Here is a 68786-nt window from a genome sequence, read left to right as displayed (position 1 = left end):
GTCCAGGCTCCTTCACTTATTTGTTGGGGGATGTTGGGCAAAGCCTTTTGGTTTTCTCTGGGCCCATAACCCATCCTTTGGGCCTTGACATTGGCCACCAGGATCGAGGCACCCCCTGTTGCCGGTGGGGAAAGTGAGGTTCGGAGAGCATACATGACTGGCCCGGGTCTCACAGGTACGAGGTGAGTAGGGATGCAACCCTAGGCTGCCCTTGAGTGGATGCCTTTCCTGGGGCGGGGTTGGGGGTGGGGCTGTCATGAACCACCCCATCTGGGTTTCACAAATTTTATTCCCAGGGCCGCTCTAGGTGGTGTGGTCCAGGGGGTCTGCAAGCTGTGGCTCAGGGGCCAAATCTGGCTCATCACCTGGTTTTGTACAGCCCGTGAGCTGAGGAGGTTTGCTTTCTTTTTCTTTGTTAATTGTGGAAAAATACACATGACATAAAAGTCACCATCGTAACCATTTTTAAGTGCACAGTTCAGTGGCATTAAGCACACAGCATTGTTATGCAAACATTACCATTATCCATCCCTAGAACCTGTTTATCTTCCCAAACTGAAACTCTGTCCCCATGAAATGCTAACTCCCCATCCCCCTCCCCCCGCAACCTCCATCTGCCTTCTGTCTCTATGACTCTGACGCTCTAGGGACCTCCTGTAAGCGGGACCACACGCCATGTGTCCTGTTGTGCCTGACTTCTTTCCCTCAGCATAATGTCTTCAGTCTTCATCCACTTCGTAGCAAGTGTCAGAATGTCCTTCTTTTCTGTGGCTGATAACATCCCACTGTATGGGTGAAAATATTTTGTTTATCCACTGATTTGTTAATGAACATTTGGGTTGTTTCCACCTTTGGCTATTGTATGTTTTCCGTTTATAACAGCTCTACTAAGATATAATCCACATTCAATACAATTTCACCCATTTAAAGTGTACGATTGGATGGCCTTCAGCCCATTCACAGAGCTGTGCCTCCATCACTGTAGTCAGTTTCAGGACATGTCTTTACCCCCCAAAGAAACCATGCATCCCTTAGCTATCACCCCCGCCCCCAGGAAGGATGGTGTTTGCACTTTTTAACAGTTTAAAAAATTCAAAAGAAGAAGAATATTTCATGACATGTAAAAGTTCTATGAAATTCAAATTTTCTGCCCACCGATAAAGTTTTATTGGCACATGACCTTGCCCATTTGTGTACATCTTGGCTGCTTTTGAGATACAAGCAGAGTTAAGTCACTGAAGAAAACCGTGTGGTCACAGAGCTACTTCCACCTCACCTAGAGATCCTGACACCAGCCCCTTGTTTTCTCCCCTGCTGATCAGGGTGCCCTAGTGGGAGTGTCAACTGCACCCTCTGCCTGGGCCTACACATGTCACCTAGGGTGGCATGTTCGATCTCAGCTCAAATGTTCCCTTCAACTGGCTCCCTTGGTTCACGAATTCTCACCCTTAGCACCACTGACTCCTGGGGCTGCATCATTCTCTGCGGTGGGGCGTCCTGTGCATTGTAGCGCGTTGAGCAGCATCCCTGGTCCCCACCCACTGGATGCCAGCAGTACCCTCCTTCTCCCAGGTGTGACAATAAAAAATGTTCCGGACTTCTGGTCAAGATGGAGGTGTAGGTAGACACGCTTCACCTCCTCGTGCAACCACAAGAAGAATCACAACCAACCTCAAAACAAAAAACATCCAGAACTGCCAGAAAATTGAGCTGTATGGGAGTCCAACAACCTAGGATCTGAAGAAGCCAAATTCATCCCGATGGGTGGCAGGGGTGGAGTCGGGGAGTCAGGACAGAGGAGAAGAGGTGTGGTGTGGAGCAGCAGGGGCAGCGGCGGCGGAGGAACGTGCAGTCCCACATTCAGGTGTGGAGGATAAAAATCGGGAGGGATGCCTTGGGAGCGAACAATCCCAGCCCCAGGCCAGACCGCACAGCCCGGGATTCTAGCTCTGGGGAAATAAAGCTTCATAACTTCTGGCGGTAAAAACCAGTGGGGGTTGGGGTGGCAGAAGAAACTGCCAGTTTCTTTGGAGAGTCCCCTTAAAGGGCCTCCATGGACTTAGAATGTACGCAAACCCACCCACTCGGGGAATCACCACCAGGGCAACAGCTGACTTCTTGCCAGTCATGTACAAGAAGTGGGTGAAGCGACTGGAAATGGGGTGAGTGCCAGGCAAGCCTCCGGAAGCCAGGCAGCGGCATTGTCCCCTCTCCGATCCCTCCCCCACACACATAGCCACAAAGCAGTGAAGCAAGTTGCTCTGCCCTGGCAAACACCTGAGGCTCTGCTCCATAGAATGCAACAGGTGTCAAAGAAGCTCTACCTAATGCACAGAAACCAACATAGGGAGGCTGCCAAATTGAAGAGACAAATATGGCCCAAATGAAAGAGCAGAACAAAACCCCAGAAAAAGAATGAAACAAGACAGAGATAGCCAATCTATCAGATGCAGTGTTCCAAACACTGGTGATAAGAATGCTCAGAGAACTCCCTGAGTATGGCAAAAGCCTAAGAGGAGAAATGAAGGTTACACCAAGTGAAATAAAGAAAAATCTACTGGGAGCCTACAGTGAAAGGAAGGAAGCTGGGATTCAAATCGATTTGGAACATAAGGAAGAAATAAATATTCAACTAGGACAGAGTAAAGAAACAAGAATTCAAAGAAACAAGGAGAGTATAAGAAGACTCTGGGGCATTGCCAAAGGTGCCAATGTCTGAATCACAGGGGTACCAGGAGGAGAAGAGGAAGAGCAAGAAATTGAAAACTTATCTGAAAAAATAATGAAAGAAAACTTCCGTAATTTGGTGAAGGAAACAGACATACAAGTCCAGGAAGTACAGAGAGTCCCAAACAAGTTGGACCTAAAGAGGCCCACACCAAGGCATATCATTATTAAAATGCCAAAGGTTAAAGATAGAGAGAGACTCTCAAAAGCAGCAAGAGAAAAGCAGATACTTACCTACAAAGGAGTTCCCATAATACTGGCAGCTAATTTCTTAAAAGAAACTTTTTTAGGCAAGAAGTATTCAAAGTGATGAAAAGCAAGGACCTACAACCAAAATTACTCTATGCAGCAAAGCTGTCATTTAGAATGGAAAGGCAGGTAAAGTGCTTCCCAGACAAGGTAAAACTAAAGGAGTTCATTATCATCAAGCCATTATTACATGATGTATTAAAGGGATTCATCTAAGAACAAGAAGAAAATCAAAACTATGAACATTGAAATGACAACAAACTCACAACTACCAACAGCTGAATCTAAAAAACAAAAACAAACTAGGCAAACAACTAGAACAGGAACAGATTCACAGAAATGGGGATCATGTGGAGGGTTATCAGTGGGAAGAGAGAATTGGGAGAATAGGGAGGACAGGTACAGGGACTTAGAAGCATAATTTGTAGATTCAAAATAGACAGGGGGAGGTTAAGAATAGTATAGAAAATGGAGACACCAAAGAACTTATATGTACGACCTGCAGACATGAACTAAGGGGGAGGGTTGCTGGAGGGAAGCGGGGTGCCAGACGGAAGGGGACAAAGGCAGAAAAATTGGGACAACTGTAATAGCATAATCAATAAAACATGCTTAAAAAAACGTTCCCACATCACCAAAGGTCCCTGGGTGGCAAAACCACCCCCGGTGAGACCCACGGCTAGAGAACTCCTTCATTTTTCATCTAAGCAGTTTAATAGCCAATTTTATGAATATATACAGTGTGTATTTAGCTGTTTCTCTGATAGATGCCTCAGCTGCCTCCAAGTTTTCACCATTACTGGGAACAATGTGACATACATCCCTGCGTGGAACACTGGACTATACTGAAATCACCTTTTACCTACAGGAAACCAATCCGGACACAGATGCCGTATTTTTCCGCAGTAGCTTCTGCCCCTCAGCACTGGCGACGTTGGTCCTTCTCTGGGGTGGGCTGCCCTGGGCACTGCAGGGTGCAGGGCAGTGTCCCTGGTCTCCACCCAGCTGACCCGACAGCGCCCGCTCCCCCAGGTGTGACCATCCAGAGTGCCTTCAGTCGTCTCCCAGTGTCCTCTGGGGCTTAAAGTCACCATCCAGCCCAAGTGGGTGACATGTATCGGGGGAGTGGAGGACCCCCACCTCCTCACGCGGACCAACAAAACCCCGACCGAGGGCTGACTCGGGTGGACTTTCCACATCCAGCATCTGTCCCCTCTTCACTGCCCTCCTGCCAGGTGTGGATCACTTGCCGCTTTAGCGGGGGGGCGAACGGAGGCTCTGTGAGAGACGCTGGTAATCGTGCTCCTGCCCCTGCCCCTCCGTGTCCTCAGAGCAGCAAAAGTTACAACCCTTAAGAACCCGAAGTACCTCCCCGCTGTGTGTGTCCAAGGCGGCCGCCAGGCACAGTGGCCCAGAGCAGCAGGGATAAAATAAGAGATTCAAGTCCCATCCCCCGGCGATCACAGACTTCCAAGACAGCAAGGTGGTCTTGTCTCTGGTGATGGGGGCCCGAGCGTGTTGACACTCTGCCCTGGGAAGCGGCCACAGGTATCTGATGGGGGGAATCAAAATGAGCCCCTGGCTGGGTGAGCTGAGAAGGAGGCCCCTACAGGATTTTTGTTCTGAACCTAGGACTCTGGGATGGCACTGGGTGCAGCCCATTTGCAGGCATGGCTTAGAGGTCACCTCCTCCAGGAAGCCTGCAGGAGTGCACCCATTTGTCCTCACATGGTCCCCTTTATGACTCTCGGCAGGGTCAGCGAAGGGTCTAAGCTGTCCCTGGACCCTGCTGGTACTTTACCACCTGACCAGGTAACACATCAGGGTGAGGGAGCCCCGAGAGGGACATGGAGGCCGTGGCCCGCAGAGCTTTGCGCATTGTTTCCTCCTGTGCCTGAACATTGGGTGCCTGAAGAGGGGGGATTTTAAGACATACGCATATGATCCCACCACCTGAACAAAGAGAGCACAGTTTTAACATCGCCAGCAATGGAGCAAGATCAACGACAGATGCCTCCCGGGATAACGCACTGGGGTGGACCAGCTTGGCTTCTGCAGATCCTTCCTCGGGATGTACAACCTGAACCTGGTCGGAGGTACCAGCAGTCCCTGCCGCTGGGGGTTGTTCTGCAAAACAACTGCCCGGACTCCCTCAAAGTGTCGACCCAGTGAATGAGAAGCAAAGGCTGAAAACCCACTCCTGATTAAGGGGAGCTAGAGAGAAAGAAAAACAAAAGACAGCAGGTGAGCCTGGGCCGGGCCCTAAATGGGAAAAGAAAAAGTTGCCGTAAGGATCACCTCCTGCCCTGGCTGGTGTCGCTGCGTGGACTGAGCGCTGGCCTGGGATCTGAAAGGCCGCTGGTTCAATTCCGGATCAGAGCGCGTGCCTGAGTTGCCCGCCAGGTCCCCAGTTGGGGGTGTGCGACAGGCAACCGATCGCTGTCTCCCTCACACACGTTTCTCTCCCTGCCTTTCTCCTTCCCTTCCCCTTTCTCTAAAAATAAAGAAATAAAAGGATCTCCTCTTAATCCAGTCAGACTGACGTAACAGAATCCCCAGGCCGGGCAGCTTATACAGACACATTTATTTCTCATAGCTCTGGAGGCTGGACGTCCAAGATGAAGGCACCAGCAGGTTTGGTGTCTGGTGAGGGCCCACTTCCTGCTTCGTAGATTGTACCTTCTCACTGTCCTCACATGGCAGAAGAGACAAGGGAGCCCTCTGGGGTCCCTTTTATAAGGGCACTAATCCTATTTACGAGGGCTCTGCCTTCACGACCTAATCACCTCCCAAAGGTCCCACCTCCTAACACTGTTATATTGGGGGTTCGACATATGAATGCCAGGGGGACACAAACACTCAGACCATAGCAGGTCTAATCAGGGCGGTTGAGTTCGCTTGACTAGGGAATGATTAGGTAATGTTTTTTCTCAATGTGAAATTTGAGGAGTGTGACATTTTCCCTGGGCTGTGTGGGAGAGCCTCCTAGTTCTCAGGAGATGCAGGTAGAAGGATTTAGGGGTCAGGGAGCATGATGTCTACAGGGCATGTTCACCTGGTTCAAAATGACATCCTCTTATCCTGCTATGGACTGAATGTTTGTACCCCGCTCCAGTTCGTATGGTGACATCCTAACCCCTAGTACTCCAGAATGTGACTGTTTTTGGAGGTAGGGCCTTTCAAGAGGCAATTAAGGTAAAACGAGGCCACAGAGTGAACCCTGATCCAATCTGACTGGCATCCTTATAAGAAGAAGAATAGGACACAAAAAAACACCAGGGGTGGGCTTGCACTCAGAGGAAAGACCATTCGGAGAGGCACAAGAAGGAGGCCGTCTGCAAACCAAGGAGAGAGGCCTCAGGAGAAACAAACCCTGCCGACACCTTCCCCTGGGACTTCCAGCCTCCAGAGCTGGGAGAGGATAGTTTCTGTTAAGATACCCAGTCTGTGGTATTTTGTTGCAGCCTGAGCAAAATGATACAATATAAAAATATATAAACTATATATCACTGATATCACCTGTATACATATACCTATATATAGAGAGAGGATGTGGGTAGGTTGGTGGCCATGCCTGAGTCTCCGTGTGAGGCTGTTCATTGCATTATTTTATCCACTTTTCCATAGGTTGCACATTTTTCAAAATAAAGTGTTGCAAAAGGCAAAACAGAGTCATGGTGACCTGGCCCCACCAAGCCCAATTAAGTCAGACCCTTGGGCATGAGGTGGGCACCAGGGCTTTTGGATGGAGCACACCGGCTTCAGACCTGGGGTTCGAGGTGAAGCAGAAGCATCCACAGTCGCAGTGCAGGGGTCCCTGTCCAAGGACCGGTGAGGGGGTGACGGGAGGCCTAGGGCGCAGGCCTGGGCAGAGGCCGGGGCTGCCCTTCCTCCACCCCGTCGCTCGTCTTGGTGAGCTCACGTCCATTTCACTGCCTGGTCTCCCGCATGGCCCTGCCCTGGGTGAGGACAGTGTTCGCTCCGTTTTGCAGAAAGGGAAGGTGATGGGTCTGTTGCATGTGCCTGAGGACAGGGAAACCCATCCCATTAAGAGTCACCCCCCTTCCCTCTCCCCCAGCCCCTGGTAAGCACCGAACTGCTCTCTGCGTCTATGGATGGATTTGCCTGTTCCGGACATTTCATGTAAATGGCATCATACAACACGCGGCCTTTTGTGTCTGGCTTCTTTCACTCAGCGTAACAGTTTCAAGGTTCATCGGCATTGGAGCGTGAATCAGGGCTTCGTTCCTCTGTATGGCTGACCAAGTACATTATTTTTTTTAAATCACAGCTTTGCTCATAGAAAAGCAAAATGCTATATTTGGCAAACATCAAACGGTGTTTGGTTTTATTTTTTTTTATCCCCTCTACAAATAGCTCAAAATTGACTCAAGCTGCCAAACACCACACACTCCCGGTGCCCAGCCCCAAGCCCGTGGGTCTCCTGTGTGAGGCATCCTGGGCTCAGGCAGCCTTGGACAGACCCTGTAGGAATAACATTTTAATTAAAAAGTCTTACAATTACAGACTCGACACGTAAACTCTCGTCGGAGGAGGCCCCGGCCTGTCAGGGCGCGGGCATGCCTGACATTCCAGGCTGGCCTCCCTGGAGCCCCAGCAGCCGCAGAAGTCCCCAAGCCCAGCCAGGAATAGTTCTGCCTTTTATTTGGAAAGAGAATTACAGGGCATGCAGCCCAGCCTGAGCTTGCTGCCTCGAAGCCGTATTTTTGAACACGACCTCAACCGCACACTTGCTTTAGATCGTCTGTGCCAGGCTAAACGCTGCCAGCTGCCTAGACGCTCGGCCCGCGACGCTAAACACAGGTTCTTTTTTATTCCTGTTTTAAGATCTATCCAACTATTTCAGTGCAAAAACACATTTAAAATCTTGTTGGCTCAGGAGCCCCTGGAAGCCGCCGAACCTGCCCTCTTCTCTCTGCCTCTCTCAGTGGATCTCAAATCTGTTGTCCGTAGGGATTGTCCTAACTGGGGGCCCTGTCTCCGGTTCCCCAAACCCCTCCACCTCAGGCAGGGGAGTGTGGGGCTCTGGGATCAACAGGTCCTCAGGCCAGAACGAGATGGGTGATTCCTGGAAGGAGAACTGGGTGTTACCAGAAAAGCCGGTGGATGATGGGAAAGAAAATGATCATGTGGTCACAGCGGTTGAGCCAAGATTTGAACTTGGGTCCTAGTTAGGTGAAAGTCACAAGATTTAAACAATGCTGAGCCCTTGCTGAGGGGTACAGTTGTGGAAGTTTGGCGAGTCCTCAGAAATTTAAACACAGGGTTACCGTATGACCCAGCAATCCCACTCCTAGGAATACAGCCGCCAAAATGGAACACAGGTGTTCAAACAAAACCTTGTACATAGATCTTCATAGCAGCTCTATTCACAATTGCCAAGTGGTGAAAACAAACCAAACGTCCATCAATAGATGAACAGGTAAACAAATGCGGTCTATCCACACGATGGAACATTATTCAGCCATTAAGAAGGAACGAGGGGCCGACACAGGCTGCCGTGTGGGCGAGCCCTAAAGACATGCCGAGCGACAGGAGCCAGACACAGACGGCCACATAATCTATGAAGCCCATCTATATGCAAGGTCTGGAACAGGCAAGTCCACAGAGACAGAAAGCAGAGCAGTGGTCGCCAGGGGCTGGGGGTCAGGGAGGGAGTGACGCTCACGGGGCGTGGTCTGCTTTTGGGGCGGGGAACACCTTCTGGACTAGATAGAGGCGCTGGTTGCACACCATTGTGAACTCACTGAATGCCGCTGAGTTGTTTACTTTAAAATGGTAAATTTTATGTTGTCTGAATTTCACTGCAATGAAAAAAAGAAGTTCAGCCCTGCCCTTGGGTTTAAGGAAAGGAAGTGTCAGGAGCAGGTGGGGGAAATAATGGCATGTCAGCAGCACCTGTGAGAAAAGCTTAACGTTCCGTTGGGTCGATATGACTCAGCAAGGGGGGGATGGGGCCCGGGATGCGGCGAGTCTCTGCCACATCAATGGAGGTATCGGGGTGCGCAGAGAGGGAGGCAGGTCCTCTATCTGGACCCCTACAGAGGCCACAGTGGAGGAGCTGGGCTTGAATCTACAGAGGGGAAGTCAAAGACAAAGTGCTGCTTTGGGGAGGGGCTCGGCAGGACTGGGGAAATTTGAAAGCCCGTCCCTCTGAGGAGAGAGACTGCAGTGCGCATCCTGGAGCTGGGCTGACCGTGTTCGAACCCCAGCTCTGCCACTTTCTAGCTGCGTGACCTTGTGCAAGCCTCTTCACCTCTCTGCGCCTCAGTTTCCTCATTTGTAAAATGGCATAACAATAGTACTTTCCCACAGGGTGGTAAAGTCGGTCAGACTACCTGGTTCTCGGGGGCTGGGGCCTGCGGTCACCGTGGGGCTGAGTGGACTGAAGAGAGGACCGTGGAAAGGGGTCTGGCCTCTGAGAGACATGACAGACAGGCACCCAAGGCCTCCTTCTCCCAGGCTATGGAACCTCAGGCTATGGAACCCCAAAATCAATTTTCAGGCACATGCAGAGCGGCAAAAAATTTGGGTCACTGACACACACATTCTGAGCTGAGGTGGATGCTGCGCCCTCTTGTTCCAGGTTTCAGGCTATAAACAAGTGTCTTTTTTTTTTTTCAAGTGTCTCTCTAGAGCCAGGTTTCTCCCATTTTTTTATGCTTTTTGTTGGTGATTTTACTGTTTAAAATGGCCCCCAACTGCAGTGCTGAAGTGCCGTCTGGTGTCTCCAAGCACAGGAAGGCTGCCAGCTGCCCCATGGAAAAAATAGGTGTTAGATGAGCTTTATTTAGGTGTGAATCGTAGCACTGTTGGCCACGAGTTCAATGTCAAAGAATCAACAGTATAACTAAACAAGGTGTCTTTAAATAGAAACACACAGAAAACCAGCTCATGCATTGACCCTCTGATGAAACTGTGACCAGAGGCTCGCAGGAACCTCACCCCGTAGGAACCTCACCCTATTTCCTGTAGGAACGACGGTCCAGCATTTGCTAATTCAGTTTTCAGATAGTCAATTTGCATATATGTACATATATACACACATTTACATAGTACATATAAATGTATTGTATATGCAAATATATATGCACATTATATTTGGGCATATGCTATATATAAATATATACTTACATTTATATATTTATATTATGTATAAATTTAAAATATATACTATATATCTTTTTTTTTACAGTTAGTTTTAATCTTTTTCCAAGCCAGTATGGCACTGGGTTGAAATGTCTCTTATGTCTCTTTAACTTCCAGCTTTTCCTCTCTCCTTTCCCCCCTTGCTCTTTATTTGCTGAGGAGCTGGGTCCTTGTCCTGCATTTCCCCCTACGCTGGGTCTTGCTGCTGGCATTTCCTTTCCCTCCCACCCCCTAGAGCTGCCCACAGACTCAGGGTTGACTTTCTAGCCTGTGGCCACATTGCCTGACCTCCCTGACACATTCAATGGGTCACTAGGCCCTGGGACATTGGCGAGACCCCCCATCTGTTGGCACAGCCCCCCACGATCTCTGCCTGGAACCACGACTTCGTGGGGGTCCTCATTTGGGTCTGGACACCTGTCCTTCTAAAGTCGGGCTCCGCCTGGCCTGGGGCGAGGACGGTGGGAGGGACTCCGGCCCGTGCCAGGTCAGACCCGTCTTTATTTAGAATGTTGTTGGTAGTTTCTTCATCGTGGAAGTTTTTGCACTCACTGTGATTTTTACAAACATTGCCTGGGCCTCCCACCTCCCCTCTCTGGGCCCCCTGATTTTGTTCCTCATCAGGCTGGGAGAATAATAGCAGTCGCTCTTCCCCCCGCAGGGCTGGGGTGAGGCCCAAAGGCACCCACAGGCAGGAGAGTGTTTTTTACCCCCTCCCCCCAGGATGAGGTGCCCTGAAAGGGAAGTGGCTCACGGGAGGGAAATTGAGAAAGAAGAAGGTCAGCGGGGTCAGTGGGGCAGTTGGGGGGAGGGACCGTGGACTTGGGCACATTGCTGCTGTCCCCCCTTTCCTGCCGGTGGCATGAGGCAGCAGCCCTGGTTTCTGCCTCCCTCTCTGCCTAAAGACCTCAGGCTTCCAAAAACTAATGCCCTTGGGTTCTCCGAGTTTACTGAGCACCTATTATGGGTCAGGCTTGGTCCCCTGTGCAGGGGACACAGCAGTGAACAGGACAGACTTAGTCCTGCCTCCGATAATTTGATTACAAGTCATGAGAGAGCCAGGAAATTATATAGACAGGACCGTGGGGGTGCTTTGGAGAGCCGCTTTAGTCGTGGGAAGAGTGGGTGGGTACGGAGGTGCCGTCTCTGAAGAAGTGACATTTGAGCTGAGGCCTGAAGGAGGTGAGGAAATGTACTGTGTGAGGACCAGGGGGAAGGGCGCTCCAGGCAGAAGGAACAGCACATGCCAAGGCCCCGTGGCAGACAACAAGTCGGGCTCCAGGCAGCCACAGGGCTGCAGAGAGTGTGGCCCGGGCAGAGGGGGCGAGGCGGGAGTGGGTAAAGGTTTGCCAGAAACTTTGGGGATCCAGGAGATCAGTTTGGGGAAAAGCCTGCTAAATGGCCTGCCACACGTAATTTCTTAGGGCATCTGCCATTCTGGGACCCACTGGCCGTCTTGTGCCTCCGAATTCCCCCCAGACGGGCTGGCCCCCTTCTGAAGAGGGAGCATCTAGCATGTAATAATAATAATAGTGGCAACAACAATGTGAACGCACAATGTAAGTGAGAAAGGATAGTGAGAAGCTAAGAAAATTCCTTGGCAAGTAGAATAGGGAAACTGAGGCAGAGAGCAGAACACAGTGGCCAAGCAATTGACAGCCAGATACAGAGGGTCACCTCCATGGAGAGACCATCTAGGCCTCAGTTGTTCAGCTCCAGGCCCAGAAAAACAGCAAAACCAAGTGGGCGACGCTGGACCGGCTGCGCAGACTGAGGACCCCTGCCCTGGCGCCGACCGGCCGGAGGAGACCACGGCCCGCAAAGGGCGCACCCGGAGGGCTGACGGGCATTCTGCTGAAGCCCTGCCTTGAGACCTCCCCTAAGATTCCTGCCTGCAAGAGAGAATGAAAAACCCCAGACGAAGGACCCAGCGCACAGGCACTCGCCCTCTGGGGGGCAGCCCACGCCATTCCCTTTCCCTCTTCCTCCCTCACTTCTTCCCCAACAAGCACCCGTCTCCTAAACTCTAAGGAACCCTGAGACCTGCAGTCCGGGGAGCAATGGGCAGCAGCAGCTTATCCCGGGCTAATCCCCCGAACCTGTTCCCAAGGCCCCCTTCCCTCTGACTTCCCATTCAGCTGAGGCAACTCAGCCTGGGGTCTGCTGTTGCTTCTTCTATGCCAAGTCCTCCCTTGTTTCACTGTCCCCAGCGTAAATAAATGTACCCTCCTCGTCACCTGGACTCGTGCTGTGAAATCTTTCCTACACAAAATCAGGAACCCATATGCCACCGCTGGCCCGCGGCAGGCCGGCTCCGGGCCGGGCCCCTTGTCCGGCACCAGAAGCAGAAGCAGGATTCGAACCCAAGCCTTGTGCATTGGCGCGAAACATTTATTTGAAATCAAAAGGAGAGGTATTTAAGACTCACTGATTCAGGCAGAAGCCCAAATAGTGTCTGATTAGGAGACAAAGGCGTGGGGTGTTTATGAGAGAGGGAAGAGGGACAATTATAGCAAAGCAGGAGGGCATTTCTGTGGGGGCAGGTAACATAACACAGCGATGTGAATTCGAAATCATGTTTTTAACTTTCAGTCCTGTAGTCGCCGTATCTGCTTTCTTGCTCTCTTTGCAAAGCACTCTCTGAGGTTCAAGCTGGAGCTGTGGTCAGACTTGAGAAAGCCCAGTGTCTTTGCCTCCCCCGCCCCTGCTTGCAGGTGATTTCTCTGATCGGGCCCTGGGCTCAGGGGGATGGTCCCTGAGCTGCTGGCCTGGAGGAAAGAGTCCGTTTTCAATTTTTCTTCTGGTTTTCGGATTATTTGAAAGCAAGAGGTGGGAGGCAGCGAGGCTGGGGGCCCACACAGGCCCTGGGGTGTCCCCAGGGTCCCACCGCACAAACTTTGCCTCTTGGAGACAGGAGAGGGGGCCGGACCCGGGCTGACACCTCCCCAAACACAGAATTGTCTTTGGGGTTTTAGGGTTTTTGTGAAAACTCACCTGAACTTTCCCCTCGACTCCTTGACATTTTCTTGTTAACTTTACTATAAAACCACATGTGATTTCTCTGCAGAATTTGTGGGCACAGTTCCCCCAGAAGGCAAGGAGCCCCAGTAAATAGACGCAAGTTATAATTCCAGGTGCTGAGGTGCTTGGGAGAAAAATGAAGTCCGGTGACAGGGCCGGAGAGGGAGAGCGCATGGTGCAGGTGGTGCCCGAGTCAGGTGGCTCCTCTGCGGGGGAGGGCGACCAGCGAGAAGGGTACCAGCAGAGGGGACAGCCGGCACAGGGCCCCGGTGCACAGCCACCCCGCGTGGCCAGTGGTTAGGCCCCACTGCCCAGGGGACGGCCCGCAGCCCTGGAGGACCCCCAGGGGGACGGAGCCAAGCTGCTCTGACCGTGCTTGGCCAGGCTGTGCCAGGAGCTCGGGGAAGCCAGACAGACAGATGGGCAGGTGGGCAACGGCCCGCAGAGGAAGTGGCTTAGCAGGTAGACAGGTAGTAAATTTGCGGAAACCCCAGGCTGGGCCCAGCATCATGGGCAGGCGGGGGGCCCCGTGCTTGATGCCACATCTGAGGGGCAGCCCCTGGCACCTGTCACACTGGAGGAGGCACAGAAGCATCTGAGGGGTCTGGGGTTCCCAGCGGAGGCTCACCTGGTCCTGGCTTGGGTGATGGGGAGCTTACTACCTTCCTCCTCCAGCACAGCACAGAGCTGGGAGGCTTGGGGCTGCCTCCTGCACTTTCCAGCTCCGAGGAAGAAAAGGCCTCTTTTCTTTTTTAAGCTTTACTGAGCATAAATGCATATTCCATATAATTCTACCCATTTAAAGTGCCCAAACTGACGTTTTTTAGAATATTCAGAGTTGCGCAACCATCACCAGAGCGCATTTCAGAACATTTCCAGCACCTTGGGACACAGCCCTTACCCTTTAGCTGCCCCCTACCCTGCCCAACCCAGCCCTAAGCCCGCGCGTGGCTCCACTGCCCAGCCCAGTGGATCTCCTGTTCGCGAGGCTGCCGCCGCCGGCTCAGTCCCTCCCGCTCGACCCTGCGTGGGGCTCTCCCCGTGCCCTCTTAGGTAGTCCCACCTGATCCTCACACCACTCTGTGGGGTGACTGCTCTGCCCGCCCCCCCAGCTTCATAGAGGGGGAAACTGAGACTCAGAGAGTACAAGCTGCGTGCCCCTTCACAGGGCCCAGGCAGAGAAGACGGTTGGAACTGCACCCTTGCCTTTGACCTTCCCCTCCTGCCTTACGCCTTGCGGAGTCCCCAGGCCTTTCAGATGAGCCCTGGCTCATTCACCTGAACCTGCCGGGGCCTCGCCCCCAGGCCTTTGCCCACACGCGTCCGGCTGCCCTCAGTGCCCTCCCTCACGCCCCAAGACCCTCTTCTAGCCTTCCTTCCTCCAGGAAACCTTCTGGAAGCCCCCAGCTCAGCCCTGCCTCCCGTTTCCCTAGCCCTGACTCCTTGACTGTGAGACTGAGAGGCATCCGGCCAAAAATCTTTAAAAGAAGTCCTGTAAACAAGTCATTAGGTGCGGGGAAGTTTCCTTGGCCAGAATCGCGGTGGGGGCCGATAGCCTGCCTGTTTTCTGCCTGCTACCTTGTGGTGACACGGGCCAGCTCTTCTGAGAAGCGCACGCAGAGAGGCCCCAAAACCGCCCTCAGCCCGCCGCTGATAGCAGATAACAGCCTCCACGTTGTGGTTTTCGCAGCGATCAGACTTGTGGCCCCAGGTCGACCGAGAAGGGAGAGATCAAAACACTACATGGGCCCTGCCGTGGTCAGGAGCAGAGGGCAGCGCGTGGGGCTCCGAGGCGCCAGGGTGAGACGGGCCTCCTGCGCTCGATGGCAGCATTGGGTCGGGAGCTTTTTCCGTCCATTTCACATACGCGGAAACTGAGGTCCCATCGGACCTCCTGCCCCCTTTCCTGGGTCTGGCTTTGTCAAGTGCCGTTGTTACCACATGGGTCTGAAACATTCTTTGCCTCACAGATGGGGTTTGGTAGTAATGGAACAAAGTCCCATCAGGCCTGAAGCTGTCCAGGAAAAAGGTGTGGGTTATTGCAGGGGACTGGCAGGAAGTGCCAGCAGCTCAGTTTCCTCCGTCCAGGACAGCAGCCTCTTTTCTGTTTTCTGGGTTCAGGCTTGAGGCTGGAAGGAGTTGGCTAAGGACTCCAGCCCTGGAGAGGCCAACTGAGCTCAGTCCTGCTGGAGACAGAGCCTTGGTTCCAGAGTGCATTCATGCTGTTCCATGCAGTTTCACACTGTTCCAGCTTCCTCAGAAAGGCATGCACAGGCCTGAATCCCCTGCACCCTGGAGCCTCCAAGGGCAGATATGAAGGCCTGAAGCACCAGAGGCAGAGCTGGGTCTGTGGGTTTCCACCTGCTTTCAGAAAATATATTTTTAAAAGATTTTATTTATTTATTTATTTATTTAGTTAGAGAGAGGAAGGGAGGGAGAAAAAGAGAAAGAGAAACATTCATACAAGGGAGGAACCTAAATCAGTTGCCTCTCTCATGCACCCCAACTGGGATCTGAACCTGCAGCTTAGGCATGTGCTCTGACCAGAAATCGAACTGGCAACCCTTCACTTTGCAGAATGACACCCAACCAACTGAGCCACATCGGTCAGGGCTCAGCAAATATTTTCTGAGCAGCTGTATATTGTGCCGAGCCTTGTCCTGGGTATGTCCGCAGGCATGTTTGCAATAAAATCTGAACCCCTTCCTGAGGCCCACAAGGCCCAGGGCTCTGGCCCTGGCCGCCCTCTGACCTCATCCTTTCTCATTCCTAACACACCAGCCTCCTCACTGTTCCGTAATCACACCAGGCACAGTTCTGCCTCAGGGCCTTTGCATTGACTGTTTCTTCTGCCCAGAATGCCATTCCCCTGCCTCACTCCCTCACCTCCTGCAGACCTCAGCCTAAATGAGTCCTTGACCTTCCCCACGACAACAACCTTTCTACGTTTTTCTGATCCTGATCCATTTTTCTGTATCACAAATGTTTTACCTGATGTTATTTTTTTTTAAGTTTTTATTTATTTTATTTTTAGACAGAGAGGGAGGGAGGGAGGGAGAACGAGAGGGCGAGAAACATCAATGTGGGGTTGCCCCTCGCATGCCCCCCACTGGGGACCTGGCCCCCAACCCAGGCATGGGCCCTGACTGGGAATCGGACTAGTGACCCTTTGGTTTGCAGGCTGGCTCTCGGTCCACTGAGCCACACCAGCCAGGGCTCGATGTTATTTTTAACATTTCTACATTTATTGTTTCTCTCCCCATTGAAAAGAATTCCTGTCCATCTTGCCCAGTGTTGTACCCCTAGCTGAGCACACAGCAGCTGCATAATAAGCACCCGTGAACGGACGTATGGAGCCTGATGCGCATGTGTGTGGTCAGGAGGCCGATTTGGGCCGGGGAGGTCACCAGGGCCTCTGAGCTGACATGGAAGACAAGGTGCGAAGAGCTTGCTCTCCAGAGAGGCGGGGCAGATGTGGCTCAGGCCTGGGACAGAGCCCTTTGGGACTGCAAGGTGAGGGACTGCCAGGTCCCCAGGCCTGATCGGGTCCTGTGTTCTGAGATTATTCTTTTCCTGTTTGCCACCATGGGATTTTGGGAGTTGACGTGTGTTTATATCCCAGTAACTCTTTAAATAAATGTTTTATTTTGGAATGAATTGGAGCTACTCGACAAGTCACACAGACATTCAGGAAGCCCCGTATGCCCTCCCTGTAGCTTTGGGAAAGGTAAGTTTTCACAGTACCTTCGCCAAATCTAAGGAGCCAACGCTGGTGCATTTACATTACTATTAACTGAACACCAGACTTTATTTGTGCGGCACCAGCTTTTCCATGGATGTCCTTCATGTGCCCCAGGATCCCGCACTGCATTTGGCTCTTTTTAAAATAATGGATTTGATGTATCAGAAACCTGGTCGTGAAGCCAGAGAAGGCTTGTCTGTGGACCTCTGTGAAGCCGCCCTTGGGCAAGGGGTCCTCAAGGTCAGGGGCGGGCTGATAGGGGTCCAGGGGCAAACTGAGGCCCCATCTGCAAAGGCATCTCCTAATCCTGAGAGCTGTCTGGGGCCAGGGTCCCAACAGGCTGCCCTGTAGGGACATGTAAGGACCCTGTCAATGGGGCATGTAAGGAGGTTCTGTTTGGATTCCTAGCAGAAGTTCTACGGGGTCCTCAGCCTGCGCAGAGAAGTGGGACAGGGTGCCCTCTGACCCAAAACTTCCAATCCAGGTCTCTGATTCCCATTTGGGGAGATTCCCTGGAGCTCATCTGCCCCTTTTCCCCAGCGGCCCAGCCACATCCCTCTCTGCTTTCGAGTCTGAGGAGCTGAGATTTCACACTTAGCAAGTGAGGGCCCCTCGCTGAGCCTCAGTGTTCCTGTCTGTAAAACAAGGGCTTCCACTTCCCATCCAACAGGATGGCTGCCATCAGACAGACAAAAATGAACAACTGTTGGCAAGGATGCGGAGTCGGAACCCGCCTACGTTGCCAGTAAGAACGTAAAATGGTTCAGTAGCTGTGCAAAAGAGTTTGGCAGTTCCTCAATAGATTAAACATAGAGTCACCATATGACGCAGCGACTTCGCTCTGCGGTACAGGAACAAGAGACCTGAGAACAGGCATCTGCATGACAGCTTGCACACGATGCTTATAGCAGCACTGGTCACAGTCGCCAACAAACACAGAAACCCAGACATCCACCCATGAAGGAATGGATAGGCACAATGTGGTCCCTCCGCGCAGGGCAAGGTCACTGAAGCACGGACACAGGCTACGATGTGATGAACCTCGAAAACATCACACTGAGTGCAAGGCTCCAGAACAGGCAAATCCACATAGACAGAGGGCAGACTGGGAGTTGTCAGGGGCTGGGGCTGGGGCTGGGGCCAAGTTTTACTTTTAGGGGGACGAAAACATTCTGGAACTAGATAGAGGGCCTGGTTGCACAGCATTGTGAATGTATTAGATGCCGCCGAGTGGTATACTTCTGAATGGTTAAAATGGTACATTTTATGCTGTGTAAATTCCATCTCAATTTTTAAAAAGTCAGAGCTAGCTTCTGTGATCACCCCCGAAAGCAGAGGACTGGAGGCGCACAAATGGTCCCCTCCCCCTCCCTGTGGCCCAGCCACCAGGACCGATCTGGGACCCCAGACCCTCCCAGCAGTTCAGAGCAGGGCGGACGCTGGAAGCCAGGCCAGTCAGGGCCACTGGGTGTCCATCTGCGTCCCTGCACCCCACCCCTACGGGTCCGCCACCCAGGCCGGGGGAGTAAAGGGGGAAGTGGGGCCTTCTGTGGTCCCTGGGCCCCTGGATTTGCATCGATCACTTTTACATAAAACTCTTTCCAAGCTGGGCCCAGCGGGCCCTGAAGCCGGCCGGGGCAGGACTGCGCGTGGAGGTGGGGGGGCCCTGCGGGAGGTGCTGCAACACCGGCCCGACCCACTGGTTCCCTTTTTAGAGGAATGTTATCAACTCTGGCTTCTTAGAAAGAACCGAGGTCGGGGAGCCTGCCAGGCCCTGTCAACCCTGGGGGCTGCCTCTGCCCTGTCTTCTCCTTTTAGGGGTGTAGACCGGAGCCCCAGCTCAGGGGTGCAAGGCAAGGACGGGGAGCCGGAGCAGGGAGATGACAGGGACCGTGCCTCAAGTGCTTTCTGTGTCCCTGGCTTTCCGTGTGCCATAGTCACCTAAGGGGAGCCATGGGACTCCCCTAAGAGGACACTGGGGTCCCTGTGGCAGCCAGACTGATAGGCCGGGTCTGAGCCCAGGCTGATAAAGCCCTGCTTTGAGATGAGGGTGGGTGACCAGCCATTGTTTATTCAGGCAACAAATATTTACTCCGGAAACGCAGTAGGGTGACAGGGTGGGTTGGCAGCAAGGTCCCAGATCAGCAGTGAGGGGCCAAGCCTGGGAGGCGGGGAGGGGAGGCCGGGTGGCCGCCGGCCCCGGCGGGGCACGGGGCGGGCCTCCCCTGCCATCCATCTCTTCTGTCGCTCTCTCTCCTGCTTCAGTTTCACCCCTGTGGGCTTGAATTTGCATTACTGGGACATCGTTTTCTTTTTAAAACTTCTACCTTCTGCTCTCTCTGCAGTGTCTTTTGGGACAGGATGGGGGGGGCACCCTTACCCCGCGGTCCCCCACAGGCCAAGGATTTCCTTCTTGGCTTTGGGCTTCTCAGAAGAGCCACCTCTGAAATGACCCCCTGGGCCGGCCACGTGCCCTTGAGCTGAAGGACCCCTCTCAGCCCTCCCAGGCCCCCATTTTACAGAAAAGGACACCATGAGTTCAGACAGATGCCTGCCTGCTCCTTGGGCACAAAGAGCCTTCCCGCCCTCCAGGCACATGGGGCGTCTCTACCGCTATATGTGGCCAAGCAGCGGGGCCTCACTGGGCCTCAGTTTTCCCTCCTGGCGAATGGGCTGGGCGCCCTTCACTTGCTCCATCACAGCCACTCCTGTTTGTGGCTTCAGTGGCCTTGGCGTGTGTCCACCTCACGGTGTCAGCCTCCACTGGGTGGCGCTGCTTTTGAGCCTCGATGTGGCCAGTCCCTGCCTCCTTTCCTTTTCTTCTTTTTAAGTATTTTATTCAAATATTACATATAGACATAAAAGTACCTAAATCCTAAGTCTACAGCTGCATAGATTTTTGCAAAGGGAATGTGAGCAGCACTCAGATCAAGAAACAGAGCGCCCCAGCCAGACCCCTGGAGCCGAAGCTTCCCTGCGGACTCGCTGTTTTGAATGGATGGTGGATGATCGCGCACAGGCCCCTGCGCCGGGGATGAGGCCACCAACGAGTTGCTGGGCCCACGGTTTGCAGTAAGAAAAGCACAGACTGCAGAGGGAGGGAACGGTGTCCCTCCCCATTCTGGGCTGGTCAGAGCTGGCAGGCAGGCAGGCGCGGGCCCTGCCACTTTGAAAAGGAGCAACAGAGGGCAGCAGGTTTGGGGAAGACGGCTGCGGCCTTCGTAACCCACCCCCAGGCTAGTCGTGCGTGGGTGTTTTGTGAGTGTGTGTGAGTGTGTGCGTGCAAAGACCAAGCGGTGCCCTGGGAGAAGGCTCTGGTGGCTTTAAGGCATTTAACCTGGAGGAGGACAGATGCAGGCCCGTCACCTGTTCCAGAAGGCGAGATGGCAGAGCAGGGCAGGATGGGACCCGCAAGAGGCACCAACTTTCACCAGAGAGTTTCGAGCCTCAGGCCAGGCTGCTTTGATGGTGGTGAGCCTGCCGTCAGGAGAGGCGTGCCAGCCTGAGGCCCCCTTGGCAGCAAGCTGAGCGGGCGCCCATGACGGCCGGCTGGCCCGCCAGGCCTTGCAGAGAGATACGTGAGGAGGAGGACTGCCGGGGAGAGCGGCTCTGCTGAGGCCTTTCTCAGGGGCAGATGAAAGCCCAGAAATGGGCGCTGACTTGCCCAGGGTCATCAGGCCAAAACTGGCTTTCCAGGCACAGGCCTGGCTTGGAGCTCTGGCTTTGCGTACAGTTCAGGTCAGGTTATATCTGGCACGGCCGTTCCCTCTCGCCGGCTGCAGCTGCCCAGGGTGGGGACTGCTGGGCATGCTCCGCCACCCGCACCGGCGAGCGGCCCGCAGGTGCTGGGACCGCCATTTACATAGCCACGCTTGGCCTCCCCCGCTTGGCCTGCTGTCCTGCCCCCACCCCACTCGCCAGGAAAAGGCCGAGGGGCTGAGAGCGGGAGCTGACTCCGAGCCCCAGTGAGCTCTTGAGTATTTTTATTTCACTTCTGCGTTTCACTTTTACTGGTCCTGAGTGAAATGGGCCTGTTAGCCCGATCGCAAGTGATAGTTGCTGGGCCCCAGATACGTCCGCTCTGGGACGACCAGGGCTGGGACAGGGGAGCAGGTGGGCCGGGCTTGAGTCCCAAGCCCACTGCCCGGGGGCCACGGGAGGGGGCCCCGGGCCTGGGCTCTAATGTGCCCCTGCCTCTAGGCCTCCGTTTGCCCCTCTGTGAACTGGGAATGAGCACGACCACCTTTTATAACGTCATCTCTCGGATCCAGCACCTGTGCAGGGTCTGGCCCGGAGCTGGTCCGGGGCCTGGTGGGGCTGGGCGTGGCGAGGAGTCCTAGAGAGGCCTGGACCAGTTGTAGGTCCTTGAACCTGAGAAACGTGAGCTTGTATAATGAACTTATCGTGAGGCTGGTTTAAAATGCAGATTCCTGCACCCTGCGTGGGGGTGGGAGGAAGGGGTCAGCAGATGCCACATCAGGCCCAGAAACTTCAGGAAAGGCTCGGCGACCCCTGACTGTGTCTGGAGTCAAGTCTGCGTTGCCTGGGACAGGACTGGGGAGGGGGTGGGGGGAGGAAAGCGCTGAGTCGCAGAGAGGTAAAGACACTTTGTCCTGAGTGGCTGTCCAGGGATGGGAGCCCACGCTGGCACCCCCGCCCCTCTGCCCTGCTGCTCTGACCCCCCAGGTGCCCCTGTCCCAGCAGCCCTGGGGCCGGCGGGGCTGCAGGGAACTGCGAAGCCTAGGGCTTCCCCCGGGAACAACCTGGAGCTGAGCTGGGGTTTATATAGGGGCTCCCAAAATATCTGGCCATGGATTGGCCGGAGCTGGGAAGGGCGCGGCTGGCCAGTGCTGTGGCTTCCTGTCCTGCCAAGCTGTTTCCTGCCGATAGCCAGGCCCAGTGGCCTTATCTGTGACCCTGGGGCTACCGGGAGGACAGGCCCCCTCCCACAGGGGACGGAGTGTTCTGGCCTCCGCAGGAGCCGCAGGGACCGAGGCGGGGGTGGGGCGAGCAGCCTCTGGTGGGCGGTGGGCCATCCGAGCGTGCGGGTGCTGGGAAGGGGCACTGGGCTTGGAGTCCGGCTGCTCCAGAGCTCAGCTGGGGCTTTAGGGTTAAATTTCTGCATGACCCTGGGGAGTCAGGCCCCTGTCAAAGTCTCCTTCATTCACCATGTGGGGAGGGGGAGTGGTGTCTCCATTTTCCTTCAACAGCTCGCCCTGGTCCCTCAGTCTAGCCCTCAAGGAGCCCCAAGTTTGGGGGAGACAGAGCTGGAGGCAGGTGACCTCTTTAATGCTTTTCACGCCCTGTGAGCGCAATGTGGAATCTGGCTCAATAAATCAGCGCTGCCTCCCTTGGGTCTGAGCCACTGGGCTCTCCTGGTCGGGGGACACAGGAATGTGCGGCGGGACAGGTGCCTGTGCATCAGCGTTCACCACAGCACGACTCACGGCAGCGGGAGTGGCAACAGCTCCAGTGCCCATCGATGGGGGAAGGGCAAACACAATGCGGTCGGGTCCCACGATGGACTATTCCTCATGAGAAAGGAGTGAAGCGTTGACACACGCTCCCATGCGGAAGGAGTGAGGTAGCCAGACGCATCTTGCATGACCCCGTCTGTGTGGAATGTCCAGACTGAAGGCAGATTGGTGGCTGTCAGAGGCCAGGGGGTTTGGGGGGGACTGCTAACGGGGACAGGGTCTCCTTTTAGAATGATGAAAATGTTCTGGAACTAGATATCGGCAGTGGTCACACAGCCTTGTGAATGCACCAAATGCCCCTGAATTGTTCATTTCAAGATGTTTCCTATTCATTTTCTGTCATGTGAATTTTTTTAAATGATTTTTTAAATGTGTGGCGGTGTTTTCAGGTGGTTTTTTGAGGTGGTGTTTTAGATTTTTAAATGACGAACATTGCATGGTCTGTCTTCTGATTTTCTTGGGGGGCAGGGGGACTGGCTGCCCCCTCGCAGGCAGTCAGCACCGAAGACCTGCGGCTGAGCTGCAGGTCCGCCCCCGCAGCAGCGAGGGCCATGCTGAGCCGGCGACGGCAAGCGTGTTAGCTCTCCCAGCCTGCCGGATCCCGTCCTGCACACGGCCCCTGAGCACCCCCACAGCATCCGCCCTGAGAGGTGAGGGCCTTGTGAGGCTATCTTCCAGGTTGATGGACACCCAGCAGGCAAGATGCTGAGCCCAGGGTGCACCCAGCTCAGAGCCAGCTTGGATGCACCCAGCTCGGGTGCGTGCTCAGAGCCTCCCAGGCCCCTCTATTGGTCTGGAACCCGTGGCCCCTCTCCCCTGGGCAAGGTGGGAGCTGCAATGTGACCTCAGGCCCCCACACACACCCACTCACGTGGCGGGGCTCCTGCAGCCCGTGGCCTTCTGGGAAGCAGTGCCAGGTGCAACCTGTTTCTCTTGGAAGGGAGCGGAGCCAGGAATGGGATGGGAAACGCTCTCGGCATCTGGGCGCAGGCGGGGCAGGGGACGGGCAGTGGGGGAACTGGCCCGAGGCTGGGAAAACTCTGGGCCGGAGGAGGGGTGAGGGAGGGCTCCCAGCCTGTGGTCTCCGAGCTGGGACATGCGAGTCCCTGCTGGGTGACAACGGGCATGTCATTTCTGCTTCCCAACCTCCATTTTCTTTTGTGAAATGGGCTTTGTAACAGTCACAGCCTCAGAGTAGATCTGCAGGAGGAATGAAACAACCAAGGGGTTCAGCTGAGGGGGAGGCCCGCTTATCAGACAGAAATGGGGACAAGGGGGGCTGTTTGGGTCCTAGATGGGACAACTTAGGAACATTTTGGGTTTAAAAGCAAACAACCAACAGTAGGGCAGTTCCTTAAAAACTGAAAATATATTCCTGACAGATGAATAAATGTGGCCCCTCCATACAGTGGAATATTAGTCAGCCTTGAAAAGGAAGGACCTTCTGACACCTGCTACAACACGGGTGGACCTTGACATGATGCTCGTTGAAAGAAGGCAGGCACAAAAGGACAAACACTGTGTGATCCCACTTTTACGAAGGTCCCTGAAGCAGTCAGATCCATGGAGACAGGAAGCAGAGGGCAGGTGCCAGGGCCTGGGGGAGGGGGAGGGGAGTTCGCGTTCAATGGGGACAGAGTCTCAGTTTGGGAAGATGGAAAGGTTCTAGAGGTGGGTGGTGATGATGGTTGCACAACAAAGTGAATGCTCTTACTGTCACAAAACTGAACACTTGAAAGTCGTTAAAAAGGTACATGTTATGCATATTTTACCACAATAAAAAAAAAATAAAAGCAAATAAATGGCCCCATGATCCCGCCCATTGGAGCTGCCCTGGGCGCAGACTACACTGGAGGGATTTACTGGGTGTGACTCCCTCCCTGTCTGCCTGGCGAGCTCCAGCCCATCCTCCAAAACCCAGCTGTAATGCTCCTCCTCCAGGCAGCCCTCCCTGATCTCCAGGGCAGATCCTAGCTCTGCCATTGGGCCCCCTAGTCCTTCCTCCGGCTTGTCCCTGACACCTCAGAGCTGGGGTGTCTGTGCCTGGCCCCACCAAAGGGTGACATTGAGCTGGGGTCGGGGGTCAGGGAGAAGGAGCCCTGCCTTGAGGGTGGGGGAGCAGGGCAGCAGCAGGAGAAGGCGGCTGAGACTTTCAGCTCAGTGGCCATTGTTGACTCCCCTTCCCACACCCACACGTGCCCTGAGGAGTCCCCGGGGTGGGGGACAGAGCAGGACACACATCCTGTGGTCAGTCCTGGGCAGGGGCAGAAAAGGGACATCTGACCCTGGATCAGTGACACTGGAACCTGATCTGGCCCTAGGGGGGAACCAGGGGTCCTGGGAGGGAACTGGGGGCTCTAGGGGAGAAGGGGGAAAGCAGAAAGCTTGTCCCCTCAAAGGTCAGGCCTGAGAGTGTGCGTGTGCTGGGGGTGCGCCTCTGTGCCTGTCGGCGTGCATGCGGCCCCCCTGTGTGTGCACGCGTGTATGCGGCGTTTTTGAGGAACTGAATCCCCTGGTCGGATGTGTTTGTTGCCCAGAGGGTGTGGGAGGCCCCTCCACGCCGCCCTCACCCCCAAGGCCGCCCCACCCACAGCCCCACTGCCCCCAAGACTTCTCCGCTGTCTCTGGATACCCCCCAAACCTGACCTATCCACCCCTTCCGCCCGCCCCCAAACTCCCTCCTGCTCAGCTCGCCCCTGTCCCCCCCCTACCAGGGGAAGCTGTAAAAACCCGAAGCCCTCCATGACTCCCTGCCCCCTTCTGGGGGGCCCCAGTTTCTGTCCTCCCCTGCCACCCTGGGCTGCCTTTTACGCTCCCCCCAGCCCCACTCAGCACCCCACATGCCATGAGCATGGACATTGCCTGTTGCTGCCACCCCACTGCCCCCAAGGGGAGGGGCTTAGTTGTCTGGCTCAGCGGCCTTTCTGCCTGAGAACAGGGCCCTGTAAACAGAAGGTGCATAGTAGATACTCGATGAAGGAATGAGGACAGGGGCAGGCGCTGGAGAGGCTGGAGGAGCCAGGCAGGGCAGGGGCTCAGCTGCTGGCCGGGCCTGGAAACAAACTCTGGGCCGTCACCCAAGGCCGTCGGCGGAGCATGATGGTCCCAGGAGCACCTCCGGGGCGTGAAGGCGCATGTGCCACATGGGGAGCGCGACCTGTCGGGAGCCAGGCCTGCCCAGTTCAGTGGATGAAGTGGCCTAGGTTGGGGGGGTGCGGGAGGGGGCCAAGAGGTGAGGGAGTGAGACTCAGAATGTGGAAAGGGCAGGAGCATCACTGATCCACGCGAAGGAGGGGAAGCCTCGATTTCCCTTTTGTGCTGTGGAGCAGCGGGCCGTGCTCACCAAGGCAGGGGAGCTCCGCCCCCCCGGGGGAGGGGAACGAGAGCGGCCGGCTCTGCTGGGGACCTCTGGACTCCGTGGTCATTTCCTGGGAGGCAGGAGGCCCTGGAGACACCCTCGGTTTAAGGTTGAGCTGAGAAAGAGGATTCAGCTGAGAGGGTAAAGATGGAGCAAGTGGGAGGAAAACACAAGGCGATGGCAGTCCAAAGCCGAGGACAGAAGGCAGAGGCCTGCCGGGGGACCCTGGCCAGGAGCGTGGTGGGGGGGCACCGCTCCAGTTCGCAGGGGGGCCGGGTCGTGCACGAACCACAGCCCCGGCAGGAGGGCTGACGAGGAGCTGTCGCTGTTGCTGTGGGAGCTAAAGTGGTACCAGCGCCTTGGAAGACGGTTCCGTAGGGTCTCCTGAAGCTGAACACAGGCCTCCTTTCCCTGTAACCAGTCATCCAGCCCCTGGGCATTTACCTGCAAGGGATGAAAACACACAGCAGGCACAAGACCAGGCACATGTTCTCAGAGCAGCTTCCTCCCTAATACCTCTGGGCACAACAGGCATCGACAGGAGAACTGGGCGCATGAAGGGCACTGAAGGCACCCTGTGAACTAGTATACAGCAAGGAAAAAGGATGGAGCCTGTGGGCGAATCGTAAAGGCATGATGCTGAGCAAAAGCAGCCAGATCCTAAACAGAGCCCTCTGTGATGCTGTTTATCTGAGGTTCAGGAACGGGAGAAATGAACCGATACTGTTAGCCAACGAGATCCTGGCTCCCGCTGGATCTGACAGCGGGCGGCGGCCCGGGGGAGGGGTGGTGCGGTGTGTGGACGTGAGTAGGCACAGGGGAAAGAACGCCCCAGCCCGCACACCGCAGATCCGAGCATCTGGCTCGTCTTGTTGCATGTTAGGGCTCAACCAAAAGGGAATATCTACAGTCACTAAAACAAAAAATTGTGTAGTAATTGAAGTACATGAGCTATCTAGCATTAAAAATGTGTGATGATCAGGGCACAGGCAGTGCGTGGACGCCGCTCCGAGGTGCAGCAGGGAGGGAGGCCGGGCGGGCGGGGGTCTTTGTGGGGGAGGGAGTGTCTGTGGTCGATCGGGGTGGGGGTGAGCAGGCTGATGGGCAGGGCAGGTTGATGGGGGAAAGTGCTCATCGAAAGGAACGTGCCAGAATTTTGCAGGCACAGACTCAGTTTGGCCAAGAGCCGTGGCCTTTTAGTCTTATAAAAATCAGCAAAAGTCCTCAAACAGTGACACGTGTAATTACCATATGACCCAGCAAGTGCCCCCTAGGTTAGCCCAACAGAGCTGAAGGCAGGAACTCACATAGATGTTTTTACGCTCACGTTCATAACAGCACTGTTCACCCCAGCCTGAAGGTTGAAACGGCCCAGATGTTCATTAATGAGTAGTGCGTAAACAAAATACGGTAATTCCACGCAATGAACTATTACTCGGCCATAAAAAGGAGCGAAGCACCGCCCTGGCTGTGTGGCTCGGTTGGAGCATCGTCCCGTACACAGAAAAGGTTGCAGGTTTGAGGCCCAGTCGGGCACGTACGGGAGACGACTGATTGATGTTTCTCTCTCACCTCGATGTTTCTCTCTGTCTCTCTCTCTCCCTTCCTCTCTCTCTCAAATCAACAAATGTTCCCTGGGTGAGGAGTTAAAAAAAAGGACCGAAGCGCTGACACACGCTGTAATGTGGGTAAACTGTGAATACGTGATGCTGAGTGAGAGAAGCCAGGCACACAAGGCCGCATGTTGTGTGATTCCATTTATATGAAATGTCCAGAACAAGCAAGTCCATGGGCGCCGAGAGCAGGTTGGTGGCCAGGGGGCTGGGGGAGGGAGTAACTGCTCATGGGTATGTTTCCTCTTTGTGTGATGAAATGTTCTGGAATGAGATAGAAGCGGCGGTTGCACAATTTTGTGAATGCCCTAAATGCCGTGGATTGGCTCACTTTAAAAGGTTAACTGTATGTTAATGTGATTTCACTTTGTTAAAAAAAAAAAACAGTGAATTGGCAACACCAGGGCCTTTGCATCTTCTAAAAGGATCTTGGCCTCTAGAGAGGGCAACTGGTTGACAACAACCTAGAACTTCCTTCTTCAAGATGCCCTTTCTTCTAACGAAATGGCATGCAGAAGCCCCATGTGCTTGTGGGAATAGGCCCAGAGAGGCCAAGGAGCCTGCACAAGGTCACACAGCAAGGGGAGCCATTCTGTGGGGCTCAGCTTTGCACAGCGGCTTCCAGCTGGGCCTGGGAGGGGATAAATCCTGCCCCCCCATGTCTGTTGACATGGGACCTGGAAGGGAGCAGGTGAGGGGTGCCCTGCCTTCCCACCCCCACGAGGCCCCCAGCCTTACCCCGGAGGGTGCCCTGAGGACTGCTCCTGCCTGTCTTTGGGCCTCGGTTTCCCTGTGTGTACAGCGTGGGGGCTGTGGGCTCAGGCAGGGCGGGGCAAGCTGCCATGAGCTGAGGTCCCCAAGCTTGGGACAGCCTGCCCCTCACTGGCCCTGACTCGGTGGGGGCCACAGGCACCAGCCTGAGACCAGGGTCCTCAGTAGCCCGCCTACCCTTCATCTGTCACTGCCTCAGCTCCCTCCCCGGGGCTGAGAGGGCACAACTGGGAGATGGGGGTGGAGGGTTTGAAAACCTGTGACCTTTCTAAGACCTTTCCAAGCCTTGCTTTCCACAGCTATCAGGTCAGGCTGCAGTGAGAACCCCAAGGAGGGATAGCGCAGGGGTCTGGGGCACCTTTGTGCTCAAACAGGGCCTGACCCTGCCCCTTTCGCCACCCAAGGCTTCTCTGGCCCATCTCTCTCTGTGGCCTTGCTCCAGGCTGAATGGTCCCCAAACATCAATTTCTGACCCATGGTCGCCCCCTGGTGGCCCAAACTGGTAGAGCCCCGAAGGTGTATCTCCAGGTCTGAGTCTCAGCACTGCATTGCTCTGGATCCTGTGGACACAGCAATGACAAACCAACCGGGGACCCTGCCCTTGGGGGCCTTCTAGGCAGACAGGGCACAGGAAAATGTGAAACGAAGGACAATTGCATGTAGCGACAAGCTGGAGTGGCCGAGGGAAGATGACATTTGAGGTGAGCTGTGGGGAGGAGGCAACCAAGAGAGGTGCACCAGGCAGAGGGACTGCAACCTCAGAGAGTTCCAGGGGAGAACACGCGGCAAAGCGGGGGAGTGGCTGGGACAGAGGGAGGCGGGCGAGAGTGGAAGGCAGGGAGGTAGGAGTGAGCGTTTCACTTGGAGGGCACTGCGGAGCCATGGCAGGACTTTGAGCAGGGTGGGACATGATCTGAGTTACAATCTTTTTTTTTTTTTCCTGAAGATTTTTATTTATTTACTTTTAGAGAGAGAAGAAAGAAGGGAGAAAGAGACGGAGGGAGAGAAACATTAATGTGTGGCTGCCTCTTGCACACCCCCTACTGGGGACTTGGCCAGCAACGTAGGCATGTGCTCTGATTGGGAATTGAACCGGCAACCCTTTGATTCGCAGGCTGGTGCTCCATCCACTGAGCTATCCAGCCAGGGCCTGAATTACGATCTTAAGAGCAGTCTTATGCCACCACAAAAACATTGGTGATTATGGAACCAATGTCCAAGTCAGCTCACAGGCTGGAAGAAACGGAGCTGGGTGCGATTGAAGCCCATGGTCCCCGGACCCGGCCCGCTCCTCTCCCGCCCCGAAGAGCACCACTGGCTAGAGTTTGGAGTTAGATGTTTGTTTATATAATTTTATATTTTATTATATACTATGTGGTCATAAACAATATGAAGTGTTGTTTTATGTGATTTTAAACTTTGTGTAAATAGCAGGACATTCTACAATTTGCTCATTCCATTAACACGATTTCTACTGTTTCAGCTATACTTTGTTTTTAAACTTTGAAAGCTAAGGTGTAACACCGACACCAAGTGTCAAGTGCCCATCTTCAAGTGTGCAGCTCCATGTGTGTTACCTACCGCGATCACTTGTAGTCTTGACGATTTTAAAAAGAGGTTATATCAATTCTCACAACTACTAGCACCATGAACATTTCCCAAAGCTCCACTTGTTAACTAATATGTGGTTTTGTCAGACATTTTCCCCTACCAATCTGACAAGTACAAAATAGCATCTAATAGTGACTTTTATTTCCTTAATTATGACAAGGTTAAACATCTTTTCATATTTATTTGCCATTTGTATTTATTTTTTATTTGCTTCTACTGATGATGTTTTATTGATTTTAGGGAGGGAGAAACACCAATTGGTTGCCTCCTGTACACGTTCTGACTGGGGACTGAACTCGCAACCCTTCAGTATACGGGACAATGCTCCAACTGAGTCACCCAGCCAGGGCTGCCACTTGTATTTCACATTCTCCGAACTGTTTGCTCATACATTTTGCCCTTTTTCTATTGGGGTCATTCTCTTTCTGATTTGTAGAAGTTATCTGTATAATTGGCCTAGATTGTTTACCTTGTTAGATGTTGCAACAGTTCTGTCTTAACAGCATTTTACTCTCTTCCAATCTGAGTCCTTCTGCCTGTAATCACTTATTTACTGCATGTTACACGTCTGATAATCCTTACGCGGTCTTGGGGATCTGACCCTGCTGCTTACAGTGTCTGCGACTCTCACCCTTATTTTGTAACTTTCTGGATGTGCACTCACGTGCGGGGTGGCGTGAGAACCTTGGAGTCACTCCCACCGGGAGAGTCTGTTTCATAACCGTCTCGGCTTTGGTGTCTCCGGGCCGCTGGGCCAACTGGTCCTCACAAGATGCCAGGGGAGGCCTTTTCTCTACCAGCTCTCCAGCCAAGAGAGTAAGAAGCGCTCCGTCTCCCAGGGTCAGATGGCAGGTGGCTTTTCCAGTCAGCCCACCTTCCTACCGTGAGTGTAACTGCGCAGGGGTCTCCACGCCACTTCACCAACCTCCACGGGCCCTAAATCCCACCCATCCTGGCCCTTAAATCCAAACTCCTAGGCTCCCAGGAGCACCAGCTCCTGCTAGTCCTTCGGTGCCTGGTTCCTTTGCTTCAGGCTCGTGCAGATTTCCCCTTTCTCGAGGCTCGGTGGGGCAAGTGCACTTTATCTTATGCATTTCTGCGTATTCACAGCAGGCTTGTTGGTCAGTGTCCCAGAGCTCACCGGGAGCAGAGGGGCTGCCCTGCACCGTGGATGACCACGCTGCCCATCGGGGACGCTGGAGGCCGGAGCCCGGCCTCCAAGCCTGGCAGTGAGAATGGAGGATGGGGTCAGCCGGGCTGTGGGTGTGGGCAGGGAAGGGCGGGGCGTCACAGGCGCCTGAGAGCCATGGCCTGAGCCCTGGGCTGGGCGGTGTGGGGCTGGGAGATGTGGAAGCAGCAGCACAGCCCTTAAAGGCAGGGGTGCGGGGCCGACGGGGCTCCCGTGTTAGAGGAACAGTGAGCCGAGGGCAGGTGCCTGCGGAGGGAAAACGAGGCACCCCCTGCCCACGCACCTGCCATGCTCCCCTCTGCACACCCGACATCCGTTACAGGCGGCCTGTTGGCTAGGCTCCTGGGCCCTGTCCCAAGCCTACCATGGCAGTTTGCGGGGCTCATAAATCTGCATGTCCAGTGAGCTCCCAGGGGATACTGACGCTGCTGGTATGCGGACCACACCCTGGGAAAGACCATCAGGTCGGGGACAGCTGGGGCGAGCTGTCGGCACGCTGAGGCTGGGGGTGAGAGGGGAGGGGTTGCCTGTGGGCCCCCCAGGGGGCACAGCAACGGCCCCGGTGGTCCGGTGCAATGACTGCTGTCCACTGACTGTTCCCTCCTGCTGGGACGGGGGGCAGGCGCTGGGAGCTGGTGACACACCCAAGGCCACACACAGCCCTGCACTCGCCTCTGGTCACCCCAGAGGCACCTGCACCACTGTGCACTCAAGGTAAGGCAGGCAGAGGGTTTAATTAATGAAATTTAATCTAATTATGACATAGACGCAGATAGGGGAGGGGTGACCAAGCACAGATGCGATGACCTGTGCCTTCTGAGGCCAGCGGCCCTCGCCGCACCCACCTCCGGGTGGGACAAACACTGGTGTGGCTGAGACAGCACTGCGTGGCACGGGTGGCCCTGGGAGGCGCCCCACTGCAGCCTGCGGGTCCAGGCCAGGAGCCCCCAAGGGGCCAAAGTGCTGGGGTTCTCCCCCAAGCGGAGGACGCCCCACTGGGGAAGGAGGCCGAGGAGGAGGGGTCCTGCCCTCGCTCAGTGCTGCTGGGAGCTCCAGGTCAGGGAGCAGGAGGAGGGGACAGCAAGGTTCACGTAAACAGTGACGAGGGAAGGAGACAAAGCCCCAGAGACTCCTAAGCACACGGCCAGCACTAGGGCAGCGCCTGGCGAGTGTTCCCGACCTTTGTAGCGTGTGGGGCTACACAGCCTGGAAGCTGCTTGAGATCTCTGCGGGGGGCGGGGGGAAGATGACACTTCCTTCCGCCAGACTGACAGGGGGCGAAGAGACAGGACATCTGGAAGACGAGCCTCTTCTGGGAGGAGGGGTTTTGGAGACGAGAGTGGTGATGGCAGAGCAGGTGCGCCTGGGGGAGGACGGGGTCTCCGGGCAGAGCAGGGACGGCGGCCAGTGTCGGGGTGTCCTCCTTCCGGGGCTTCCACCAGGAGCTCCTGCACCAGGGCAGGGCACCGAGCCCTCACTGGGTCCGCAGCTGGTAATCTGGGAGACCGGAGGGCGGTGTCTGTGAGCGCCCCCCTGGGGGCCGCCGCGTGGCCACTGGGGACCCTGTCACACTCCCCGCCCCCGCCCCACGGGTGAGCTGCACGCACCTCCATTCTGAGTGATGTATCGGACCCACGGCAGGGCCTGGTAGCCGCTCTTCTCAATGATCTTCAGATAGCGCACCTGGAACACAGGTGCCTGGGCCCTGAGCACACATGCCGTCCCCTCCTGGGGACCCCTGAACCATCGCCCTGGGGCTGTGGGGGGGGCTGCGGGTGAGCAGGGGTGAGGGGAGGCGCATCATGTGTCTGCACCACACCGAGGCTGTTGGAGAGTGGAGCCGCTTTTAACTAAAAGATGTGGCGAAGACCCAGGATGTATGCTCCCAGGTGTGGCCTCTACAGGGTTCCTGGAGAGGGACCCAGGGTTCTCCTCCCCTGGAAGGTTTCCCACGGAGGTGTCCAGGAAGACGGGCTCCGCAGGACAAGTGTGTAGACAGGGACACTGGAGGCTGAAACTCCAGCTCTAGGGACTAAATGAACCGCGGGGCTTGGAGCTGAAGCGCAGGGCCAGGTCCCAGCAGACCCGAGTGAGTGGGCCCCTTTCTGTCGGGGCCCGGCTGCCCGGGGAGAGAGGCCGAGCTACGGCAAGCCAAGAACCCTCTTCTAAGCTGGTTTCGCCGTGTGTCTCCAGCTGCCCTCTGGGCCTGGATGGACTCTGAGTCCCCGCTGCCCACGTCAGCGCTGGGCCCCGGCAGCCCCAGGCACGCACCTGGATGCCGGAGGTAGTGAAGTAGGGAATCTCGAACTTGACGCTGATCGGGGGCTTGCCCTCCTTGTCCTCAGCCTCCACGCTGGGCAGGCCGAAGTGGGCCCGCATCAGGTACTCCTTGCCACCCTGGGAAAGCAGACGAGGGTGGGGATGGTCAGGCTGAGGCCCCAGCCCAGGTCGACCGACAGCTGTCCCTGGAGAACACAGGTGCTGGCCTGGCCGCAAAGCCTCGTCCTACGTGACTGGCAGACGCCCGGCACCCCGGCCCCTCGAACACGTCCGCTCGCCCACCAGGCCTCAAGGACTGCCCCCACCAGCCCCACTGCGCGGACCGGAGGCCATGATGGGCAAACCCGATGAACCCTAAGGATGAAGAGAAAGTTAAGTCTCACGAGCTCCCAGGGAAGGGAGGAAGAGCGCAGGCATGGGCTGCCCCAGGACAAGAGGCCCAGTGAACGCCCATGTGCCGGTGCCAGGAGGGGGCGTGAGAGCAGGAGGGGACGGCCACAGTGAGGAACGGGCAACAGCAGGAGCTAACGGAAGAAAGTGACGAAGACTGGGGGCTGACCGAGAAGCTGATGCCAGGTCCTACCCCCGCAGTGTGGTCCCTCGGGCCCCAGAAGATGCGCAATGACTCTGGGGAGGGGCTCGGAGCAGGCCAGGAATCTGCGGTGAAAAACACCACTGCAGAGATTCTAGAAGCAGACGAGTGAATTCCTTTATAACTGGGAATGGGGAAGCCTTTCAAAATATTACTTGAAATCCAGACACAATAAAAGAAAAAGATTAAAAAACTTGACTACAATAAATAATGATAATAAAACAAAGAAGCAATCCAGAAAGGCTACATAGCAAAAAAACCACCAGAAGCAAAGTCAAAAGATAAACACACTGGGGAAAACCATTTGCGACTTATATTTAAAAAAACAAAAACAAAAACAAAGTACTAATCTGTCCATATATAAAGAGCTCTTGGGAACTAAGAGGAAAACGACCAAACTTCACAGAAAAATGAGCAAGAGCCAGCTACTACCCAAATGCAAGTGGTCCGGAGGCCTAAGGAAAGGAGCCTCCTGTTGTTTGTAATGAGAAATGGCACAGAGACCACGTCTCTGCCCCCAGGTTGGCGGACGTCTGAAAGCCCACGGCAGCCCTGCGGGGGAGGCCTGGGTGGGGGGTGCTGATGGCATGCAAACAGCATACTGGGAACTGGGAACCGCCCGACAAGATCTCAGATCTGCGTCCCCTCTGAGCCAGCAATTTCATGTCCAGCACCGACTCTACAGCTACAAGTGAACAATGACAAAGGCCCAAGGTCAACCATCAGAGCGGCCTCGCTAAAGCCCAAGACTGTGAACAGCCTGATGCCTTTTGATGGGGGGTTGGCTGAACAAAGACAGAAGAAAGGCCACACCGTGCAATGCTATGAGGCTGAAAAAAAAATAAAAAGGTCCATCTCCTTATCTAACCATTTCTCCAAAATGGTTAGGAAAGGAAAGGCAAGAGACAAACAGCATTTCTCCTTTTGGTAAGAAACAGTAATGCACTCATTTGTATTTGTTTCTTTGTACCAAAAGACACGTCAGAAGGTTAGGACACAAATGCTTTTCTGTAATGGGAAAAGGGGTTAAGGGGACAGGGAGAGAGGGGATACTTCTGGATTCCTCTCCCCACTTTTTTAACAGTTTTGACTTTTTAACCACATAAAGATTTCACACACTTAAAAAACTGAACTAAAAAGGCCAACCCTGAAGCAAACTGTACATTGAATTGGTGATGTGGAGAAACAGAAGACGGAAAGGATACGTGTATATGTATATATGAGACTATTTTTTGCAGCTCTTCTTGTCCCTGGGTTACTCCACTTGCAGTACTTCATCTCTGTGTGGTGTCTCAACTTGATACGCCAGTAAATTCATTTGGCTTTTGATTTTTAGGAATCACTTCCCCCCTTTTTGATTTAATTTTGTTTTATATTAATAAAAAACACTTCAATGGTTTCAAAGCCAAATGAAAATTTCGGAGATGAGGCTGAGAGAAACCACAGGCTTCAAAACCAGGCACCATCCCTGCTGTCTGGCTCTAGCCCCTGGTTGTGTGCCCTGCCTGCCCTGCGGCGGACCATGCGATTCACCTTCTGACTTAACCTCCCCCTGTGTTTTTTAACACAAGTGCTATTTTAAACAGTGGGAACAGTCGCCAACCCAGAGCGGTTACCGCCACCTCTCTGGGATATTATATTACCGACCGAACTGACCACCAAGGCGGACCTGGGCAATGCTTCTGGTACAGGGCTGAGTAGACAGAGCGCACCAGACTCTTTCTACTCCTTGTTCACAACATCAAAATCCACAGAAAGATTAGAATGAAACACACCAAGAGTCTAACAGCATTTGCATTGTGGTGGCAGGATTACAGTCTTTTTTCTCCCTTCATTTTTGACATTTTCTGTAACATAATTATAGTTTTGAGAGAAATTACTGCCATAAACAAAAGGCAGGCATTAAAACGGCTGCACATTCAACTTCTTTAACTCAGCTGGGGTCGTCCCCAACCCCGGTGAGGGCCGCTGGGCGGAGAAGGTGGAAACGCAGTCGGTGCGGGCGCACACCCACCCTAGGCTCTCCCGGCACTGACCCCAGAAACCCAGGCTCAAGCGCTCAAAATCCTGAACACAAGCCAGGCAGCACGCCAGTGGGCGGAGCGGGCACGGGACACACAGTGCCACCTGTTCCTGGAACTGGATTCCCGAAACTCGCGCGGCTCTGGCCTCAAGGCAGTCTGTCCCCTTCCAGGGAAGCTGAGCTCCAACCGGCACGGAGAGCGGGAAGGAGGGAGGGCAGGCAGCAGGGAGGAGGCACTGCCCTGAAGGTGGCAAGGGGCCCACAAGCCGAGCCAGCCTCTGCCTTCCCAGAAGGCCCCAGCTTTCCCTCCTTGCCCAGCCAGCTCTTCAACTCTCTATCCCCTCCCTCCTGATCCCCGCAGAAGCTCCGGGCAGAGAGCCCAGCCCTGTGCCCTGTCTCAAGGCTCGGGTGGTACCCCCCCGCTGCCAGGCCACGGCACTGTGAGGTGCACAGGGAGCTGGTGGAATGTGGGAGGAAGTCTCAGGGGCGCCCCACTGAGAACAGTGCTTACTGGGAAGGACTTGATGGACCACACGATCTCGCTGTTTTCAGGGACCCACTTGACGCTCCCCACAGTTGTCTTGAACTTGGGTGAGTCGGCATCGTTGGGCACAGGGATGTGGATCTCCACATTGTTGGCTGTTGACCGCCGCTTGAATTGGCTCTTGGCCTGGAGAAGAGGCCCACGTGTTCAAGGTTGTGAAGCGTGAGAGCAAGACAACTCAGCTTCACCCCCGGCCTGCACCCACAAGGGCCGGGTGCCCCTCGGCCTGGCCTGTGCAACGCTCCACCAAGCTGACGCCTGCCCATTCTCAGATACTACCTGCACCCTCTCTTAACCCCTGAGATTCTCCCCACACTTGACTTTGAAAGTTGTTTCTGCCTTCCTATCCCTTGGCCTTCAGGGTTTCCCATCCCTCCCTCTGGCCCAGCCCTGGCCTCCTGGGACAAGTTCTGTGCCCTCAAGGCTGGTCCGGGCTAGAGAGGGATCACTGAGTAGCAGGAGTGTTCCGCCTACCAGGCAGTAGCCTTCCTGGACACCTGGCCAAAGGCCACCGCCACAATGGCCACATCCAGTGCCCAGGCAGAGCGTCCTCTCTCTGTGCCCCTGGCCCACGCCCGAACCCGAGCTCGTAGTGAGGCGGCAAGGATGACCGCCACAGGCCGGGATGGGAGCCCCTGAGCCCCACAGCCACCCCCACCTTGCATTAGAACTCTGTGCCAAAGGCCCTGGACAGGCCATAGACACAGGAACACCCTCACCAGGAAGGACTGTCCCACCCCCCGGGCTGTCTCTGTCCACAGGGCATACACGCACCTTGATCATGTACTCGATGCGGCTGTGGGAATGCTTTTCAATCACCGACTCAATCCATATCAAGGGCTTGACCTGTCGGGGAGAGGGCGTGGCACTCACACCTGGTCATCTCACCAAGTCCTGTTTCACAGCGGGGAGACCGTTCGCCCAGCTGTGAGCCCAGGAGTGAGCTCGACACACTGCTGCCTGGGGCTCTCAGAGGGGCCCACAGCCACGTAAGTGACACCAGGACACAGAGGCCCAGGCGGCGGGGAGATGCCGAGGGCCTCCGTGGGAGAAAAGAAAGAAAAAAAAAGAAAAGAAAAAAAAAGGCATCCCCCTGTTGGTCAGGCTCCCGGGAAGGGGCAGCAGTGCCAAAGGGCCTGGTCCCTCACGAAGCCTGGGTCTTCACACACAGGGTTCTCGGGGGGTGGGGGGGTGGCGCAGCCCCTGTGCCCGCCCTGGGGTCACCTCATGGACAAGAGACTCATGCTGGACAGGGACTGCCCCAACCAGGGGCAGGAGGCAGGAACCCACCCCTACCCCACCCCAGAGCCCCACGGCTGCTGCCTGCTGGCGACAGCCACCCCATGGGAGCGGAGCCTGGCGCACTCACGTGGGTGTTGAGTCGGTAGGACATGAGCTCGAACTCGCCGTCAGGCGGGATGAAGGAAATGGTGCGGTCGTTCTCAAAGCGGGAGAGCCGCACGCACTGGTGGAACTTCACGTCCTCCAGCTCCACGGACTTGCTCTTGCCGCCTGAGGGGATTCGGGGGTCAGGGTGGTATAGACCTGAGGCCTCCGGTCACTCTCAGCAACACCCCCACTGCCCATGGCCCACCCCTGGCAGAGCAGAGTTGCTCCCAAATCTGTGAGAGCATCTTGGGCCACAAACACCACCGACATCCAAGGGGCCTGGCTCTGAGACAGCCCTCCCCACCCCACCCCACCCCACCCCCGGAGGCCCCCCTTTACGCCCAAACACTGGGTTTGTGCTGAGGGCAGGGCTGGTTGGCCTGGTTCACACCACATATCCAGGCAGGGTGGCTGCCCAGGGCATGTTTGTTAAACGACTAACAAACCCAGCTGGGGTTGTGTGGTGCTGGCTCAGGGCTCCCGAGGCCGCTGGCCCCCTCGTCCCTGGGTCCTCATCCTGTCTTGGTTTCCCACCCCACACAGGGCTGGGTGGGCCGAGCACAGCCCTGCAAGGGCGCCGCTCTGGCAGGGTAATGCCCGGGAGGCCCTGACCACGGCAGCTGCGGGAGTGACTGTGACCGGGCGGGACACTGCTCCCGTGTGCTGGGCCTGCGGCAGGCGGGGGGTGGTGGTCCCGTTCGCAAACACAAAGGCCCTGCAATCTGGACCCCTGAGGGCTGCTCTGGCCCTGCCCTACCACAGGAAGTTCTACTTCCAGGTCAGGTCCCTCCTATTAATTTTAGGTATCGTTTCTAGGTATTAATTTATTAACTTTCACAGTTGCCTTGTGAACAATGTGAAAATATTTCTAAACCATGTGCCTGAGATCCACACACTCCCTCACTGGGGTGCGCACTCCCTCGGCTCTCACTTGAGCCCAGGGTGAGCCCCTACAGGGCGAGGCTGTGCCCAGGGCACCCGCGGCCCGGGTACTCACGGCCCGTGTTGTCGAAGAGGACCTTGTCGTTGAGGCCCAGGCGCAGTTCGGGCATGCCCGAGAGGAAGACCCGCATCTTGATGGAACCCACGATCTCGCTGCGCAGGACGTTGCCATTGGCGCTGACCTGTGGGGAGGGACCGGGTGTGAGCGAAGGCCCCGGCTCCCCAGCCACTGTCCTCCACCATGCTGGGTGACTCTCCCGGCCACGTGCATTCTCGACGCCCTTCTCATGGTCCCCGGAGCTGAGGGAGCCTCACCCCGTGCCATCCCACCTTTGTGCCAGGGTCAGCAAGGCAGATGCTTGTGGGCCCCACCCTCTAGGCCCTGAGCCATGTGAGCTCTGCCCTGCAGGACCAGCCTGGGGACTGGGGCAGGAACACTGCCGAGGGCTCTCCCTCGTACTGTGCCCTCAGCGTGGCCCCAAACACCCCAGGGCAGGCCTGGAAGCCTGGGGAGGCCTCTGGGCTCCCTTCCCCGAGGGCTTGTTAAAGATGCAGCTTCCTGAGCCCTGACCCCTCCCTGCTCCCTGGGGCTGCCCTGCAGCCTGATGACCATGGATCCAAAATAGCAATGCACCTCAACAGCGAGAAGCGCAAAGCTCCTCTGCACCAGGCACCCTCTGGGCACCCCTCACCAACCTGTGGGGCGGGGCTACGACGTGAGCAACCCTGTAACTCAAATGCCAACAAGGAGGCATCTGCGAGCTTGAGTAAAACTCACAACAGGCTGACGGGCGCACTGTGAGACCGCCCCAGGCTGCTGGCGCTGCTCCCCCGAGTCCGCTTTAGAGAAAAGGACACTGGGGCTAAGAGCAGGGAGCCGCCCGCCACGGGAACAGAGCTGCTGGCCGGCACGTGCTGGGGCCACAGCCCTGAGCACCACCCCAGAGTGTCGCTCTGCACAAGGCCACGTCTGCAACGGCAGGTGGTCTGGGGCCACCCGGGCCACTCCTCAGGGGCACCAGCCGCACTCGCGTGGTGGAGGGCCTGTGCTTCCTACTTCTGCACAGAAGCAGGAGACTCTGTCTGGTCTTCAAGCTGAGGTCCCAACACCACCATGTGCCCACACGAAAAGCCCTTTGTCTCTGACAGGACCAGAGACCTGAGGTGCTGAGTGGATGAAGGCCCAGAGAAAGGCACAAAACAGGACAGAAGGCCTGGCAGATTCTGGCTCCATCACCTCCATCGCTCGCTGTGCTCTGGCCACTGGTCTCTCACTGTCCTCACCTCAGCGGGCAGTTCCCTAACCTCACACGCCACCTCTGCTGGCTCTCGCCAGCCCTGTCTGCCTATCTCATCCCCTCTCTAGCGGGGGGCTACGCAAGCTGCTTGCTGCTGGGCCAGCCGGGGGACGGCGCCTGAGGGCGGGGGCTCAGCAAGCACATGCAGACGTGGGTCCTCCCTTTGCAGGCTCTGGCTGGCTGCTACTCCCACCTGTCTTAATCCAGGGCCCTCCGTGCTCCCCGCGTCTGTGACTGCCCCTAGATCCCCTTTGCTGGGGGGCTGCTTCCTCCTTGGGGAGTTGGGGCAGCAGGGCCTTCCGTAACTAAACACGTGAAGCTGCGAATGCTGGAAAGGAGGGCCCGGGAAGTGGAGACACACAGCCCACGAGGCTGACTTGGCCCTGCGGGCAGCCATCAGGACAGGTAGGCCCTCCCCGCTGAGATGTCACAGGCGGCCCAAAGCTGGAGCCTCCTGCGGGGTGGGCGCGGAGGAGATGTTTGCTGAGGGACTGGCTGCGTCACTGCTCCCTCACTCAGGCTTCTGGGACCTGGAGGCCAATGTTGACTGGCAGCCAGCTCTGCACACACTCAGGAATGAGGCGTTCTAACGAGCCTGTGTGTCCACGCCTGCCTCGTGCTGCCTTGTGCCGCCTCCGCGTGTAGGGAAACAGAGTTCCTCAGGCTCGGCCCCTAAAACACGCGCCAGCACCTCTGAGCCCTCCGTGGAGCCCCACACAGCTGTTAGTAAACTGCTCGTGGGACTCGCCTTCCCCCCAGGACACCACAGGGCCAGGTGGACCAGAGTCTGCGCTCAACCAACAGTTTAGACCAAGGTCCTCAGGCAGCGGGGGACGCCGCTAGAGAGGCCGCCATCTCGCCCTTTGGCATAAAATACACGAAGGCAAACAGCCTCACATTAAGTCCCTGGGAGCATCTCTTTGGGAAGCACTCCCCACGATGCCACGTCTTGGAACTCGGCCTCCAAATATCCCGCCCACGTAAGGAAAATGTCCAAAATGCATGTCTGAGGACGCATGAGCACGCTCACTTTGGCGCCGTCTGTCACAGTCAGAATGGGCACACCTGAGCTAGCCATCTGCCGGGACTGGCCCAGTCACCATGGGCCGCCCAAACAGTGGAGGTGGGGCACTCTCTGATGTGGCGACAGGCAGAGTGCAAGTGAGGCAGAGCTGGCTGTTCTTTCTCTGCCACCGAATTCAACTACAAAACCAGCACAGGAGGCACTGGCGACTGTGGGAGACTTGGAAAGCTCAGCAGGAGAATCCCGGAGGGGCCGCGCAGGAGCTGCGCCCCTCCCTCCACGGGAAATGGACCCACTTCAAGAACTGAAATTTGTGGTTAAAAATATTCTGAAAAAGAAATCTCCAGGCTCAGATAGTTTCACTGGTGAATTCTACCAAATAAAAGTAAAAAAAAAAAAAGAAATTTATAATAGCTTCAAAAAATGAAATGCTTAGGTATAAATCTCATAATACATGCATTGGGTTGGCCAAAAAATCTGTTGTCTTTTCCATACAACAGCTCTAGTAGTGCTTAGTTGTCTTTAACTTTGAGACAATTGTGTTACATAGTATTCTGATAGCCGTCATATCAGCATACATTTTAAAAAAGATTTATCAGCCCTGACTGGTGTGGCTCAGTGGATTGAACACCAGCCTGTGAACCAAAGGGTCGTTGGTTTGACCCCAGTCAGGGCACGTGCCTGGGTTGCAGGCCAGGTCCCTAGTAGGGGGTGTGCAAGAGGCAACTGCGCATTGATGTTTCTCTTCCCTCTCTCTCTTCCCCTCTCTCTAAAAATAACTAAATAAAATCTTTAAAAAAACCCCCAAACATCAAAATTGGTGAATTTTTGTGCAGCCATTTTAATATTGAAGATGGAGGTAGATACACAACATTTTTGGCATATTATGCTTATTATTTCAAGAAAGGTAAAAATGCAACTGAAATGCAAAAAAAGATTTGTGTAGTGTATGGAGAAGGTGCTATGACTGATGAAATATGTCAAAAGTGGTTAGCGAAATTTCTTGGTGTTACTGACGTTTTGGTCAAATAATTCTTTGCTGTGGGGCTGTCTTACGCATTGGAAGATGTTTAGCAGCAGCCCTGGCCTCTGCCCATTAGAAGCCAATAGCAGGGGATAGCCGACACACTCAAAATATCCATATCAAAAAAGTTATTGGTGAAAATGAAAAATATGTATTTTATTTTACAGAAAAAATGAAACGGGCTTTTTGGCCAACCCAATACAAGGCAAAAACTACAAAACACTGATGAAAGTAATCACAGATGTCCTAAATGCAGAGTGGGGCAAAAGCAAGTTTATAGCTGTGAGTACAGAAAACAGTCTATTCTTGTATTATTATTAATTATTGTATTATTTTCCATACTCACAACTGTAAATCTACTTTGCCTCACCTACTATATAGAGAAACATACTGTTTCATGGATTATGAGACTTCGTATGTTAAAAATAACAATTCTCCCCCAAACTGAATAAGCATTTAACATAATACTAATCAAAATCCCAACAAACTTTTTTGTAGATACAGGCAAGCTGATCCTAAAATCTTATACAAAGGAACTGAATAGTTAAAACAATTATTGAAAACAAAGAGAATGTTGGGAGAATCACATTATATGATTTTCAGACTTACTATGAAGTTACAGCTACAAAGACAAATGTGGTCCTGGCAAGCAGATCAGTGGAACAGAGGAGACAGCCCAGAAACTGTCTTGCACAAATATGGCCAATTGATTTTTGACAAAAATGCAAAAGGAATTCAATGGAGAAAAGACAGTCTTTTCAAAAAATGAAGTCAGAGCAAGTACAAAAAACTGTGCTATGTATAAAAATATATATACATAAATCTCATAGCTTATGTGAAATTTAACTCAGAATTGATCACAGATTTAAATGTCAAACTATAAAGAATTAAATTTAGAATCAATTTTTAAAAATCAAGAGACTTTCTAAAAATTACAAACTTTGTTCTGTGAAAGGCACTGATAAGAGAACGAAAAGACAAGTAACAGACTGGGAGAAAATACTTGCAAATTACATATCTGACAAAAGAATTATATCCCGAACTCTCAACACTCAATAATCAGAAAACAGAAACCCAACTTTGTGCTCAAAAGACACGAAGAGATACTCCTCCAAAGAGGCTATACAGGTGACAAAGGAGCACACAAAAAGATGTTCCGCATTATCAGCTGTCAGGGAAGTGCAAATTAAAGCCACGATGAGATACCACTACATACATATTAGGATGACAAAAATAAAAGTACTGATCCAGGATGTGAAGCAACCAGAACTCTCATATGCTACCGGAGGGTGGGGGCGGGGTGGGGGGAGGGGAAGGGAGGGGGTGATGCAAAATGGTGTGGCCACTCTGAGAAACAGCTAGACAGTTTCTTCCAGAATTAAACATACACTTATGATATGACCCAGCAGTAACACTCCTTGGTACTTGCCCTAGAGAAATGAAAACTTCTGCCCACCTATAAGTCTGTACACAAAATATTTACCACAACTCTATTCACAAATGCCAAATACTGGCAACAGTACAATGTCCTTCAGTGGGTGAATGCACGAAACATACTTTGTTTCAGAATACAAGTATAAATAAATATAAGAAGAAACAAACTTCTGATAAACATAGTAATGTGGATGAATCGCAAAGGCAATATGCTGAGTGAACGAAGCCAGACTCAAAAAGTCACATACTGTAGGATTCCACTCGTATGACAGTCTCAGAAAGACAGAACTATACTGACAGAGGCCACATCAGGGGCTGCCAGGGGTTGGAGACAGGCAGGAGGGTGCAACTACCCAGGGGCGGCAAGGGGGAGGTTTTCAGGTGATAGAGCTGATTGGTATAAGTACCTACTCTAAAATCCGTAAGTCAATTTTACCTAATGATAATTAAAAAAATAAAAACAAAACAAAAAAGTATATACAAAACAGTAAAATAACCCCCCCCCCACCAAAAAAAAAAGTTGCAGGAAAACCACTCCCCATGCACTCAGCTTTATAGAAAAATAACATGTGCTTCTGTATCTACAGAATGAAGTCCTAAAGGATGACAATGGATTCTTAAGCAAGGTGTGCTGATTATGGAGTCCTTCATTTTCTAACTTTATATATTCTTTAAAAACAAAACAAAACAAAAACAAAAACAAAACAAAAAACTGTTGGTTCTAAGTAAGAAGAAAAGCTCATGAAGATGAAACAAGCTCACATTATAGTGAGCAGCCCAAGCTGAATCCTGCTGATCCATCACATGGAACTGAAACATTTCTCAGGGCTTTGCTAGTTTTAAAAGACTAGTTGCTTTTACAACCATTATGGGGAAGACAAAGTTTTTTAAAAAGAAAAAGAAAAATGAAGCCCACCAAGAGGTTGACAGACTCGATGACGTCCAAGAACACCTCGTTCTTCCGGTACTTGATGCCCTCGGACCGCCAGGACACTGCGTTGGTGACAGTGGCTGGGGGCCGTGGGGCCCCCGTTTCCAGCTTGTGGCCCTCCTGAGTGATGTACCTGTGGGACCAGGCTCAGGGTTAAGGCCGCCAGGCACTGCCGTTCTTCACAGCAGCCCCTCTCTGCAGCAGGCTTCAGAAAAGACAGGCTCTGGTTTCACTGGTGGCTGGTTAAGTCAAGAATATCTTACAGTTTCAAAAAACCCAACAAACTCAAGTTACAATGAGCACAGAACATTCATTTGTGGGGTCCAAGGAGACAATGATAGTGAGGAAACCACTACTAGTGTGCAGAGGGGGACTGACCTCCTGGGAAAGTGCCCTAGTGACCCCACTCCCACTTGGGGAGCAACAGGTATGACATGGGCAAGTCACGTGGCTCCTCTGAGAGTCCCTTTGCTCCCCTGTACAAGTGGGAAACAGCATCTTGGACAGTGAATCGAATGGCTGTCAAGCGCTCACAGAGGGCCCGGTCCACAGGAAGTGCTTAATCCAGGGTGGCCACTATTTGAAGGGCAGGATTCCAGAGAAGGAGGGCATTTTCTCGCAGTCTCCTCTGTGACAGTAACAACAAAGGCAGGTGACTGTCTCCCTAAACCAAGCATTGAGTGCACTGTTGTAGGCGGAAAAGAAGCACACAGTAATAGGAGCGTGCTCATGCTCTGCAGGGCTGCTGCGTGGGAAAGGACCCCAAACGGCCCACTGCTGTGCCCCCACCGGCCCCCCGCCCGGCCTACTCACTCCTGTAGAATCTTGCTGTCTGTGGTCTGGGGGTAGCCGAAGTCCATGAGCTCATCCAGCAGCTCGTAGATGATAACGAAGTTGTCACGGATGCTCTCCTCCTCCAGCTCCTTGAAGTACTCTGAGAACACCTGCGGTGGCGGGCAGTGGGTGAGCGGCAGGGTGGCGGGGGAGGAACGCCTGCACAGACCCACTCGCCTTTCACGCCCGAGGCCCAGAGGCAACAGCACTTTTGCCCTCAAGCTGCGTGTGCCCATTTCCCAGGCTTGGTGACATACTATGGACTAGAACTTAGTCTGGGGAACGAGGGCAGCGATGTGGCTGCTTGGGAGGCGGGGACCAGACTAGGGGTCGCAGGCGTCCTCTGAGGCCTAGTCAGAAGCCCTGCATCCCCATCCCTGTGGCCCCCTCTCCTCCCCTCCCTGAAACACAGCCCAGGCCTGGGCCCCTCCCGGCTTCTCTTTAACCCCCACTGTAACTGCCACCCTAGGCCGCTGAGTCAGAAGTGACTCAGGTGAGAGGTGAGAGCCACTGGGGACAGGACAAGTGGTGCTTCTGGACCTTTCCAGCCTCCCTGAGCTGCCAGCCTGTATAGCTTTGCAGGTGGATTTACCTTCCCTGTTGCAACAGGAAATACAAAGGCTCAAGGAAGGAACGCCACAGGAGCATGTTTCATCAGCACTAACATCATGGGAATGTTAGCGAAGCAGAGAGAACTGGCAGGCACCCCGGGATGGGAGAACCTCCCCCTTCCCGCTTCGCGAATCCCGGGCCCTGCCTGCGACAGCACCGCCGCTCTGCAGTGAAGGCCTGCTCGTGGCTCTCCCCACAACACCCTCCACGCGTCACCCCCAGGCCAGCCAGTTCCCCAAGGGTTAGCAGAGGTGTCTCCTGAACTAGCTGCACATGGAGCCACTGGAGGTATAAACGTTTTCCTGGACCCAGGCCGGGCCTCCTGGGTCTGACTCTCCCCTTTTTCAACCCTACACCCCCGCTTCAGCCAGGGCCCCCCACTTCTCTGCGAGAAGCTGTGGCGACCTCCTCACTGGCCTCCCCGCCGCCCTCACATTCCTTTTCTACTCAGCAGCCAGAGATGCTCTTAACTCCGATCAGGTCCGGGTAGCCTTTGCTCAAAGCCCTCCCCCGCCCCCAGCCTCTCTTCACACTTGGACCAAACCTGAACTCACCAGGCCCTGCAAGCCTCCCCTGCCCTGCCCCCTATGTCCAGCCCCGCCAACCGTGCTGAGCTCAGCCCCAAACTCTGGCCCTCGCCCCCTATGTCCTGGGCACACTGGCCTGCCTGACGTTCTCGGACCATACCATGTGCGCCCCTGCCCCGGGGCACTTGCGTGTGCTGCTCCCTCTGCCTGTCTTGCTGTCAGCCTGGGCCTAGCGTGTCTCACGGCGGGCCTCAGTGGGCCTCCACGTTGAGAGTCCCCAGGATGGCCTGAGCGGAGCCTGGCTCTGCCCTTCTCCTGCGTACCTCCCCTCTCCGAGCCCGGACTCTCCGCTGGCCAGCCTTTGACCTTCCACAGCCAGCTGGGGGCACATTTGTCCCTCCCAGGGCTGGGGGCACCCCCACCTACCCCGAGTCCCACCTTCTATTCACTTTCCTCTCCTCACCAGGGCTTGGGCGGGGGAGCAACTAAGGCTGTTGAATCCCATATGTGAGGCAGCCAGAGCTCCCCAGCCCACTTCCTGGGGTCTCAGCCCCAGAACTCCCTGGGGCTGCTGCAGCTCTTGGGTGGCTGCTATTGGTGAGGCACACAAGAACCAAGGTGACCGACACCCCTCCGGGGCCCCCATGGCTGGACTCACCTGCACCACCTTATAGAGGAAAGAGAATACCAGTGACACACATGCATTCTTCTTGGAAGTGGCGACCACTGCATGGCGGCCGCAGTTAAGGAGCATTCAGAGGCCTGGGCCGCCACCTCGCAGACCCTGGGGCCTGGAGCCTCCCCTAGCCCCACGCTAGCTGTTCACTTCCCATCACATTTAAGGTGACGTCCTACAAGACCCCACAGTACACCCCTGCGGACCACTCGGGCCTCACTCCCACCACACATCCCTTCTCCGTGGTCCACCCCCCCCCCCACCCGCCGTAGCTTCTGGAATGAGCCTCCCTTCCCCTGGCAGAGCCTCCCTTCAGGCCTACTGCCCCTTGGGCCTGACCGCTGCTCTGGCGGGGAGACGCCTTGCCTTCCTGCAGGTCTCCTCCAGCATGTCAGCTCCTTAGGGAAGTCTTCCTGGATCCCCAGACCAGGTGAGGTCCCTGTCACTCCCCTGCTCTTCTGACACCCATCACCCTTGTCAACCTGCTCAGGCAGCAGGGCGCTCCAGGAGAGCAGGGCCAGGCTGGGCCTCGTGGCCTTGCCGTGCGCGGCCCGGCTCTGGGCCAGGCCAGGGCAGGTGCTGGCAGCTCTCAGCTGTACACGTGTGCGCACCCATGTGCACATAGACGTGCCCACAAAGGAGTCCCCGGGGAGCTCTCTGGCAAAGGGATACGATACAGGTTGTTGTGCTTGATCCACATGAAGCGGACACCCCCGTGGGCCAGGATGGGCGATAGCATCCCCTCCTCCTCCTTCTCCATCAGGATGGGCATGAAGTGCTCCACTTCTGACATGTCTACATCTCCTCGGTAGTTCCGGCAGATGAGCACCTGGGTCAGGGCGGAAGAGAGGGAAGACGCTCTTGTTCGGAGTGCCTGGGGGTGAGACGCGCCACCTTCCCTCACTTAGGGGACTCCAATCGTGCCCCTGTCCATCAAAGAGCGTGGATTGGAGGCCATCTGATTGGCGCCCCCGGGGAATTCCTCAGGAGTGTTTCCCAGGCGAACTTCTACAGGGGCCAGCAGGGTTCTTCACAGGGGAGGGTGGGAGCGGGTGCGGGGCACGGATCCAGGACTGGATTGCTCGGAAGACACCTGGGTCAGCAACGTCCCGCAGCCCCTCACTGCAGACCTCCCCAGAGCCTTTCCCATGCTACCTTGCCCCGCTCCTCTGCCTGTGTCAGGGCGCCTGTTTGGGCGGTGCTGCTGAACGCTCATACCTGCGGGAAACCCCGTGGCCTGGAGAGAAGCCCTTCTCCTGGTCTCTCTTTCATAGCCTGGGGGTTTGGATACAAAGCACCGGGAACTAAGAATGGGATGGCCACTTCAGTCAAGTGCGGCAGCTAAACCACAGCGCTAAACCAGCTTATGACCCAGCCATTCCTCTCTTAGGGATTTACGTAAGAGAAATGAAACCACATTCTCCACGGAAGATTCAGACGTGAATGTTCGCACACTTTTACTTTCAATGGACCTAGGCTGGAGAGATGCTACTGTCCTTCAACAGGTAAACAGAGACATAAACCATGTCCACCCACACCATGACACTCCTCAGCCATGAAAAGGAGCGACCACTGACACAAGAGCATGAAGGAACCTCAGGACGGCTAGGCCGTGTGAAGGAAGTCAGACAACAGAGAGCGGCGTGTCCTGCACGATCCCACTTCTGTAACATCCTGGGATGTGGTGACAGGAAACATATCAGCAGCTGCCTGGGGACAAGCTGGACAGAGGGTTGAACACAAGAGGTATAAGCAATCTTTAGGGGGTGACAAAATGTGTGCTGATGGCTTCCTGGCTCTACACAGTGACTGCCTCTCAACCTCCAGCCTTTAAATAAGCCAGTTCGTTACAGGCAAGTTACACCTCCCTGAAGGAACAAAAAGGAGGTCTGAGGCTTTGCCAGCCTGAGCAATGCTCTATTTGGAGATGCCGCCTAGAGCGGGTGACACTGTCGCGGGCCCAGGAGGAGAGCCAGCTGCGAGACTCAGAAACGCGCAGAGACCACTGCTGAGCTGACCAGCCTGGGAACCGCCGGTCTCAGAGCCCGGTCCAAGCCTGGGGGTGAGGGAGAGAGGGGGAGGGAAAGAACACGTTCCTTTCCTCATTTCTCTTTTCTGGCCTGTGGGGAAGGGACCTTGCACCCTATTTCTGCTGAGACTCAGATGCCTTAGGGACCCAGCACCCAGTGGGTGAGCTTGTGGTCACCTGGGCCAGGCTATGGGACTCCCGTGTACTCCTTCATATTCTCCTTGCCAAGAGCACATACTGCCTCATACACTGCCCCAGCCATGAGGCAGGACTGCGATCTTCACAGGGATGGATGGTCTTGTCAGGAGGCGATCACCTGCCCAAGGGCACAGAACATGCGAAGCCAAGTCAGGATTCCAGCTCAGCTCTCACTCCCTGCAGGGTCACTGCTGCTTGCTAAACACTTTGTTTTCTTGGGCTTCCCAAGGCCCACCTTCTTCCCTGGGTATCCAATTTCAGGGGTTGCTGACGGCACGGATCCCCTGGGCCCCCAGAGTGCTCAAAGGAGGAGCAGGGGACCATTTATTTGCTCCCTCTCACCAGGGATGCAAAGAGGTCTACTCACTCAGTAAGTGTGCACTATATGTCCCTCTATGGTGGCACTATGCTGAGCCTTGGGACACACAGGTGACCAAGACAAATAAGGTCCCTCCATTGGAATACTGCCTGGGGGAACTGAGGGCTTCCCTGAGGATATAACATTCAAACTGCGGCCTGACGGGACAAGCAGAGGGACCAGTGTGACGGAGGCCATGGGTGTAGGGACACAGCACATGGGGGAACCTGGGAGTACTGGCTAGGTGGAGTAAGGATAGCCTCTAAGCTGGGTCCCAGAGGAGAGGACAAAGGCAGGAGGCAGGACAGATTGGAGGAGGCAGGCAACATTGTGGCGACGCTCTCCTACCCCTGCTGTTGCTCTTAACCCGCACTCCCTTCCCCATAAAGAGCGAGCAGTCAGGCTAGGTCTTTCCCCTGCTGAATCTGCTCTCTGCCCCAGCCTCCCCTCACACAGAACAATCTGCAAGTCTGTCCCCCTGGCTGTCTGGCCCGTCACAGCCCCTCCAGCGCTTCTCTGTCCATGCTCCCCTGGTGGACCCCACTCACCATCCTGGCTCCCTTGCCGGTCTCTGAGCAACCCACATCTGCTCCTGCCTCAGGGCCTTTGCATGTACAGCCCCCCCCCCCCGCCCAGAAAGCCCCGGGCACGGCCCTTCTCATTGCTCAAGCCTCGGCTCAGATGGCACTTTCTCCAAGAAGTCGTTCCTGCTTGCTCTGGCCGAGAAGTTCCACCCCATCCCTCTCCACCCCAACCCGACCGCACCTTCATGGCCCATGTCGCAGCTGCATTGCACTGAACATTTATTTGTATCCTCATTTACTGCCCGTCGCCTCTACCAGAGTGTAACACTCCCGAGAACAGTGATCACCTCCAACACCCTCATCACTGGGTCTCGCGCTCCAGAACGGAGCCTGGCCCACGGCAACTGCGCGGCATGCCTGTGTGGTAAACATGGGGGTGGGAAAAAGGAGGCCAGAATAGCGCCGGTGGCATCACTCACTGAGATGGAGAGCGGGCCGGGGGCGGCAGTTTGTTTTGGTGAATGCCGAGTCTGTGTGGCTGTGGGACCTCTGTGCTGTCCCACACAGGCTGGTGGGTTTCCGGGTAAGTGCTCTGGACTACAGCGCAAATTTGAGAGTCATGTTGACAGGAATCAAGGCCAGCTGGAGGACAGGAGAGTAAAAGGGGCACAGCGAGGCCTCAGCCTGAGGGGCCGAGATCCCAGGGGAGGGCAGGAGAGGAGGGGCCGGCAGCCAGGGAGAGAAACAGGAGGAACACGGAGTGCGGTGACCTGGAGGCTGGCGGAAGCCTGCAGAGGAGAGAGTGGCAGTGGGGTCAGAAGCCACAGAGAAGCAGGAAAAGACATAAGGGCAGAGAAGTGTCGTGGAGGGCTTTCTGTCAGCTAAGTATGGCCATGCTGGTCTCCTTGGTGATCAGAGGCTCTGGCGGTAGACAGATGCATGGCTGTGAATTTCTTTTTGTTTTTTAAATCCTCACCTGACGATATGCTTTTATTGATTTTTAGAGGGAGAGGAAGGGGCGGTGGGGGGGAGAGAGAGACATCATCTGTTTCCAATGGGGGATCGAACCCACAACTTACATAGGCGCCCTGACCGGGAATCAAACCTATAACCCTGTTGATGCACCGGACGACACTCCAACCAACCAAGCAACCCAGCCAGGGCATGGGTATGAATTTCTTGATGTGCTGTGACCTTATTTCGGATTAAATGCAGTCTACACAGGAGGCAAACTTTCAAAACACACAGTCTGCGGGGAGGGGAATAATAGACGATGTGATGGCTGCCTCAGGAGCTTCCCACAAGGCGGACTGACCACGCTTCTCTGGGGCTACCGTCTCCTCATCGCGGCTCCTCCTCCCTGAGATTGAAATGGCCCCCTCTGGCCCTGTCCTTCCTGGACATCCCAACACCCCCGGCTGTCCTCGTGCCATCCTCCACGCTCCAGCATTACCCAAAACATTACCCAAAACTTCTCCACGCTCCTCACCATCCGAGCCCACTGCAACGCTCAATTGACTGCCATGTGGTCACCTTTCCAGCTCTTCCCAGAAGCGAAGACAGGTAGAAGCGAACTGCCTGAGGACAGGTAGTTGCATTGCCTGGGGTCTCGTCCTTGCCCTATGGCTAACTGGAGCTGACCATCTGGATCCTTGTGTGTCCCCTGCCAGATCTCCAGGCCCAGGAGCGCTAGTATGGGCTGTGGGCCCCGGGTGGCGAAGGCCCTTGCCCAAGGGCTTACCACTGAGCTTTGACCTCAGCCCTAACTCCACAGTCACAGTTCAGTGGTCAGCACACAGCTTAGTGCATGTTAGGTGCTGCTGACATGGTGGCTGAACAAGTGAGCTGTGACAGGCATCCTGTGGACCTGGTAGCCAAGGTGGTAGTAAGAACATACGCTGCCCGGACTTAGGGACCCACCTAGCACCCTCCTAGCCTTGGCATGCCCTGTGTCCTTCCTTGCCTTTAAGAAGGCTGGAGGAGGGAGCCCAGGACTGGGGACTGCTGGGTATTGACTCTGGGTGGCATCCAAAGCAGGCAACGCACTCAAGAATTCTGGGAAAGTGCTGGGGTAGGGAGGACAGGAAGCAGCAGCCACTTCAACTTCACTTTCCCCTACTTCTGAGCTGACTCCTGCCTGCACCGCCTGGGCCCAACACCCACGGTTCTCTCACTCATCAACGCAGGACTTAAAAGTTTAATGCTGTTGGGCTTCTTCTTGTTGCTCCTAGATGCAAGAGGCCAGATATTCACTTGCCTTCCAACCAGCAGGATGGACTAGAGGTGATGCAGCAGACTTCTGAAAGGATTTGAGTCCCCTAAGCAGCTTTCTCAGACACTCTTGGAAAAGGCACCTGGGTTCTAGTTACGTCCAACTCCTCCGTCGTATCTCAGCCAGATTTGTCACTCCCTTCAGGGAGCCTTCCCTGACCCCCAGCTGAGGCTGAGTCTCCCCGTTCCATCCTCACTGTGGCCATCCTCACTGTGGCGCCACTGCAATTTACATTTACTTGAACTTTTTGAGATCAGTGTCCCTCTCCCTCAAACTGTGAGCTCCAGAAGAACAACACCTGACTCTGTGCTCACCCAAGGCAGCCCCAGGCGGTCCAAGGCTTAGCACCCTGCCTGGGACCTAGGAGGTGCTCCTCAAATTATCAGCTGAATGAACAAATGGGTCTGGGTTCACTCAAGCTACCACTTCTCTGGGACCAGTGTGACCTCGAGTGGGCCCTGTTATTTATCCGTGCCTCAGCTTCTCCCTTCTGTAAAATGGCTCTCCCATCACCCACCTTGCCTAACCCTTGTAACTTAATATCACAACGAACGTTAATAAATTCATAGGGATTGACAAAGAGAAACTATCAGGTAAACAGAAGCTTGCAGCAGACCAGGAGGGCGGAACTGGCCCGGGGACACACTGGTCCCGACATGCCTCGCCACCTCCGGCCCAAGATCGTGCAGCCGCTCTGCTCTAGGCCTGGCTCCAAAGCAGGCTGCGGCTCGCCCTCCCCGCAGCCTCCACGGAGGTCTGAGACCCGTCCCCTCAGGAGGAGTGAGGGTGAGCAGACCAGTTACCAAGCACCAGAGTGAGACCTATCGGTTTCTTTGCTTAGGACCAGGATGGGCCCCACTGGGCGGTTACCCAGCAATAGGTTGGGTCCCCAGGGGCGAGGTCCTGGGTGGGTCCCGAGGGGCGAGGTCCTCGCCGGTTGCCTGGCAACGGGGAGGGGGAGAGCCCTCCGTACCTTGCCCTTCAAGTCCAACACGTAAACGGCACTGGCGGACATGGCGGCTGTGGGTAGCCTCGGCAGTGGCCGAGGGCCGTGGCGACGGCAGGAACTGCCGGGCGTTGAGGAAGGCCAGGCACTCCCTGCGACGGTTCGCCTCCACTTCCGGTCCGGGGAGCCGCGCGAGGACCGTTATGTCCGGTTGCGGGCGGAGCTGCCAGAAATGCGCAGGCGCGGGGCGGAGTAGGCGCAGGCGCAATGCGCCCGATGAGACTATTTCCCACTCCCACCCGAAGTATCCCGGAAGTAAGACCCAGAGGAGTGGGGTCGGGCGGCGCCGACTGATGAACGGGCACGATCCAGCTGGACAACGAAGACTTGGCAGCTGGGAACTCCGACCTGTGAGCTAAGTTAGGTGAGCGATCCCACTGCTGGATCCATTTGGGGCCCCGCCCTGTGGAATTATTCTCGTGGGGGAGTCTAGGAAGCAAATAAATATGCAGTCGCCAATTGTGATTTTATGGGGAGGGGTAGGGTGGTGGTTTCTTGGAAAGAGGGCAAACAAATCTTGAGTGGCAATCAAACCTAATCAACAGTCACTGCCTGTCACCTGTTAGTGTCACCTTTTAGTGTCAACCTTCGTCAGTGAACAAACGTGCCTATTTATTGCCCGAGATAATCTGAAAACCGCTCCCCATATCAGCTGCGGGGAAAGCACGTGTTTTATTTCTGTAATTAAGTGACCCCAATTAGTCAATTGAATTGTATCTCATTTGCTTTTATGAACACTTAAGCTGTGGGAAAATGCCTGCACTCGGTGCCAACGGTACAGTACCTTGCTGATCCCAACACTGCAGTATCAGAACCATTTACTCACGCTTCCTGCCCGACGCTTTTGTTTCTCCTTATCTCCCTCTGGGGTTTCGAAAGATGGTTTTTGCGATATATCCTCTGCTTAGGATAGAGTTGTAAGTGCAGGAAAACCAAAAACACTGGAACATTTCCTAGTCTGGAAGTGTTCTTGCACAAAGCAACCCAGAGAGGCTTCTTCACAATTTCTTCTAAGAAACTCTATTGTTCCCTCACAGATTAGGTGATGTGACCTGTTTGGTCAAATAGCCTACGTGGAGAGAAAGCTCAAGGATGAGATGCCATCTTGAGCTTCCAGACCCCAGGCAAGTCAGTGCTGCTATACAAGGGAACTAAGCTACACCACATGGAGAACCACCTGGCTGAGCACAACCAACAGAACTGGGAGAGAAATCCTGTAATTTTAAGCCACTCCGTTTTGGAGAGGTTTATTAGGCAGGGAGGATTGGAATGTTTATCTTCCACATACTGACTTTTCACATCACATCACACTTCAGACCCCAACTGCTGGCTCGTGGAGAAAAGACCTGCAAGTGCCTTTATACCAGGCAATAGGAGAGGCTGCCCTAAAGAGTCAGTGCTAATGAGCCTGTCACCCCTCTTAGGCGAGCTGTGAACCACAGGTGGGAACACTTGTAATTTTTCTCCAAATTGAGGGCAAATCATCATTTTGCTATACATTTTTCATGTGCAATATATACAAAGGCAGAGTTTCCAGTGATAAACAGCCTGTAATTTAAAACACTCAGACTTATGTTTAACAAATGGTTTGCTTTATTTTGCAGCTCATATATGACAGCCACAAATCCAACACTTAGGCTTCTCTTCTGAATTCTTTTTTCCAGATCTATGTCAACAAAGGCTTTTTCTCCCACTCTGACCCTCATGTGGCAGGGACAAGCAGGCCCTCAAAAGACCCTGGCTCTCCAGCACTGGAACCTGGGCCCTCCCCTTGGGCTGCACCTGTGTCTATGCAGGGGCTCTGTCCCTGTCCCATCATGCTGAGGAGTCTTTAGGCCAGAAGTTCCAAACAGATTTCCATGTATGTGCCAACTCTGAATAAACTCTGGGTCTGCTAGGAGCCCAGGGGCGAGAGTAGTGGGGCAGGTGGTATCTGGGTCCCATTACAAAGAACACAGTATTTGACTGGCAATACCTGCCATGGCAGCACCCACTTGACATGTTGGAATGGGGATACTGGGGGAACAGGCTGCATGCCAGTCACCAGCTCGGCTCACAAAGGGGCAAGGTGTTTGTCCCATCCTTGCCTTGGGTGGTTATTCTCCCTGGCCAGGTGGCTGAGGAGGCAGTCTGAAGGCCACAAAACTGCAAGTGGCTTCCCCAGGCTCTGGATGGAACAGCATAAGCCCCAAGCTACAGAAGCGTGAAAGGCAGCCCATGCAGGGCCCCACAGGGGTCTGCCTGTTGCAGCTTCTCTTCTGGAGTCAGTTTCACCCAGGCAAGGGTAGATGGCTGCCTGTCAAAATGAATTTGATGCAACTTGGGTGTAAAAACACTTCCATGGCCCTTACACAGCAATAACCTTAACCTCTGGATAAACTCTCAGTAATTTCCAGTCCAAACTAAAAAGGTTAATCTTCAGTGTGCTAATGAGAAACTAAAATAGAGTGAAAGAGTCTTAATTTAATCAAGTTCCAGAATGAGGGCACACTGCTCTGATGAAGTACAGTCTCAGCAGAAGATGCAAAGGTGTATGTAAAAGAATGTTTCCAGAAAATACCAAAGGCACCAAACATAATCCCAAGTTGGCCTTCTGTTTCCCCTCGGTGCCACTCCATACCGGGGCAGGGAAGCTACTTCGTCCAGCTGACTTTGGGAATGTCATAGTGCTCCGTGAGTGTATCCAGGTGTCTATTGAAGTCCTGGGGAAGCCAAGGAAAAAAGCCCATGTCATCACAGCACCAAGCAGGGCTCTAGGGACATGTGGCACCATCCACCTCTGCTTCTCCACATCCTGTTTCCCCTCCGTGAACCCCGCCTCTCAAAGCCACCCTGCCAGGGCTCATAGCCACCTAAGCCCTGCCCTCTCCCTTAAATGACCCCAAGGGCGTGGGGTAAACGCCCTGCCCACTGACCCTTCGATAGCTCCTCTGCCAGGCTTCAAGCCTCTGGGCCCAGTAGGGACCTATGTGGCTCAGCCTCTGCACTGGGCATGTGACTTACCTCTACTCTTTGCTTGTGAGTTTTGGAGGCTTTCTTCAGGATCCTTTCCATTTGCTGAAGAGAGGAGAGAAGTGCAGGTGAGTTACATGCTTGACACATCCCAAAATGGCACAGGATGGGAGGTGGGAGCCCTGGCTGGCCTGGCTCTCACACCTAAATAACAGCTGGAGGTCCCAAGTCCCTCAAGTCCACTCAGGCTGGTCCAAGAGGGACACTTGGCTACAATACATCCCACTAGAAACCTAGGTCAGCTGCCCTTTGGTCTAAGTGGCAGGAAATGTACTAGAACCAACTTAGGTAGACTCAGGTAGGAGCTGTACAAGTGCTTCCTGCTTCCTTGGGCAATTGACAGAATTCCCATCTTGCAGAAAAACAAAGTACCAGAGGGGATTTGAGGAAGGGTAAGAAATGAGCAAAGGGCCTGACGCCCAGTAGGTGCTTAAGTGATGGCATCCACCCTGATGCTCACAGTACCATGAGGAATGCAAGATGCAGATCACCTTTGTGAGTGATTCTACACTTGATCTTAGCCAAATGGCCGAGAAGCGATTGTGATTCTAGATTATGCACCCACCACGACCACGCCCTGCCCCACTGCTCATTCCCAATATCCAATGGTACCTGGTAAGAGCTGAGAGTGGGATGCAGAGCCAGGCAGACCAGGGGTTGTACCTGGCTCTACATTAGCTAGGTGACTGTGGCTGACACATTTTGGTGGCCCACCCCTAACCCTGTACATCTAGGAACTGTGCTGCCCGGTATTCATGGTCTTGTGCAGTTGTCTGCCACTCTGACTCAGGACTGGCCCTGTGACTCAGTTTACTTAACAGAATGTAGTGTCAATACGAGCCTGAAGCCTGAAGACGACCCAGCATCTTTTGCTTTGTGCCCAAGGAGGCCACCTACCCTGCAGGAAGTCTGATGACCTCATGGGAAAGAAAGGGCCTGGCAGATGAAATGACTTGCGGGGAGAGTCCATGGAAGGAGCACTGAGACACTGGACATAAGATGGCAAAACCATCTTGGATGTTCCAGCCCAATTGGGCCTCCAGCCCCAGCTGCCCTGACTGTGCCAGACTCCAAGCAAGGTCAGCAGAACCACCCTGCTGAGCCCTTCAATGCACAGACCCATGAGATAATACTGTCAGCTGCCACCTGGCTATTGCTCCCTGTCTCTCCTCCTCTGTTGCCTCATTTTCCTCTGCCTCCAGTCAGCTCCCAGCTGGCTGACCCTCCCTCTGAAGTGCCCATCCCGCCTCTCTTCCTGCTGCTGTGGGCCCACGTGAGGCCTGTGCCTCCTCACAAGAGGCCGAACTGACTTGACTGGCTGTCACCAATGCCAGGCCCTTGGCAGGGCTCTGCCTCATCTCCCCTCTGTCCATGCACCAGGTTCACAGGGTGTCTTGGGTGCTGTCACCATCTCCATTTAACATACAGAGAATATAAGGACCAGAGTTCACAGGGGGTGATGGGCCTGGAGATACCAAGCCCTGACCCCTCCCAATAGGCAGAGGCCCACTGCAAGGGCCCTGCTCCCAGGAGCCAGGACCTGTCCAGTCTTTGTGCCCCCTGTGCTCGATCAAACATCCTGCATGAGGGAATCCGCAATGCCCAACTACACCTAACTTCACCCACACCTCCCTTCTCTCATCCGCCTCACCTCTGTCTCCTGGGTCAAACAAAGCTGGCAACAGTACTTTTGGTTTTAAATGCCAACAACAAAAATTTCCTCTTCCACCACCTCCAGCTACCGGCCCGTTTTTCTGTTGCCCTTGACAGTAAATCTCCCAAGGGCCATAACTGTTCTTCCTCCACTTTCCTCCACCTTCTCTTGGATCCACTCTAATCCACCTTCCTCTTTATTTTAATTATAGTTGACACACAATATTAAACAGCCTTCCTCCTCATTCCAAATGCCAACTAAGGGTTCTCAGTGCTCACCCCACAAGACCTCTTAGCAGCATGTGACAGTCAATCACTTCCTCCTCCTTGAAACACTTTCCCCACTTGGCTCCTATAAACACATTCTCTCTCCTGGTATTCCTCCTTCCCATGCTCCTTTGCAATTTCTTCTGTGACCCTCTAATCACCAGAGGTTAGACCTTAGACCTCTTCTCTGTCACTGTCCCTCAGAGAAGTTCATCCAGTCCCACAGCAATTGAAAATGTTTATCTGGGATTCAGGCCTCTCCACAAAACTGCAGATTCAGATGTCAAAGTGACCACGAGAATTCTCCACTTGGATTTCTAACAGGCACCTCAAATTTGACTTTTTTAAAACCAAGGTCTTTTATTAAAAATTGATTTTAGAGAGGAAGGGAGAGAAAAACATCAATTTGTTGTTCCACCCACTAATGCATTCACTGGTTGAATATCGTACATACCCCGATCACTGAACCCACAACCTTGGCGTACTGGGATGATGCTCTAACCAACTGAACTACTCAGCCAGGGCTAAAACTGAGTTTTTGATACTTTCCTTTAGAAACCTGTTTTACGTGCAGCCCTTCCTATCTAAGTAAACGGTATCTTCATCCACCCAGCTTCTGCCAAAATTTTTGGTCATCCTTGAGTCTTCCTTCCCAGCCCACACCCAATCCATCAGCTGATCCTGCTGTTCTTACTTCAAAATCTACCCTAAACCTGACACCTTGCATAGCTTCCACTATTACTGCCTGACCTTGTAGTTGCAGTTTGCATTAGCTTCTCCCCTAACTACCCCTGCTCCTGGAGTAACATCCCAGCCCAGCCTCTGCCTACAACCTTAGGGAAGGGACTTAACTGCATTCACTTGTTAAATCCTCACCACAAACCAATGAGGTAAGGACTTCAGCCCCATTTACATATGAAGAAACTGAGGTGTGGGAGGTTAGCCAACTTACCCTGAGTTATACCACCAACAAATGGTAGAGACAGAGACAGAGTGGAACCCAGGTCTGTTTTGTCAAAGCCAGAGCATCTCTCTCTCTCTCTCTTTTTGTACGACTGAATTAGGCCTGGTAGCAGTGAGTAAACTTTTCCCTAATGTCACTGGAACAAATCACCCAACACAGCCTGGTTAAGTTTCTCAACCTGGACACTACTGAGTTTTGGACACATTCTTTCCTGTAGGGGGCGCTGTCTCAACCACTGTAGGATGTTGAACAGCATCCCTGACCTCCATCCACTAGTGCCAGGAGCACACTGCCCGAGTTGTGACAAATTAAAAAGACTTCTTGGGAATGTAAGTAGGGGGACAACACGGCCCTCAGCTAAGAACCATTGACCTCGACCTGTTATTCCCTACCCCCAGCAAAAGAGACCAAGCTTATCTGTGTAAAGCTGATCCTCCCTATCCCCTCACCGCCTACATTTACTAAGTGTTTAATAATAAAATAAGTAATTTAACAGAACTTTAAAAAACAACATATTTGAATGTGCCAACAAAGCCGTCATGGAAACAGACTTTGTGGTTACCTACAGCAGGGAGCATAGCCATCTAACATCAGCAACCAGTATTAACTGAGCATTGACTTTACACCAGACCTAACGACAAATGTATTTGCATTCCAAAGATGAAAATTACTACCCTGACCCCCACAGAGGAGAAAACTGAGGCACGGGGAGAAGACGAGTTATCGGTCCAGTGTCACAGGGCAAATGAGGGGCAGCCCTGGAAACCAAACCCGGGCCTCCAGCTCTGCCTCCTTTCAACGCCACCTCTGGCTCTTCCCAGGCTGTCCGGGTTCCGAGTCTCCCGGTCCTTCCTAAGCACCTACTCCAGGAGACCCAGGCCACGGAGCGGGGCATCCCCAGCCTATCCATCCGCCTCACCCGCTTCTCCTGCATCTTCTCGAAAGCCGCCTGGGCCGGGGTCCGCTTGTCCAGGCCGCGCCGCTTCTCCTCCTCGTTCTTTTTGCTCGTTCCCATGGCTTCCAGGAGTTTCGCCTTGTCTTTGTCCTTCTTTTTCTTCTTCCTGGATGGGGAGACGTGGCGGGAGTGAGGGGGCAGATGAGGTAAGGTCGGGTCAGAGAGCAAGAGCCCGGGGTCTCAGCAGAAGATGGGTTCCCGTGAGCTCTTGGGACTCACCGCTTGGTCACGCCAAGCTCTGCGACGCCTTTCAGCTTCAAAGGCCCCTTTTGGACCTGCTCGTAGGCCGCCATGGCGCCTGTCCGCAGTTCAGAGGTAAACTACCAAACTTCCGGCTTTAGAACACTATATCCGGCCAAACTCCCGCCTCACTTCGTCTTGATTGGCCGAACTAGGTGGTGCTCATGAGCCTTTGGCGTCTGACTTGGGCCACACTTCCGGGTTACGGGCTGGGCCGGGAGAGTCAGGCTCTACGGCATCCTTAGCGTCCTGTTTCTTGACACACCTCCGGCTTTGGAGCCTACTTCCGGTTTCTCTGCCTTTGGCCCCTCCCTCGACGAGTGAAACCAATTTAACAAACCACATTTCTTAAAACCCAATGTCTTTTTTGAGTGTTTTGTGTGCATTTGGACATCCTGTTTTCTTTTATTGCCATATTTTGAGGGGGTAACATGCATCTTAATTTCTACTACTGGTGCCCAAATTGTGCCAGGGACTTTGGACGGGAGGAAAGTAGTTGATGAAGGAAGGAATAAAAACCAAGCATCCCAAACTAGACGACACTGGACAAAGGAAGTCTCGGTGCCTGCATTTCCCACTTTTACCAGCAGGGGGCAGCAAGCGACCGCGCAATTCTCCAGCCCTAGGCTCACATTTGGCATTCCAGAATTAGATGAGTGCCAAAAAAAAAAAAAAAAGAAAAAAAAAGAAAGAAAAAGAAGGGGGGCTGCCAGCCTGTGCCAGCTTCCTCTTGGGGCCATCCATGACAGAATCACCTCCTTAGAGTGGGACAGAACAGGCTCAAATGGAGAAATCTGTTCTCCCCCAGCCAACCCAGCAGCTGTGGCGCTCGTCGCTGGCACTTCCAAGGCTTTGTGCCCTAGAGAAAGCGTCTTGATGACTCTGTCTTCCCTTTCCTCACAAAATGGGGATGATGATAACAATAACTAATATTTTGTATAAACTTATATGAATCATCTCATTTACTCTTACAGCCACTCTATTACATAGACCATCCTGATTTTGTAGGTAGGGAAACTGAGGCACAACTGTAATCCAACTTATGCTGCGTGTTTCATCCCTGCTTTTGTCACCGCACTATGAAACCATCCATTGTAAATATGTGTAAATACTTTTAAGCCAGTATAACTCAATCGTTTTTTTCTCATTATCAACCCCTAAAAAGGAACACTTTAACTTAATTTAAATTTAATTTAGTAGAGAAGTTAATACTAGTGAATAAGAGATTGTTTGAGTGGGTTAAGCTTTGAAGGGCCACAAACCACTGAAATATCGAAGCCTTTTTAATCCCACCCTGGACGAATTTTTGTCCATTTGTGGGTAATATTGCCCCCATTAATAACTTACGTTCTAAAGGGAAAGGACATATGAGGTGTTTCCCGTGTGGGGCTATTATGAATAAGACATCCATTACAGGTTTTTGTGCAAACATAAGTTTTCATTTCTTTGGGACTGCCCAAGAATGTGAGTGCTGGACCATATGATAATTGTATGTTTTTATTTTATTTTATTTTATTTTATTTTATTTTATTTTATTTTATTTTATTGTGGTAAGAACATTTAACATGAGATCTATCCTTTTCAAATTTTTAACTGCACAAAAATACATTGACTATAATAAGTACAATATTGTACAGCAGGTCTTAGAGCTTATTCATTTTGTTTGACTGAAGCTTTATGCCTGTTGATTAGTAAGCCCCATTTTTTGGTTGCATTAGCGACCATTGGATCTCCAGGTCAACTCTATGTGGTAGGTACTACAGTAATTTGCATGTTATAAAATAAGGCTCAGAGAGGTCAGGTGACTTGCCTGAGGTCACACAGTTTGTGGGCGGAGGACTGGTAATTGAGCTGAGGTATGCTCGCAGCTTCTCGACCACTCTGCCTGTCTCTGGAAGGTGTCCCCTCACCACAGGCTCCTCTGGTGGTGGCAGATGTGGTCTGAGGCTCTGTGACCTTCTACAGCCCTGGTGGCCATGGACATAATCAGGCTGTTGGCCAAAGGGCTTGGCTGTAACTTGAGTCTCACCCAGGCTGGGGGTGACGGGGCGGGTGGGCAGGTGACAGCCAGGGCAGGGAGATTTTCCCAGACACTGGTGTGTGGCAGCCTGGCAACCGTGTGGCCCTGAGGAGACTGGGGGCTTCTCAAGCCTGTTCCTGGCAGTGACCTTCACAATGGGCAACAAGCAGACAGTCTTCACTAATGAGCAGCTGGAAGCGTATCAGGTAAGAGTGATGCGCAGGGCCCTCAGTGCATTTGGCAGCCTTGGATTCCTGGCCTGGGGACTGGGGACAGCATTCCCTGGTCCTGGCTGTGCGGCCCACGAGGATTTCTGTGCGCAGTGTCAGGAGAGACGAGCCTGAGGTGGTGGGGAGAGGAAGGAGCCCCTCTCCTGCCCTGGGCAGGGCCTGAGCCAAGCCAACATCTCTCTCCACAGGACTGCACCTTCTTCACGAGGAAGGAAATCATGAGGTCAGTCTGGGGAGGAAGGGAGGAAGACCCGGAAACAACTTTCTGTACATTGCTAGTGGATACTAGCAATTTACCAGGACTCATGGCAGAGTGTAGTGGTCAGGAGATGGAGGCAGAGATGCGGAGGCTGAGAAGCCACACCTTGTCAAATTGTCACGCCTCCAGGCTGACAAGCTTGAGCTTTCTCCCAGGGATGGCAGGGAGCCATGGAGAGCGTGTGAACAGGGGAGAGACAGATCAGCATGTTGGAAGGTCCCCCCTGAGGCCAGTGTGAAGGGGCTGGGGCTGGAGGTGGGAGCGCAGAGGCAGAGCCCGCAGCCAGCTCTGGGCTCTGGGACCGCCATCAAGGTGAGCGTTCGGGGAGGTGCCCTGAGGCTGCTGCTGCAAGTCCCTGGCGTGAGCGAGAAAGGCATAGATGGGCGCCCCACAGCATCGATCGGCCCATCGTCCATTGTCCAGAGGCCCTGACCCAGGAGCTTGGAGCTGTGAAACCCAAGCTGGCCAGGGTTCGGCTGCAGAGCGATCAGGGCCAAGGGCCCAACTGTGTGGGCACAGGACATCCATTATTGATGGGCACACCTTTCACAAGTGAGCCCCATTGTCTGGGCGAGGACCGTCCGCAGGGTCACCCTGGCCATCGTGATCGAATTACTGATGGAGAAACTGAGGCGCAGGCAGGCGAGGTTGACCCCGGCTTTGCAGGTAGGCTGAATCCCAAGGAATTTGAGAGCTGACGTTTCGTCCGTCCCAAGCGTCTCACTTGTTAGACAGACTAACTGAGGCTCAGACGGGAAGAGGGACTGGCTCAAGTCCGCACAGAAACCCAAACTCAGGTTGTTCCCCGAGGGGACCCGAGCAAGGAACTGGGTGGTCGTGACTGGATTCCAGATGCTCCCTCCTTAAGTTCCTAGTCATCACAGGACCCAGGGGCCCCTGTCCCCTTCCGAGACAGTCCCCAGAGTCTCCGGGGCCTCTCCCTCATCAAGGATGGCCGCTACAGGCCGCTGCCCTGCGTGCTGCAGCGAAGGCACGGCATCGCCAGGGGAGCATCGCACTGGGGAGCTGGCCTCCCAGGCTGAGTGCTGTGCATGGCATTTGGTGTTTTCCAAAATGCATTTCAGTAACCCTTTCAAAGCACCTGAATATGGGCCTTTGCCTCTGCTCTACCCCTCTGGGGAACCCTGCTTCCCATTATGGAGGTAGAGAAGGAAAGTGTGAGGAAGAGGGTCTTTAGAGGCATGGTCTTGACAATAGTGTGATGATGTTCAGAATCATAGGTTGGCTCTGACTCCCTGAACGCTTGTTGTGGAATCTCACCTTATGCACTCTTTCTCCTGCCGACCCCCTCTACCTGGTGAGCTCCTACTGATGCTTCAAAACCCAGCATCAATACCTCCTCCTTCAGGAAGTCTTTCCTCCTCCTTGGCTTGCTCCCCCGACTCTGGTCTCGCGGAGCTCTAGAGCCCTCCTCTACCTTGGCCATGACCCCAGGGAGATAGAGGTGCTTGTGGGCCTGAAGGCTGGGCACTGGGCTAACGGTTAGGAACCTGGCATCTTCCAGTACGGAGTGAGCAGCTGCAAGTGAGAGAGGAGGGTCCAGTCCCCTCCCTCCCAGCAGCTCCCAAACCTTCCCCGTGTTTCCATCCCTATACCAGGCTCTTCTATCGCTACCAGGACCTTGCCCCCCAGCTTGTCCCCCTCGACTATACCAGCTGCCCGGATGTGAAGGTGCCCTACGAGCTCATTGGCAGCATGCCCGAGCTGAAGGTACGCTTAGGCGATGGGGCAGGCAGGGAAAGAGTAGCGATGCCACATGCCTATGAGGTGAGTGCTGCGATTACTCCCATTTCATGGATGAGAAAACTGAAGTTCATGGCCACACAGCCAGGATCTGGCAGGGACAGTATTCAAACCCTGAAGTGTTGGGAGGATGAGATAGGGTGATACAGGCAGAGGGCTTAGCACAAGGCCCGTTGCACGGCAAGTACTCAGGGAACGTGAGCTCTTTTCATAGTCGGAGCAGCTACATGCAGGGTCTTCTCAACTGGATATCCAACACGCGGTTTGTGCCTCTGAAGGGGATTTGTGGAGTGAGTGACTGTGTATAGAGACTATTGTATCACAAGGTACAAAAACCTCATTCAAGAGGGACAGAACAGATTGGATCCCATGAGCAAAAATCCAGGGGCGGGGCTAGCATCAGGTGCAGCTGGGAACAGGGGCTCTGAGGATGGGCTTGGGAATCTCCTTCCCAGTCTCAGCTCCTCCCAGGAAGAGGCTTCAGTCTCAACCAGCCCTCCTTCTTGAGATAGTGAAGGGAACCCCAGAGCCTAGATTCCCTCCTGTCAGCTCTGCAACCAGCAGAAAGCAGGGTCCTTCATCCCAACTTTTCAGAAACATCCCAGGGCAGCCTCTGATTGGTCTGTTGAAGTCACATGCCTATCTCAGAGCCAATCGCAGTTGCCAGGTGGAGAGAAATCTGCGTGTCCTCACCCAGGTCATGTGACTGCCCCCTTAGCTGGAGGTAGGGACACCGCCACCCAGACCATTGAGGCAGAGAGTGAAGGTTCCTGAAGTCCTGTCCGGGGACCATGGGTGGGAGGCAGTTTTGGTGGCGGGTACTTGGAGGGTCCCAGGAAGGTGAATGCTAGGAATGAGACCACATGGAGCCTGAGACCCTAGTCAGGGATGGCCTCCCTGCTTCCTGTCCCCAGGACAATCCGTTCCGACAGAGGATCGCCCAGGTCTTCTCTGAGGACGGGGACGGCCACATGACCTTGGACAATTTCCTGGACATGTTTTCTGTGATGAGTGAAATGGCTCCCCGTGACCTCAAAGCCTACTACGCTTTTAAAATCTATGGTGCGTGCAGGGCTCTGGGTGGGGGCTGTGCGGTCGGGAGTGGGAACAAGATCAGCCCCAGGGCCAGGGGCTGCCCTACTGTCACGGGGTCCCCCAGAGGGCTCTGAGGGCTCTGAGGCCCAGCTTGGCCCTGGCTTCCACCCACCCCGGGCCTCCCGCCCTCATCTCCTTGCTTGCTCCTTTCCAGCCCCTCTGGCCTCGCCCTTCCGCCCACACACCAAACTGCCGCCACAGAGTCTGCCTCCGCGGTTTCCTCTGCCCAGAACACATCCCCCCCCCGCCCCCCCGCGTCTCCTCCTCACCCGGGAGTCTCCGTCAAAAGTAGCCCCTCCCCCAGGCATCCTCCCCGCCCCAACCCCGTTTTACTTCTCTCCTAGCATGGAGTAACGCTGCTTAATTTCTTGTTCATTGATCTGCTCACTTCTTACTGACTTTCCCTCTGAGGAGACCCAGGGTAGCAACAGTGTCTATCTGATTCACTGTTCATCTCCTGTGCCAGGCACATAGTAGGTGCTCGATAAATTCCTGTTGGATGAATGAATGAAAATATATAACAGTGCCTGGCACGCAGCAGGCCCTCAATAAATACTTGCTGAGTAAATGAATGAGTGAAAAACAGTTATCATTGTGCCTGGTACGTAATAAGTGGTCAATAATACTTGAATGAATAAATGAAAATTTACCACGGTGCTTAATAAATACTTGTTGAATGTATAAATGAATGAACTTGTGCCTGCCCAATTCAAAGGAAGATCCAGCTCTTCTCTGAGGATCTTGGGTTCCCTCCAGTGCCTCAGTTTCCACCTCTGTAGCATGGGGACAAGATATACCCCTGTGGGCCAGCCTGCCTGCCACCTGCTGTCTGCTCACCTGCATCCCCATCCTTCCTACTGTGCAGACTTTAACAATGATGACTACATCTGTATGTGGGACCTGGAGCAGACGGTGACCAAGCTGACGCGGGGGGAGCTGAGCGCCGAGGAGGTGACCCTGGTATGCGAGAAGGTGCTGGATGAGGCCGATGGGGACCATGACGGGCGGCTGTCCCTGGAAGACTTCCAGAACATGATCCTGCGGGCGCCCGACTTCCTCAGGTGACACTCCTTGCCGCCCCACTAAGTCCATTTCCACGTGTGAATAAGGATCTTATGGATCTAGTTCGCAGACTCCATTTGCGAAAGTTCCTTCATTCATTCACGTGTGACCTTGGGGAACTTTCCCAACCTCCCTGGCTCCAGTCCCTGCATCTTTAAAATAGGAAGAACTAGGAACCCCATGGCCAACTCCCAGGCGTGGTCACAGCTCTTTGGGTGAGTGGATCGCGGATGAACTTCAGTCCTCACTTGCCTGAACACTTTGCAGTGAACAGTTTGCACAGCTGTACTTGGCAGCGCTGGGCAGGATCAGCGCCCCCGCTGCAGGGTGGAGAGCAAGGGTTACTGAATTAGCACAGGCGGTGGTCCACCATCTGTGTTTTGAACCTCCAATGAGCTAAGAATAGTTTCTTAAATTGCATTTTTTTGCCTTGGCTGGTATGGCTCAGTGGGTTGAGTGCCAGCCTACAAACTGAAAGGTCGCCAGTTCGATTCCTAGTCAGGGCACATGCCTGCATTGTGGGCCAGGTTTCCGGTTGGGACGTGTGAGAGGCAACCAATCAATGGCAACTGGTCGATGTTTCTCTTGCACTTTAATGTTTCTCTTCCTCTCTTTCTCCCTCCCTTCACCTCTCTGTAAAAAATAAATAAAATCCTTAAAAAAAAAAAAAACACCAAAAACCTTTCTAAAGAAATAAACTGATAAAGCAATGTTGCAACAGCAAAAAAAAAATAAATAAATAAATAAAAATAAAAAAATAAAAATTGCATTTTTAAATGGTTGGGAAAATAATCAAAGGGTAATAATACTCCAGGACACATGAAAGTAATATGAAATTGAAATTTCTGGGTCAGTTATTTTATGGGCATACAGTCTTGCCCTTTTGTGCACATATGGTTTGTGGCTGCTTTCGAGCTACCATGCAGAGTTAGTCATTGTGCAAAGTCAGAAATATCAACCGTTTGGCTCTTTCCAGAAAAAAAGTTGGTTGACCCCTGAGTTAATCCACGGAATGAATTTAGAGCAGTGCCTGGCACGCAGTAGGCACTCAGTAACTGTTTGCCATGGTTGCTGGTGTGGCTGTTCCTATTGGTGGCATCCATACCTGCACAGGGGGCCTCCTTTCTCATGCCGGATAAGCAAGCCTGGTCCCCTGGCGGATGGAGCCGTGAATAATGACAGCGGGATGATGGCGCACCTTCCGTGGGTGGCGCTCTCAGACCTCAGCACGGCCCCCCTGAAGGAGGGGCAGCCATTCTCCCCATTTCACAGGGGAGTAAAAGGAGGCCCAGGCAGGGGCAGCCACCGCTCACTCAGAACCCCACAGCAAGTCAGGGTGTAAACTGATTCAAGTGATGTGCCCCCAACCCCCGGTGTGGGCGGGGGGCCGCAGGCCTACAGCGCGGGGCCGGGTGGGGCGCTTCCTGAGAGGGCTCCACCTGCCCCGGGACTCCTGGCCTGCAAGGGGCCTCCTGGCGGGAGGGCTGGGGAGGAAGATGCAGCAGGGCTGCCCTCGGCCTGATGACACGGACTGGTTTCCTCTTTGCACACAGCACCTTCCACATCCGCATCTGAGGACGCCCGTGAGGAGGCGCTGAGCCAGAGGAGGGCAGGGGGACCCCTCGCCCCACTGTGGAATCTGGACTCTGGGAATAAACATGTGTCACTGAGTCACACCTGCTGGGATGAGACATTTCTGCCTTAAACCTGGTGGGTAGCGCGGAGGAGACCCGGGACCTCATCTCTGTTCTCCCTGTGTTCCCCTGGGTATGGCCGCGCCCTCTCTGGGCTACTGTCTCCCTGATTGTACGAGGGAGAGC

The 68786-nt window shown here is 54.1% G+C and overlaps 3 protein-coding genes across 3 annotated transcripts; 1 reads left to right on the top strand and 2 right to left on the bottom strand.

Annotated features, from left to right (window-relative positions):
* Positions 1–31620: 31620 nt before the first annotated feature.
* Positions 31621–53559, bottom strand: AP1M1 (adaptor related protein complex 1 subunit mu 1). Its single transcript, XM_054578846.1, has 12 exons — positions 53413–53559; positions 47731–47887; positions 47041–47108; positions 45223–45353; positions 44395–44542; positions 38754–38880; positions 37737–37879; positions 37142–37213; positions 36335–36493; positions 33200–33325; positions 32536–32611; positions 31621–32425 (listed from the first exon to the last, which is right to left on the bottom strand). Exons 1-12 carry the CDS (start codon positions 53452–53454, stop codon positions 32403–32405), a joined length of 1272 nt encoding a protein of 423 aa, XP_054434821.1. The 5' UTR covers positions 53455–53559; the 3' UTR covers positions 31621–32402.
* Positions 53560–55015: 1456 nt separating this feature from the next.
* FAM32A (family with sequence similarity 32 member A) lies at positions 55016–60639 on the bottom strand. The gene is made up of 4 exons (XM_054578844.1): positions 60516–60639; positions 60261–60402; positions 56449–56502; positions 55016–56147 (listed from the first exon to the last, which is right to left on the bottom strand). The coding sequence occupies exons 1-4, from the start codon at positions 60587–60589 to the stop codon at positions 56079–56081; spliced, it is 339 nt and encodes a 112-aa protein (XP_054434819.1). The 5' UTR covers positions 60590–60639; the 3' UTR covers positions 55016–56078.
* A 2072-nt stretch (positions 60640–62711) lies between these two features.
* Positions 62712–68541, top strand: CIB3 (calcium and integrin binding family member 3). Its single transcript, XM_054578679.1, has 6 exons — positions 62712–62762; positions 62975–63009; positions 64665–64776; positions 65724–65871; positions 66770–66965; positions 68520–68541. The coding sequence occupies exons 1-6, from the start codon at positions 62712–62714 to the stop codon at positions 68539–68541; spliced, it is 564 nt and encodes a 187-aa protein (XP_054434654.1).
* The last annotated feature ends 245 nt before the right edge of the window (positions 68542–68786 follow it).

The sequence above is a fragment of the Pteronotus mesoamericanus genome, unplaced genomic scaffold (assembly GCF_021234165.1).
Source record: "Pteronotus mesoamericanus isolate MK-2021 breed Mesoamerican mustached bat unplaced genomic scaffold, CSHL_Meso_final contig_502, whole genome shotgun sequence".
NCBI classification, from domain to species: Eukaryota; Metazoa; Chordata; class Mammalia; order Chiroptera; family Mormoopidae; genus Pteronotus; species Pteronotus mesoamericanus.
The sequence above is the reverse complement of the archived record's forward strand: the minus strand, read 5'-3'. Positions and strand labels throughout refer to the sequence as shown.

What these genes read in the sequence shown, in the direction of transcription:
- AP1M1 (XM_054578846.1), bottom strand. Translation starts at nt 53,454, where the DNA reads ATGTCCGCCAGTGCCGTTTACGTGTTGGACTTGAAGGGCAAG. An exon ending in CAAGCACAACAACCTGTATC is followed by an intron (nt 47,109 to 47,730) that starts GTATCCCTTTGC and finishes GCCGCCATGCAG; the next exon opens with TGGTCGCCACTTCCAAGAAG. An exon ending in CCTACCGACTCAACACCCAC is followed by an intron (nt 37,214 to 37,736) that starts GTGAGTGCGCCA and finishes TCTCCCCGACAG; the next exon opens with GTCAAGCCCTTGATATGGAT.
- FAM32A (XM_054578844.1), bottom strand. Translation starts at nt 60,589, where the DNA reads ATGGCGGCCTACGAGCAGGTCCAAAAGGGGCCTTTGAAGCTGAAAGGC. An exon ending in GAGCTTGGCGTGACCAAGCG is followed by an intron (nt 60,403 to 60,515) that starts GTGAGTCCCAAG and finishes CTCCCCATCCAG; the next exon opens with GAAGAAGAAAAAGAAGGACA. An exon ending in AGAAGATGCAGGAGAAGCGG is followed by an intron (nt 56,503 to 60,260) that starts GTGAGGCGGATG and finishes TCCTCTCTTCAG; the next exon opens with CAAATGGAAAGGATCCTGAA.
- CIB3 (XM_054578679.1), top strand. Translation starts at nt 62,712, where the DNA reads ATGGGCAACAAGCAGACAGTCTTCACTAATGAGCAGCTGGAAGCGTAT. An exon ending in GCAGCATGCCCGAGCTGAAG is followed by an intron (nt 64,777 to 65,723) that starts GTACGCTTAGGC and finishes TCCTGTCCCCAG; the next exon opens with GACAATCCGTTCCGACAGAG. An exon ending in CTACGCTTTTAAAATCTATG is followed by an intron (nt 65,872 to 66,769) that starts GTGCGTGCAGGG and finishes CCTACTGTGCAG; the next exon opens with ACTTTAACAATGATGACTAC.